At 34.0% G+C, this 52,319-nt stretch overlaps 5 protein-coding genes across 10 annotated transcripts in view; 3 read left to right on the top strand and 2 right to left on the bottom strand.

Annotated features, from left to right (window-relative positions):
* The first annotated feature begins 1,175 nt into the window (after window positions 1-1,175).
* LOC133309446 (cathepsin B-like protease 2) lies at window positions 1,176-7,839 on the top strand. The gene is made up of 11 exons (XM_061510223.1): window positions 1,176-1,263; window positions 1,346-1,405; window positions 1,601-1,681; window positions 1,788-1,944; window positions 2,068-2,072; window positions 2,162-2,236; window positions 2,411-2,536; window positions 2,735-2,953; window positions 7,084-7,197; window positions 7,303-7,338; window positions 7,425-7,839. Exons 1-11 carry the CDS (start codon window positions 1,201-1,203, stop codon window positions 7,554-7,556), a joined length of 1,068 nt encoding a protein of 355 aa, XP_061366207.1. The 5' UTR covers window positions 1,176-1,200; the 3' UTR covers window positions 7,557-7,839.
* Window positions 7,840-11,335: 3,496 nt separating this feature from the next.
* LOC133309484 (uncharacterized) lies at window positions 11,336-17,626 on the top strand. Its single transcript, XM_061510266.1, has 12 exons — window positions 11,336-11,488; window positions 11,563-11,694; window positions 11,905-11,976; window positions 12,172-12,242; window positions 12,348-12,447; window positions 12,538-12,636; window positions 12,992-13,118; window positions 14,116-14,249; window positions 14,330-14,389; window positions 14,869-15,104; window positions 15,972-16,401; window positions 17,291-17,626. Exons 1-12 carry the CDS (start codon window positions 11,336-11,338, stop codon window positions 17,624-17,626), a joined length of 1,950 nt encoding a protein of 649 aa, XP_061366250.1.
* Window positions 17,554-32,929, top strand: LOC133309461 (glucose-1-phosphate adenylyltransferase large subunit 2, chloroplastic-like). Its single transcript, XM_061510243.1, has 18 exons — window positions 17,554-17,614; window positions 17,743-18,342; window positions 18,424-18,597; window positions 22,329-22,469; window positions 28,369-28,491; window positions 28,612-28,785; window positions 28,913-29,005; window positions 29,162-29,245; window positions 29,320-29,375; window positions 29,479-29,572; window positions 29,685-29,797; window positions 30,124-30,196; window positions 30,336-30,416; window positions 30,514-30,600; window positions 30,691-30,795; window positions 31,241-31,347; window positions 31,762-31,822; window positions 32,828-32,929. The coding sequence occupies exons 2-18, from the start codon at window positions 17,743-17,745 to the stop codon at window positions 32,927-32,929; spliced, it is 2,268 nt and encodes a 755-aa protein (XP_061366227.1). The 5' UTR covers window positions 17,554-17,614.
* A 1,020-nt stretch (window positions 32,930-33,949) lies between these two features.
* On the bottom strand, window positions 33,950-36,412 carry LOC133309483 (mannan endo-1,4-beta-mannosidase 4-like). Its single transcript, XM_061510265.1, has 5 exons — window positions 35,981-36,412; window positions 35,645-35,839; window positions 34,969-35,091; window positions 34,442-34,644; window positions 33,950-34,350 (listed from the first exon to the last, which is right to left on the bottom strand). The coding sequence occupies exons 1-5, from the start codon at window positions 36,410-36,412 to the stop codon at window positions 33,996-33,998; spliced, it is 1,308 nt and encodes a 435-aa protein (XP_061366249.1). The 3' UTR covers window positions 33,950-33,995.
* Window positions 36,413-50,584: 14,172 nt separating this feature from the next.
* LOC133309419 (protein phosphatase 2C 32-like) overlaps window positions 50,585-52,319 on the bottom strand; it is a 6,158-nt gene continuing 4,423 nt past the window's right edge. For 2 of the 6 annotated variants that reach the window (XM_061510181.1, XM_061510183.1), the window contains 2 exons: window positions 51,593-51,857; window positions 50,585-50,831 (listed from right to left, as the gene is read on the bottom strand). In XM_061510181.1, coding sequence (XP_061366165.1) covers window positions 50,716-50,831; window positions 51,593-51,857 — 381 coding nt within the window. In that variant the 3' untranslated portion in view covers window positions 50,585-50,715. Of the gene's footprint in view, window positions 50,832-51,592; window positions 51,858-52,319 lie in introns of those variants that run through there. The other 4 variants (XR_009751330.1, XM_061510182.1, XR_009751329.1 and 1 more) reach the window with 4 other exon arrangements.

Genomic DNA, 52,319 nt, shown 5'->3' with positions numbered 1-52,319 from the left:
AAATAAATGAAAACTCAAGTTTGATTTATTAATCCATTCGCCAAGACTTTTAATTCAATAAATTTTTAATCAGTCGCAAGAGTCGAGTTAATTTATTATCTACTTGAGAGATTATCATAAGAAGAATACTTATCTACTCGAGAGATTAACATAAGAAGAATACTTAATTTTTTTCTTTTCCATCACATAAAGAGAAGGAAAAAAAAGCACAAAGTGGGATCCATTTTAATTTTGTACAGCAAAGAAGATTTTTTTCTCATGTAACATGAAAAAATTAAAATCCATAAACTAAATTAATAAATAATTTCTATAACTTTAGTTTTAATATAAAACAATTATTTAGTGCATAAAATTAAATAACTATTTTTTGGATATAAGTAAAAGTTAAACACCAAATTTAATACAATTTATCCAAACCCTTCACCCTAAACCAATCCTAGTGGCTTAAAATTAAGTAACTATTTAATAAATTGTTTCTTTATTAAATAATTACTTAAGTTTATTAAATTAAGTAACTCTTTAATAAAGAAACAATACGTCAAACATTTATTAACTCAACCTAAAAATACTCGATACATGACCCACACAAGATTTTTAATTAAAACATATAGGAAAGTGTTGTAATTGTGTGGATCGAGCATCAGGCGGCCCATACTTGAGGGACACTTTTCGAGACTGCAGCATAAGACATAGATATTTTTTAAGAAAAAAAGCTGAAAAATATCTATCTTCTTGGAACTTGGATCGTTTTTTATTTTAATCTTGTCGTTGGTGTTTTGGTTTTGTTGTCGTCGTATGCTTCTTTATTTGTCAAATCCCCCTCCAATACCCAACTCCGTAAAACGAATGCCGTAAGGGACACTTTTCGTCTATATGCTTTACTCTATTATCAGCAATTAATAAAGGGTAAAGATGTAAAATGTCATTTTAAGAGAGGGAGGAAGAGATAGATAAAAAAAGACAGATAGTTAAAAAAAAAAATTAAAGATATAAGTCTCGTCTCTGTCTGAGAGTGAAAAGATATAAATTGTGTCAGGGATAAACACTTTTTCCGTTAATAAATTATTTGTTGGTCGTGTTTGACGCACGCAGGCACAGTTGAGCACTGCCCCACTCAACTTGCGTATAACAAGTAAAGTAATGTATCTATAAAAATTTGTTGGCATTCATTTTCATTCTGTCTCGACTCCATTTGAGGAAATGGCTTCAACTCTTCTGACCCTCGCGACACTCTTTCTAGCTTTCTCCGCTTCTTTTCTCCAGGTAATTTTCTTTCTATTGTTCACTCTTCAGGTCATGTACTGTTTATTGTGTGTAAGTTCTGAAATCACAACGTTGTTGACAGATCGCTGGGGCAGAAGCAGAACAGCTTACTAGTCTTAAGCTCAACTCTCGTATTCTTCAGGTGATTACTTTAAATCTCCTCGTTTTCCATGTGTATATGAGATATCGTTACCAAATTAATTGGGGAAAACGCTTGTGCTAGTGACTGATGCTTATTAGATTTTGTTTTAATTTTAATTTTTTTTTTGTTTAATGAATATTTGAATCTACGGTTCATGCCTCGTGATTGATGAATCTTTTTAACATGATCATGCAGGAGTCTATCGCTAGAGAGATTAACGAAAACCCAGGGGCGGGATGGGAGGCTGCTATAAATCCTCGTTTCTCTAATTATACAGTTAGCCTTCAACTTCACCAACATACCTATGTTGTTGTTGTTATTGTTATTGTTGTTGTTGTTGTTGTTGTTGTTTACCGTTTTAATTTGCATTTCAATTGCACAGGTTGAACAATTTAAGCGCCTTCTTGGAGTCAAACCAACGCCTAGGAAGGAACTGAGAAGTACACCTGTAATAACTCATCCAAAATCATTGAAATTGCCAAAGAATTTTGATGCAAGGACAGCTTGGTCCCAGTGTAGCACTATTGGAAGAATTCTAGGTCACTTAATTGCTCCTTCTAATTCATTTCTTATAATTAAATAGTGCATTTTGAAGTAGGTGCTGACTCTTCTTTCTATTGTTGACAAAAACATGGGTTGCTGAACTGATGTCCTCATTAAAGATCAGGTAATTCTCTTATTTTTTCTCATATTAGCAACTTTTCATACATTCAAGGTTCAAGAAGTTCTTAGCTGATCCTCGTGCTGATGATTCAGGGTCATTGTGGTTCTTGTTGGGCGTTTGGTGCAGTTGAATCATTATCAGATCGCTTTTGCATTCATTTTGACGTGGTTAGTAAAACTTCTTGGTAAAACAATGTTAAAACTTTATCTTGCTTATTATATGTGACTGTGTGTATTATTTGCCACAATTTTGTTGTCTTCTCTCCCTCTCTCTTTATACACACACCCTGAGGGGCTTGACCACTTGAAAGAGGGGTTTATTTCCTACCCGTTTAATTGCAGAATGTCTCTCTCTCTGTTAATGATGTTCTCGCATGCTGTGGCTTTTTATGTGGATCTGGTTGTGATGGGGGGTATCCCATATATGCTTGGCGATACTTAGTCCACCATGGTGTTGTGACCGAAGAGGTAAAATATTTTCATTTTGCTTTGGTAATTATAAAAATGGTTATTGCTTAGAGACTAAAATCCTCGGCTCTTTCTTCACTTAGATCTTCCCTTCAGTTGATGCTAATATTTTGTTGAAGACTTATATTTCCCAACTTATCCCTATATCTTTTTTCCGCACTTTCTTATGATAGTCATTTTCTTTTTTACATGTGGCAGTGTGACCCTTACTTTGATCAAATTGGCTGCTCCCATCCTGGTTGTGAGCCAGGATATCGAACTCCCAAGTGTGTTAAAAAGTGTGTAAGTGGGAACAAGCTCTGGAAAAAGTCAAAGCACTACAGTGTCAATGCATATAGGGTCGAGTCTGATCCCTATGATATCATGGCAGAAGTTTATAAGAATGGGCCAGTTGAAGTCGGATTCACTGTTTATGAGGTAAATGAAAGCTCTTACCCATGATTTTGTATTTAAATTTTCTGCAGCTTCTGTGGTCAAATTTTGAAACTCAACCATCCTATTTAAAATTTAGAATTGTACAATAATATTTTCGAGACATATTGAGAATGGTTGTAATGCCGAAGCAGTAACCAATTGGCTAAACAGAAAGAAGAACGAAGAAGTGCGAGAAAATACTATTTTTTTTTTTTTTGTATAGCAAAATACTATTTCTCTTTTCTTAATTTTATTCAACCAAAAACAACCAAATAACAATAGGGTTCCCAAGCGTTAAATAGGCAAAACAAAACAAAACGAAAATAAAATCAAATAGAATCAAAAGGAATCATGCGCAGTCAAAGGAGATAATACACAATCAACGCACACTCAAACATAATCTAAAATTAACAAAAAGGGGAATAACTAACAATTACTGAAAGCCTTAAACTATGGAATAAATTATGGAAAAGCCCAAAACTGTTAATGCTAATGATAAAGAGACGAGTCTTGCTCAGAAGCCCATTTCGAGTTGCCTATGCAAATTTGAGCACAATCCAAGTCGGTCAGCTCGGGTGCATCATCCTCCCTCGCTAGGAAAAAATTCTCCCTTGAATCTGTTTTGTCTTCATTGATATCAACTTCTTCAGGAGATAATCTAGGTGGCAACTCTTCTGGTACAATATCACCAAATTCCCTAATTAAAGGTAGAACTTGTGAATGCAATTCTTTGATATGCTTGGTATGTTCATTTACATTTGAACTAAACTGCTTGGGAACTAGAAATGATGCGAGTTCTAAGGGAGTAAGTGGACAAAACTCATAGACTATCCCAAAAAGACTATTGCCTGTAGTTTGATTCAGTGATCGCATTTGTGATCCGTCATAGGAAAATTCTGCCTGAGGTAACATCAAGTCCGATTGCCCTTGACGATCTCCAATTAAACTTCTACCAAAAGCTAAATCGTTATTTCCATGGAGTACGAGGTTGCCATGTCCGTTATGCCTAAGTTCATAATTTTGCTTGCAAACTAAGGATTTCATAAACGAAGGATCATTTCGCATGACATCTTTGGGAAGAACTTTTGCTTTGTCAGATATATTAGAATTTCTAGTAATTGACTTTCCACCGAAATTACTATAAGGGATTCTCATCGTATCATAAATAGGAAACTCATCATAAACTGGAGCATCTATAATGGGATTCTCATCGTATTCATCATAGATAAGGACCTCATCATAGAATGGATACTTATTGTTCTTATCTTCTTTGGATTCATAATAGACGGGGACCATTCCGCATCTGGATTCTCATCGTCTTGCTCCCAATCATACTTATCATAAATAGGAAACTCGTCATAAACTCGAGCATCCATAATGGGATTCTCATCGTATTCATCATAGATAAGGACCTCATCATATAATGGATACTTATTGTTCTTATCTTCTTTGGATTCATAATAGACAAGGACCTTCAGGTCTTCCGTCAAGGTCTCTGATGTCAAAGAACCTTTCGACGATTTGTAACCAGTCGATAAACTCATTTGGATGAGTGGTGTCTTCGAATTTCGAGATCTCAATCTTCACCCTAATATTAGCAAAAAAATAATTTATCACCAAGTTGACTTCGTCCTTGTCGCTTCTGGTTTGTTCCAGAATGAGTTTTCACGTTTTTTCTCTACATGAGATGATCTTTAAGACTCCATTCCTTCAGCTGACTCGGCCAAGGGCAAGCAGTTGTTCGAGCTCCTGAATTCGTGTATCTTGTTCTGCCATTGCGCTACAATTATGGCGTCTCGCACGTAGATGTGTGGTTGTTCATCGTTGCCGTTAAGGGTGTTACCACGCCCCTCTATCGCCGCCTCGACCCCGTTGTCCACGACATTGACCACCATTGTTTTGTTCAGCCTTTTATGTGACAAAAAGTTAGGATTTCACGAAAGAGTAACCCTCTGATTCTCAATTTCTAATTAACAAAATAACAAAATTCAACTTCTAGAACAAGGGTCTTAAGCACCCTTTTTATAGAATAATTACAAATTGATTCAAAATTCAAAATTCAAAAATCTCAAATTCTAAAATAAGAAAACTTCCTAAAATAAATATAACAGTAATTAACTTCTAAATATAAATAAATAGTTACAATTAAATCATTTAAATACGTCCAAAATTTTAGATCTCAAATCATGACAAATGTGTTGTTTTCCTTTTCTCGCCAAACAAATCAGAATCACATCTGCTGCTTCCTTTGGACTTGGATTTGATTGCAATATGCTATATTTCAAATTACTACTTATTTTAACAATTGAGCCATACTTATTGGACCACAATACTGGTTGATTCTGGGCTTCTTGAATCAATGGTTGGGCCATGTGCAATGGAGCAACTGTAAGTGCATCAGGTTGAGGTTGGATGTCATGTGATCTTATGTGCAAAACATATTATAAAATATGAATTTATGAATGGGCGTCGAGAGGAATGAGAAATCTCTGTTAGGTTTTCATGGTTTAGCAGAAGAGTTAGTGTGAAAATTGAAGAGAGTATTATTTTTTTGGACTCTACCAGCATTAATTGAAGAGAGTATTCTATTATGTAAAGGAGTGACATTGACCATTTGAGGCTTTTCATTTTGCTTAACAAGAAGCCTGTTTAGGATCAAGATCTATCCTGCATTCTTTCAGCAGATTATGCTGGATTCCAAAACTAATTATGGATTGGCTTTATGTTGGAATTTTGAAAATGAGTATTAGTCTTTCAAGAGTTTACATGAAGGAGGACCAAAACTCCATATGTGAAGAATTGGTAAGGGTTGAAAATAAAGTTTGGTTTGCTGAAGCTTGTATGGATGGACATTGAAGTTAGTGTAACCATCCTTCAAGTCTAGGCTAATGCTTTAAAAATTTGTGTCTTATTCTCCTAGAATTATTGTTAAATGAAAGGTAAAGTTCATTATTTTTGTAATATTGAGAGTGCTTGCCTAATCATATGCGATTTTGGGATAGCGTTTACGAGAATGTGGATGCGCAGATATCTATGTTGTAATACAAGGAATTATGAATTATGAAGTTGGAAATTCATTTTAGGGTGGCAATTTTGTGGTCGCAGCAGTGATAGTCATTGGCCCCACTGACCCTTTGGTGTTGGCTCCACCACGAGTGTGTGCATTGAAGATGGTATGATTGAGGATTGTTTAGGGTAAAATCCTTGAGCAAGATAATTGAAGGGACAAAGAAATAAGGATGAGATAAATGGACAGGAGTGGTAGGAGGAGATAAAGCCGTAGGCTTGAGAAATTTATAGTAATTTTTTTTTTTGTAATTCTTTTACTTCTAACATGGTAAAATTTCAATTTTCATTAAGAACTCATCTAATATGGTTTTCCCCTTAATTGTCGTGTTAGCGCTTTTAGATAGTCCTAGATACAAATAATCCTCCCCCTAAAAGTCACCTGCAGTGAATCTTTTCTTTTCCCTGTTTTTTAGTTGCCTTTCTTAGGCAGCGAAGCTCTAAGATTTGTACAAGAGCATCTCAACATTTACAATGGAGTTCTCAACTTTATCATATACTTGCATTGGGATGCACTGCTAGGCTAGACTACAGTGAAATAATCTCAATGAAATTTGAAACTCTATTGACAGAGAAAACTGGAATCTGTCTATACTCTTAGGCTTGTAAAGCTAAGAAGAAAAGACAAATTGTGATTATGAGTCATTGGATTCACTTTAGAAAAGCATCAACGTATACGAGTCAGCTTTTTTTTTTTTTTTTGGGAGGGGTTTTTACGTGCTGTAAAAGGATATAGTGTGCAACTGCAACTTTCTATATCACTTTCATGTCCCCAATCATACGGGCAGGATATGAATAGATTAATATATACATCTTTCCTGTTTAAGATCTTCTCTGAGAAGAGCTTTTCTTTGCTTGTGACCTTTCAATTAACAAAAACATCTGGAACCAATCTCCCGTCCTTTCCTTACACATGTAATTTTAGACCTCAAACATAATAATTACATTTACAGAACCTTTTGTTTTGTTTTGTGTGTATGTGTGGAATAGTCGCAGCAGGCATATTATTTGTTTTGTTTGGTGGTTTTGAAATAAGGATAACTTTCACTCATTTGACCTCTTCACAGGATTTTGCTCACTACAAATCAGGAGTCTACAAACACGTCACAGGTTATCAACTAGGCGGTCATGCAGTAAAGTTGATTGGGTGGGGAACAACTGACGATGGAGAGGACTATTGGGTAAGTTTACATGTTCCTGATTATTGACACTTAAAAAGTTTTTTTACCCCCTAGACATACTGCAATCAGAATTCTATACTGATTGGATCCTTTTCATTGTTTCAGCTTCTCGCAAATCAGTGGAATAGAAGTTGGGGAGATGTATGTTTCTTGAATTATTCTTCACCTTGAATATCTGTTACTAAAGATATGCCTCAGCTAATGAACTAATTTAATCTAAATCGCAGGATGGTTACTTCAAGATCAGAAGAGGAACAAACGAATGTGGGATTGAAGAAGATGTTACTGCTGGTTTGCCTTCCACCAAAAATTTCGCAAGAGAGATTGATATGGATGCTGATGCTGATGTTTCATTCTGAATATTAATATATCACCTTTCCAATTAGATTCTGTATGGTTATTGAAAAATCTGCACCAACTGCTGTCTATTACTCTGTTAGTCTGTTTCAAGATCTAAATTATGATTATGATGTTGAAAGACAGTGAGCTTTTGTGGGTTATGGGCTGTTACACGAAATAAGAGAACAACTTCTGTAATTACTGATTAGCACTTGGAGTAATCATGTCCTCTAGTTAATTTTGCTGAGACGATGCTTAATTGATGGCGAGGCTTGATTTTCAAATATTGTTGAAATGATTTTCAAATTCCTGTGTATGAAAGCACAATGTATCTTCTTTTTAGTTTCTCTCGTGGGTGCAAAAATCATTGTTTGTTCAAAGCATCAGTAGCTGTCTCAACTGTGAAGGGTTCCGTTAGTAACCCGGTTAAATACAAGGAAAAATTAGACAAATGCGGAAGAGCTCGATGAGCTTGTTAACATATATAAAGTGCACTATAGTCCTGAAATAGCTATCGAGACTAGCGAGAGCTCTTCAATGAGACATTTTCCCACCATGTGGCGGACCCCACATTTTACGAGTCAGCAGGAGAAGGGAAACTTTTACTCTAGAAGGAGAAGTTTAAATCCCATTAATCAATAATATCGCAACCTTTGAAAGAATGCGTGCGACGTGACGCTAGTTTTTGTCTGGTTTTCATTTTTAATCTCTCGGCAAAATGTTGCTTTCTTAAGTAAAGAAAAAAAGTGATGGAACAAGGAAGGAAAGGCAGTGAAAGAATCCACGTGCAGCATCAATATCTCATTGGTTTCTGAAAAGAACACAAATTGATTGTCATGATATTAATTATTGGGAAAAATATTTATATGAAGATAAAGTTATTTTCACTGAACTCAAAATAATGTCATTTTGAGTCATCAGATTAAAAAATTAAAATTATAAAGACTAATATAATACTGTAATATATTAAAATTATAAAAATACTTTAATTTTTTCTCCTAAAACGACATAATTTTAGACTTACCGAAAATAACTTATCTCTATTGACTTAAAAAAATCCTTTACCCTTAATTATTTGCAATAAACTAAACTCCAGCTAAAAAATTGCTCGTCAATTAAGTGGAAGCATTCATTAATGAAGATTCTTCATAGTCAAAAAGGTAATAAATAATTATAAAAGTAGTTGCTCTTCCACCATGTCTTTCACGTTCTTTTATAAGATTTTCCATTAATTTAAGTTACTTCTATCAGCTCTTCACATGCAAATTATTTAATTACGTTAGTTATAGATAATGTGCGACTTACATGCCTCACGCGATGTGAAATAAGTAATGTATTTTGATAAAAAAAGTAAACGAAGAAAGAAAAAATAAAGTTGATTGATATTCTCTAAATTAGGTAGGGAAAATAATATTTTACTCAGAAAGCATAATGATTTAAGGCAGAAACGTGCAAGATACACATTGCAAGTTGCAACAATCTTCCCTTCAGGACCCACCAAATGTCGGAACCCACAAATTGTCATTTCTTCCACGTTTGTTTTCCCGTTGTTTTACCCGCTTATTTGAATGGAATTTTTTTTCTATTTTTATTGCAGATTTTTTTTTTTCTTATCAAGATTTTTTAGATACAAACAATGGAGACAAATCTCGTATTTTTTTTTTAGATCTCACTTATATAAAAAAGTGAGTGAATATTATTATAAAGCGAAATAAATTCTCTCATATTTAAAAAAAATGACCTAATCATATAATATGATCATAATCATATAAAGATGAATCAATAGTTAAAATTTAATAATTTTCTATTTTAATATTTTTTTCTCTTTTTTATTATCATTGATTTATATTTAAATAATTATGAATATTCACATGATCATACCATATTTTTTTAATATAAAAAGATTCACTCCTATTATAAAAATAAAAGAGAGAAAATATAAGTGAAACATACTCATCCCCCCTCCCCTTCAGCACACATAAAAAACAGAACTCTATTTACAACTGTTCTCTAATCATACACAATTATTCATGTAAGGATGCATCACTACAAAAAAGTTAAATAGCTATGTCATTAATTATATATAGCTTGAAACGTTTTAATACCTATTATCTATACAAAATTTTATTTTATAAATATATATTTTATACTATTAAATTTATTTTAATAGATTTTTTTTAATAATATATATATATATATATATGGGGAGGGTTCTTTTGACTCCAGAGTAAGACTTTTAAGTCTTACTCCAAATCCCAGCCGTTGATGGACGGAAATCAACGGTTGTCATTAATAGTATAATTAATAATTAATTAATTAATATAACTTCCTAAATTATAACCGTTGGATGGACGAAAATCAACGGTTAGGATGGAGAGTAAGACTTACTCTTGAGTCAAATGATCTCTCTCCTATATATATATATATATATTCTTATCGAAATCAGACATTTATCATTTTTTTTTTGTCTATATGAATAGCTCATTGCTCATACCATATAATAATCATAAAAATTCCTGTTTAATAGTTGAAATTCTACATGTAGATACACACTATGTATCTAGGAATTAGTATCATAAAATATATTAAATTTGCATTGCTTTTTCTTCAAGCCTTATCCATGAGATGTGAACTTAACTTTAATTTAGTCTTTTCCATTTCATGGAGAACTGTGAACTCTTCTTTTATTCTTTTCCATTTTATGAAAAACTATAGTGAACATTAATTTATTTCTCTATGTCACTATTTTTTATGGTGTGAGTATATCTTAGGGAGAGAAGGACATATCAATCTAATCCAATTCCCGTTTACAAGGAAATGTTGGTACGGTGGCAACTGGCAACTGTTCTGTTGATGAGCGCTTGGGCAGTACGCATCTTGAACCCAGAAATTTTCTTCTACGCAGCGTCGCAAAAACAGAATATTCACAGCATAAGGCATAACTTAAGCGCTTTCATATTAAGTGCCGCCCAAGAAAAGATTAGAATTAAAAAATACGTTTTAAAAATTATAATAATTAGAAATCTTTTTTGAAAAAAAAATTAAAAAATTATTTCAAAACTTTAAAAAATAATCATAAATAATAATTTTGAAAGGAGGAGAACTAACTTGCACTAATTTAAGTGTAACAAGTCTTATGCATTAAGTAACGTATAAATTGAAATCACTATGTGAAGGTAAGAGTTACATTAATGTATCTCATTTTTTAAGTACTTACGTGGCAAGATAAGCATACGCGTTAAAGAGATTTATTAATAAAAATAAAATAAAATAAATAAAGATTCGTCTTTTTTAAGTTTGATCACACTTACGCCTCTCCAGCTCATTCACGCCTTTCACGTTGTGAGAAATGGGGGGTTTTGTTGGTATAATTAAGGAAAAAATGAGAGAAAAAGATAAATAAAAAAGAAAAGCGGGTGAAAAAAAATATAAAAATGTGAATCTTACAACTTTGTGAGAATGAAATGACACAAGTTGTGTCATCTAAAAGTAGAAATAATTGTCCTTCTAATTAATTTTAGAAAATCGTAAGAATTTTCCCGGAAAATCCACAGAGCAAATAGAATAAAATGACAAATTAAAGTTGCTAATTCGAAAAGTGTGTGAAATGGACAACATATAAAATCACCTGTAACTGTTGGAAAGGAACAAGTGAGGTGATAACAAGTCTCTCTATCTTCTCTTCTCTTTCTTTCTTTCAAGTAACAGCAAGTCTTCTTCTTCTTTGCATTCTGCATTTTCGTTGTTTCAGCTTTGAAACGAAGTGAGTGAGAGTGAGAGTCTGTGGTGGAAGTGGAAGATGTCGACGATACCGAAAGAGCCTGAGCATGTGATGAAGATGAGAGGAGGTTCGGTGCTCGGAAAGAAGACCATTCTGAAAAGCGACCATTTCCCGGGTTGTCAGAACAAGCGTTTATCTCCTCAGATCGAAGGCGCTCCCAATTATCGACAGGTCTTGCACATTTCTCTCTTCTTCTATTTCCTTTTCTTCCTCTCTTCATTTCTCTTAATGGTTACTTTTGCTAGGCCGATTCATTACATGTTCATGGTGTTGCCATTCCAACAATTGATGGAATCCGAAACGTTCTCGAGCACATTGGCGCGCAATCACAAGGGAAGAGAGCACAAGTTCTTTGGATTAGCCTTCGTGAGGAACCGGTATATTATTGTTTTGCTACTCATTAACCTGTTTTTACCTTTTAAGTAGAAGGAGTTAGGATTTTCAAAGTATTGTTAGTTAAACTCAATCACATTTTTTTACCTAATATTGTTTCAACTTCTATTCTAACTTTGATGATTAATGCTCTTATAACGTTCTCCGCTGTTGCATCTCTCTAACTTTTCATTCTCGTCCTTTTTTGAAATCAGCTTGTGTACATTAATGGCCGCCCCTTTGTTTTGCGTGATGTGGAGAGGCCGTTCTCCAACCTTGAGTATACGGTATGATATTATTGACTAATTTGTCAAATTTTTATGCACTTATTTATGAGGCATGTCTAGGTTCTATGCTGGCTGTCTACCTAATGGAACACTCACCATTGGGGGAGTAACTTGTTTCAGTTGAATTGAGTGCATCACTTTTTTAACTCAGACTATTTTGTGGTCTAACTTTTGTGACATTGTGTACTTAATCAGGGAATTAATAGGGAAAGGGTTGAACAAATGGAAGCTCGTCTGAAAGAAGACATCCTGATGGAAGCAGGAAGGTATTTCTGCGGCTCCGTTCTGTATTTGCCTCAACTCTCAAATTTGTCCCATGGAATTTCATGGTTCTTTACTTTTTACTTTATTTGCATATTTTGACATAACAGATATGGGAATAAGATCCTTGTGACTGATGAACTGCCAGATGGTCAGATGGTGGACCAATGGGAACCGGTCTCATGTAAGTCAGTGAAGACACCACTAGAGGTATGGGTGAAACTTGTTTACATTGGGAGTATGACACTACTCAATCAGTTTTTTGATAGAAATGCTTCAAAGTTGTTTTATTTGCTGTAGGTGTATGAGGAATTGCAAGTGGAGGGATACCTTGTTGATTATGAACGTGTTCCTATAACTGATGAAAAATCACCAAAGGAACTGGATTTTGATATTTTGGTCAGTTCTTTGTATTAAATGTTCTGTTTTTTTTTTTTTTTTTTGGAATAAATGCTTCTGAACGGATTTTGTTTGCAAGAAAATTATGATTGTTCCTGCTTTGTTTTCACTCTATTTGTTATACTCTACCACTTTTGGTATCACTATATGGACAAATATTCTTTTGGTACAATCAAGGGGTTGGGTGATGTAATTTCCTTCTTTATTGCCTTGTCATTAAGCTGCTGATGAACAATGCTTAATTGTCTAGGGTCTTTTATTTGGTACAATAGTTATTAAGAAAACTGGTATTCACTTATTTAGTTTCCAGCCAATGAAGTCATGTATCTTATCAGTTCATCATCTTTGATTTCAGGTTCATAAAATTTCTCAAGCTGATGTAAATACAGAGATAATTTTTAATTGTCAAATGGGGCGTGGACGAACTACAACTGGAATGGTCATTGCAACTTTGGTCTACCTCAACCGAATTGGGGCCTCTGGTACTCCTTTTATTTATTTATTTATTCAACTTTTTTGATTTTATTGTTTGTTTTCTTTCATTCACGTCGTTGTTCATCCAAGAAATTTTAGTATAAGATTGTGATTTCTTGCATCTTCAGCATCTGATTTTAAGCTATTTATTTTTCTGTTTAAAGAAAAAAGAAAGGAACTCTATTATTCTTTAAGATGCACTACGCTGTTACACCAATACCAGAGCATATGAATATTCATTCCATCATTTGGTAAACATGAAATGTCTATAGAATTTTCGTAAGTGTGGCAATTTTTTTTTACCAAGTCAACATAAGGAAAATGGCTACATCCTATCTGTACTTGCTAGCATCTACCTTGGTTATGATGTAAGCTATGAGTTTAATGGAAGGGGAGCTGGTTAATTAATATTATAGAAGAGGAGCTGATTATTTCACTAGCTTCTTGAAAAAGAGAATAAATATTTATGGAAATACAGCTCTTTAGTTATCTCCGAAGGTTGCATTTTTGTTCATATCATTGCTAGGTTACAGGGCTTCTGTCCAGCTAGTGATCATGGGGATGTCGTGCATGTGGTGGGTATGCATGTACAAATGAGTCTAACATATGACATGAGAGCACTGACCTATTATGAGAGTGAGAGAAGTTCAACGCATCTATTGGATTGAGAGCTAATGGCCTGAATTATAATAGTAGGTCATCATTGTTTGTTTCCAATCCTTGCCATCCATACTTAATCCAATGACCGTGATGAGTTTCTTTCTGCTCTTACAATAAATCATTATTTTCTTTGGATATTTATGCATGCATAAGACTTTAGTTCCCTGAATATATTGAATAACCCTTGTTTAAAATTATTGCGAGGACCATTTCTTGGAAAGAAAATTGAAATGATGCCTAGCATGATTAAATTTATTCTTACTCCTTTGTCATTTAGTTTAAATCATAAGGTTACCAGTGGAATTGCTATTTACAAAATATTGTATTTATGTTATTACATGATAGGGATTCCAAGAAGCAATTCAATTGGTAGAATTTCTCAATGTATGACCAATGTTGCTGACCATTTGCCTAACTCAGAGGAGGCAATTCGCAGGGGAGAATATGCAGCAATAAGAAGCTTAATTCGGGTGTTAGAGGTATTGGCATTAAATTTGATGTTTCTTTTATAAGATGGAAAATATGTTCTTGCTGTCCTAATTTAGCTGACATGCTTCAGGGAGGCGTTGAGGGGAAAAGACAAGTTGACAAGGTCATTGACAAGTGTTCTTCAATGCAGGTATCTGTTTCTAATGATTAACTTCTAAGTTGTTTGTTTGTTTTGCTTCTTTGATGTTTTAAATTTCTTTCCTTGTATCTTGTGGGTTAAATTTTCTTATTTTTGTTGAGATATATAGTCCCACATTGGTTGTATGTGCAACTAATGTGGAGTTTATAAGGCCTTGGGCACTCCCATCCTTAGAGCTAGCTTTTGGGGTGGTGTATCCCAAGGTTCTTTACATGGTATCAGAGCCTCGTCGTCCCTCACTTTCTCTTGTGGAGTTTCTTAGCACAGGTAGGCTGGGCCTGTTGTATTGTCCACTCTTTGGCGTGTTGAGATATATAGTCCCACATTGGTTGTATGTGCAACTAATGTGGAGTTTATAAGGCCTTGGGCACTCTCATCCTTAGAGCTAGCTTTTGGGTGGTGTATCCCAAGGTTCTTTACAATTTTGTCCAAAAATGCCATATTTAATCCTTGTCTTGCTTGGATTTCAGAACCTGCGTGAAGCAATTGCCACCTATCGCAATAGCATTTTGCGACAACCAGATGAGATGAAAAGGGAGGCATCCCTTTCCTTTTTTGTGGAGTACTTGGAGAGATACTACTTTTTAATATGTTTTGCTGTGTACATTCATTCAGAAAGGGCTGTACTCCATTCTAGTAATGCTGGTCACATTAGTTTTGCTGACTGGATGAGAGCAAGGCCTGAACTTTACAGCATTATGCGGAGGTTAAAATTTTAATTATTGGGTGAAGTCTTTGAATTTTAATTTTAATTAATTTCTCTTCATTAGGTCTATGTAGTATGAACCTATATCTATGAGTCAAACTGGTTTGACTGTTGAATTGTTTCGGCCGAGTATATATAACAGTGAAAAGTTTCTATTCATAAATGTTAGTGAACTTGCTTCTACTTTCAGGCATAATCTTCCTTATATGGTCTGAGGTCCTGATTGTCTGGGTACCTCTGTACCTGTATTAAAGAAATCCTTGGGTTTATTGCTTTTAGGTTCTAAATTAATTAATCAATTAGGTCTTCAGTTTACAATCAAGTTTTATATATGTGCTAGTGCCTAGTTGGGTTGTAAGATTGGTATTAATTTTAGGTAGTGATTGTCTCTGTTTGAATTATGATGATGCTTAGGAAAGTAGAAAAGCTTCTTGTGTGTCTCCAAGACAGATTCTTTAAGGCATCCAATGTTAAGTTGGTTCTAATTATAAATAAAGAACAACACAAAGCTGATTTTATTATTGATTATTACATTATGCTTTGATTCCTTTTTACCTTTTTACCTTGTAAAACGTGTCTCTTTTGTCTTGTCCTTATTGTGGTTTACATCAGTTATCTGGAAAGAGGCACCAAAGACTTGACTCCATTTGAGATATCGATTATGCTTACAGTTTACAATGATTTTCTTAGTTAATTTTAACCAGAAGCTGTAAGATATCTTTGTTATCTAATATTCACCCTTGGTGTTACTAAATAATTTTCATCATCATATAACCAATTGGATTTCTGATTGTAATCTGATTCGTTAACTTGCTTGTTCTTATGTCTATAAACCTTTGGCATGAATGGTAACAATTGGCATTGCAGGTTGCTCAGGAGAGATCCAATGGGTGCACTTGGATGTTCAAGTTCAAAACCATCTCTAAAGAAGATAGCTGAATCAACTGATGACCGCCCTTCTGAGATGGGTGTGGTTGCTGCCTTGAGAAATGGCGAGGTTCTTGGTAGTCAAACAGTTCTAAAAAGTGATCACTGTCCTGGATGTCAAAACCCCAGTTTACTTGAGAGAGTGGATGGTGCTCCTAATTTTCGAAAAGTTCCTGGATTTCCTGTTTATGGGGTGGCAAATCCAACCATTGATGGTATCCGATCTGTCATTCGCAGGATTGGTAGCTCTAAAGGTGGATGCCCTATACTTTGGCATAATATGAGAGAAGAGCCTGTTATTTACATCAATGGGAAGCCATTTGTTCTTCGTGAAGTTGAAAGACCGTACAAAAACATGCTGGAGTACACGGTAATCATTACATATTTGACATATCTTTTCAATAAATTTTAAGGAAGGGGGGTTGCATAGTAGATGTTGTTGTCAGAAAAAATTCCTTCTGGTTTGTAATCCACTAGATCAAATACCACCGATTGGCTTTCCCAATTTTTCTTGAAGTCTGTCAATAGAATGTCTACATAGCAATTTAGTTGTAATTGGTAGCAGGAACCATCCTCCAATAAGAAAGTAGTAGTCTAATTAGGAAACAGTGTATCTAGAAGCAGCGAGACAGGCAAGGAGATCTTTTGTGTTCTGGTACTTTTGTTGTTCTTTCTAGAAAATATGATTATGTCATTATATATTTATAGTAGTGTGTTCAAGGGTAGCTAGGGGAAACCTGCTTTACTCTGAGGTATAATATTACATGAGTTTAAGTATTAAAGCCACAAAACTCATAATCTATGGCTTTGATATGTGATTTTAAGTTCATGTTTCAAATTCAAAGTTTGAAACATGAACTTCATAGCCCAGTTTCAATTATGGAGACATATATGTATGTATATATGTTTGTGTGCGTGTATATATGTATATATTGGGTCGAATACTGTAAAGGATCAACTTTCTTAAAATTTTAAGCTGTTAAGTGGAGACCCAAGAGTATTTTTATGTCCAACAAATATTATTTGACTCGTTAAAGTCAGTGCAAATTAGCTGGGGTAAGCACCTATACTTTGTTTGGATCAGGTCGGGGGATGTGTTAATATGTACATGGTCATACCAATGCTGAAGTAGATATAGCATGAGGCTTATCTAATATGTAGAAATTTAGATGTCATTAGATGCCTCTTTGAATTTCATGTTAATTTGGAAATTTGTCCCCAATTTTTGGTGAATTGGAAATTGTAATTTGTTGTTTTAGGGTATTGGACGTGAAAGAGTGGAGAAAATGGAAGCTCGATTAAAGGAAGATATCCTACGGGAAGCTAAACACTATGACAGTGCCATAATGGTTATCCATGAAACAGATGATGGACATATATTTGATGCTTGGGAGCATGTTAGCTCTGACGTGATTCAAACTCCACTTGAAGTTTTTAAAAACCTGGAAGCTGATGGGTTTCCCATTAAATATGCACGTGTACCCATCACTGATGGAAAAGCTCCTAAACGTTCTGACTTCAATACTTTGGCTGTTAATATTGCTTCTGCTACAAAGGATACTGCTTTTGTTTTCAATTGTCAGGTAATTTCTTAAATGTTTATCTCTTATGCTGTATTCTTTATGAACATGTTCATTTTGTGTTTATCTATTGATTCTTGTCTTTTTTTTCATTTTCATTTCTTACTGCTAATATCTCATTGACATAACAGATGGGTAGGGGCAGGACAACCACTGGTACTGTCATAGCTTGCCTTGTGAAACTTCGAATTGATTATGGTAGGCCCATTAAAATACTGGGTGATGTGACCCGTGAAGAATCAGATGGTGGTTTTTCAAGTGGAGATGAAGCCACGGGTTATGTCACTGTGTTAACCTCCAATACTTCGCAAATTGAGACAGATGAGAAACAAAATCGTGTTTTTGGTATAAACGACATCCTCTTGTTATGGAAGATAACGACATTATTTGATAATGGTGTTGAATGCCGAGAGGCCTTAGATGCTATTATTGATAGATGTTCTGCACTTCAAAACATTCGTCAAGCAGTCCTGCAATATAGAAAAGTATTCAATCAACAGCATGTTGAGCCTAGGGTTAGGAGGGTGGCATTAAACCGTGGTGCTGAATACTTGGAGCGGTACTTCCGTCTAATTGCTTTTGCAGCATATCTTGGAAGCGAAGCATTTGATGGGTTTTGTGGACAAGGAGAATCCAAAATGACATTTAAGGTTTGGTTGCATCAGAGGCCAGAGGTGCAGGCTATGAAACGGAGCATCAGATTAAGACCAGGGCGATTTTTTACTATCCCTGTAAATACTTTTCTACTTGAATTATTATTTTCCCTCAATTTGATGTAGGATTGCTTTAATAATGATTAATTTAAATTGTAGGAAGAGTTGAGAGAGCCACAAGAGTCTCAGCATGGAGATGCAGTGATGGAGGCTATTGTCAAGGCCAGAAACGGTTCTGTTTTGGGGAAAGGCTCCATACTGAAAATGTATTTCTTTCCTGGTCAGAGAACTTCCAGTCACATACAAATACATGGTGCACCTCATGTTTACAAGGTATTATTACTTATGTAAGTACTGCTAAATGTAACGCGCCATTGTAAAACTGGTTCATTAACATTGGGTATGATGTTAAGCGTAGTTATAATCACATTGGTTGAATTAAAAACACGGATAAACTTTTTTCTTTTAAAACATAGTTCATTTCCATTTAAACAAAACCGTATTTAAAATAACCAACACCATAATTATAACCAAGTAATATTGCGGAATAACTAAAACACGCTTAGACATATCATACTAGTCCTAAGAGATACCACTATGAGGTTCCCAAAGGTCTCACACTCTAATTTCTCATTTTTTTGGAAACTAGGCTCCTCGCTGGCTTACTCGCTCTAGCGAGCATTTCATAAGTGCTCGCTCAAGCGAGCATGTCAGCGAACCCTGCACTTCTTTTCCTCGCTACTCAGCTCGCTCTAGCGAGTAGTGCAGCGAAAAATTGGACATTCAGGTATTGTAGAGGCAGTAGCTAATGCCTCAGACCCCTGCCTCTCGCTTGTCCAAGCGAGCAGCCCTCTGTTTCGCTCAGCTATCTCGCTCACCAGCTTGCTCTAGCGAGCAAATGGGCGAGAGCTCCCCTGCATCACGTTTTGCCACTGTCAAGGGTCTAAATGGCTCGCTGGACCTCTCGCTCTAGCGAGGTGGCCAGCGAGCAACCCAAAAATTGCACAGGGCTTGTTTGTTTCTGCACAAACCAAAGGGGCACTTCCCCCACTCTTTTGTACCTAATTGACACATGAAATGGCACCCCTACAAACTAGGATGCTCTTATATCCACAATATTCACATCAACTTAGGACTCTTTAATACCTTTTTAACTTAATCAACAAGACACTATCTCGTTCTTACATATTTCATGCACATTATCATTACGACACAAAGTAATAATCACCAAACATGCAAATAGGCATCCATGCCCTTCCACCATATAAGCATAAGGTCAAATGTTACACAAGGTTCAATATTCAAATACATAATTATGGAACTTAGCTACAAAACAGTGTGATCATATCTTTGACTCCCTCCAACAACAAGAGATGCCAAGGGAAATGAGCATAGGCTAAGTCCATCAAAATACGTCATAATATATCAAAAGATAACAATGTCCATCAAATATAGATCCTATACATGTTCCTCTATCATATACATACGATATCCCCAAAATGCATTATGCACAAATGTAGTATACTATGGCCTCCTGTCAATCGATGCTCCAACATCATCTGTACCTGAAAGGGGCCAGTATAACGTGGGGTGAGATATACATATACATCTCAGTAAACTAAAGGTCCTTGTGGATTTCTCCACCCCCAAAGTTCACTTTAGGCATACCAGCATGACATTATGACAATAAAGCATATAAACATATATCACATGTAATGTGTGCAAAATGAATCTACTGGCCAGAGATCTACAATGTAAGCATTACGCAAGGAAATAACCTTCTTGCAACATACCATGCATAAGGAAACAACCTTCTTGTGTGGAACACAAAACAACATACATAAAATGCTAAATCTCACAATTCATGCAATTACGCATACCACATAAACCACAATCCACTCGGGACTTGGTGGAACAACAAAGGGATAAAACCCAAGGTCCGAAAGCTTACCTTGTAACGTTTCCAACCAAATGCCTTCTTCTAAAGCAGAACAATTCCAACTACAAGGAACTCGAGGAATGTCCACAACAAAACCCACCCAAACCAACACCTACACTTGACCTCAATCAAGCTCCAACATCCAAATCCATGGAATCCACTGGTGTTTGACCTCCTAGCTCTTGTCCAAATGATACAAGCCTAAGGATCAATTGAACACAATCAATCCCACAATATCAATAGAATTACACTACATAGGCATGCCAATTTTTCTAAAATGTGGAAGGTGACCAAATGGTTTTCCAAATTCATTTTTCACCAATTTAAATATCATCCCTACTACACATCCATTACCACACATCCATGGTCCAACATGCCACAACATGGCCAATCTACTCGCATTGCCATTAAAACCCAAACTTTGCATTTCTATTTAAAACACAGAGATTAGGGGTACTTACCACAAATCAACCTGCAATGCCTCAAGGAAGGTATTTCAACTCCCAAAGATACAATGCAAAGCTCCAAGCTCCAAGGGAAGCCTCAAATTTGTGGCCCTCACAAGTCAAAATCTCCCAACCCAAGCCTCCACAATGGTATATGGGTTATGTTTCCCTAACCAAACTAAACAACTTTGCCTTTAGTTCCACTTGAATCCATGAAGAAACCAAGAAGCTAGGTTTTGAGGGTTCTTAAATGCTCAAAAATAGAGTTTGCTTCGAGTTGGTGAAGATGGGAGTGGGTTTGGTGAGCTGAAATCAAGTCACTTAAGCGTTTTTCCGTGTCCCGCGTTGCTCACTCAGCATGTCGCTCTAGCGAGTAAATTGCCCAACGAGTGGCAGCAAACATGGCCTTCTACACAGAAGCCCATTTCCTCTCACTTAGGCCCACTCACACTCACTTAAGCCCATTTGCTCTCTCTTAAATGGTCTTCCTACATGAATACACACACACCACATTGATTGAACTAAGTGTCACACTTATTTTATCTACAATGTGATAATTAATATTTAATCTAACCTTTATATTAAGCCTCACACTTAATTAATCTGATTATTTATGATTAAATAACTAATCCAATGCAATTAGGCATTTAACAAATTAGGGTTATTATACTAAAGAAACTAACTATCATCAAATGTGTGATGCCAGAGGGTAAGGCTACACATCCAGTGGGGACCTACAGGATCATCCAAGTGTAGGTAGAATTAGCATCTTTAATATGTTTTATGGTGTAAATTTATTTGGAGAAAATTATTGTTTGCGGACCTAGATTGCATATCTGGTCAGTTTGTTATCTTGTAATTGCATACGTAGATTGCCCTATTTTACCATTAGTTGATAATTTACTTTACTATTTAGTCTATTTTGCTTCCACTCATTTTGTTCTTTAGTTCTTTATTTTATTTTTTTATTTTACGCTTTTCATACATTATACACACACAAATATATATATATGGCTTTAATAGCTCTCCTGTTGCTGCAGATCAGAAAATTTGCAGCAACACTTACTTCCACTAGGATCCGGTTTCGTATCTTGGAATTTTATTTTATTTTTAATTTCAGGACCCGGCTCTGTATCTTATGTGAATATATTTGCTGCAAATTTTTCCATCAGCAGTGATAGCAGAAATGACGAACCCTATATATATATATATAAGTAAGAATAAGAAGTCTTATGCTCATTTTTGGTCATTGATCTACTTGTATCCAATTGTTTACATAACTAAAAAATTAAAATCGTTAGATATAGGTGGCATCAATGACCAAGATTGAGAGTGTAATTTACACTGTTGTAAAATGATCTTAACCCATATGTTACAATATTTGTAATATGACTCATTTTAGCAATTAGTTATATTTTCTTAAAAAAAAATAGTAATATATTATGATTCATATTATATGGTATCATACTTTTAATTCAAAAAGATTGTTTCTTATGCAATTATGACATCATAGTTTGACAATTGGGACCCACCAAACTATGCTGATTAAATATATGCAAACTACTAATGACTTTGTTCTTCGTAATGAGTGAAGAGCTTTTTTATGTTATTATGAATGGATATACAATGTGGTATGGTGACTGTGAGAACGTCATTATGCCTAATACTTCATTTTTCAGGTTGATGAATACCCTGTGTATTGTATGGCAACTCCTACCATCTCTGGTGCTAAGGAGATGCTATCCTATTTGGATGCTAAGCCTAAACCTGCCTTCACTGCTCAAAAAGTTATATTGACTGATTTGAGAGAGGAAGCAATTGTTTATATCAATTGTACTCCCTTTGTGCTGAGGGAATTAAACAAACCAGTTGATACACTCAAGCACGTGGGAATCACTGGTCCTGTGGTGAGTCATCTTGTACAATATTTGTCAACATATCACAAAATTCTTTATGTTGCACAACTCATGGTAACTACAATCCAGGTGGAACACATGGAAGCACGGCTGAAAGAAGATATACTAGCTGAGATTAGACAGTCTGGTGGGCGAATGCTATTACACCGTGAAGAATATAACCCTTCAACAAATCAGTCTAGTGTGGTTGGATACTGGGAAAACCTTCGGGCAGATGATGTGAAGACACCTGCGGAAGTTTATTCTGCTCTGAAAAATGATGGATATGATATTATCTATCGGAGGATACCCTTAACAAGAGAGAGAGATGCTTTGGCCTCTGACGTTGATGCAATACAGTACTGTCAAGATGAGTAAGTGTCCCTACTTGGCAGTATATGTATCTTCTAAAGTTTGCTGACATTTTTGTTGTTGCACTGGTTGCATTAATATACTATTTGTGAATAGAATTGTAACCGACCTATTTTTGTTTATAATTTTGGGGGCCTTGCTTTGCCTCCAAAATGCAGTCATGAAATTTTTGTAACGATTTGGCTTATTGGCGTATAGCACTATATGTGTTAATTGCGGTGCAGGCAATAGTCGCATTGTTATTAATATGTTCCCTGTGTGTCTAGAAACTGTAATATCACTATGTTAATTGTTGAGATATATAGTCCCACATTAGTTGTATGTGCAACTAATATGGAATTTATAAGGTCTTGGACACTCCCACCCTTTGAGCTAGCTTTTGGGGTGGTGTATCCCAAGGTTCTTTACATGGTATCAGAGCCTCGCCGCCTCCCACTTTCTCTTGTGGCGTTTCTTAGCACAGGTAGGCTGGGCCTGTTGCATTGTCCACTCTTCAAGCCCAATGGGCTCTCGTGTGAGGAGGCGTGTTGAGATATATAGCCCCGAATTGGTTGTATGTGCAATTAATGTGGAGTTTATAAGGTCTTGGACACTCCCACCCTTTGAGCTAGCTTTTGGGGTGGTGACTTCAAGGTTCTTAAGATTAATCTAAGTTGTTCTTCATTTAAATATAAAAATGTACTTCTAAACTCTTGCTTTTTTGTAGCTCTGCAGGGAGTTACCTTTTTGTATCGCACACAGGTTTTGGTGGAGTCGCATATGCAATGACCATCATCTGTATTAGACTCGGTGCAGGGGCAAACTTCGCATCCAAAGTCCCACAGCTATCATTTGGTCCTCATATATATGCAGTGACTGAAGAGAACTTGCCCCCTCGAGCTTCTAATGAAACAGCACTGAGGATGGGCGACTATCGTGACATTTTGAGCCTTACAAGAGTCCTCGTACATGGTCCCCAAAGCAAAGCAGATGTTGACGTTGTCATTGAAAGGTTATTAGCCAAAGTTTGATCAAAATTTTTACTAACCATATGTTATTTAAGAAAATGTGTTCAACATCAAAGTGGATAAACTAATTAATGTTCTCTATAATGTAGAAATGTATGTTGTTCGAGATATGGTATTCTCCATGTCCTTTCCCTTTTATTGGGTGAAGGGGGGACTTTCACTGGTTCAATTTTACCTTTACAAATGTATCTTGTTTTCACTTTTGTGGTTATGAAATAGCTTTTGCATCATTTAACCATTGGGGATATTTGATCTGGCAACATAGATTAAGATATTAATTATTGGCTTTTTATTAAAGGTACTGAAATTTTCTATTATTTCATTTAGATGTGCAGGCGCAGGGCATATACGGGATGATATTCTTTATTACAATAAAAAATTTGAGAAATTTACTGATGATGATGATGAGGAACGTGCATATCTTATGGACATGGGTATCAAGGCTTTGAGGTAAATTTACCTGCCTCACCGACAGAAATGTTTTCTTGGTACTCACAGAAAATATATCTGGAATATGGAAAATATATCAAGGCTTTGAGGTATCAATAAATTTTTTCTAAAAAAATATCTGGAAAATGGATCATCCCCTTACGGATGCTGATGCCTATATATAGCGTGGGGTGGGGGTCGACTGACTCGGATGCAAGAATTGATATATAGAAAATTATTTTGATCAATCCAACCCGAGAACTAGCTAATTATTATGTACATCTTGCATGCTTTTACTTTAGAATTTTAAAAAAGGGTCTAAAGTTTATTCTTTTAAAGTAAATAACTTACATTCTTTTAATAATTTATAATTATATATTACAAGTAATATATAATTATAATATTAAAGTCTTATTTTTTTTTCACTTTCCATATTAGCAAATAGTGTCTAAAGAGAGAGAGAAAAAATATAACTTTCATATTATAAGTATTTACTATTTGTAGTACGTAGTTGTAAATTGTTAAAAGAATACAAGTTACATCTTTTAAAATGACAAATCATTTTCTCTTTAAAATACTATCTAATCAAACGATAATTTAGATATTTAGTTTCGTTGAAAAGCAAATTATACATTAATTTTAATAAATTACATTTTGATAGTTTGAAATAATGTTACATGATGCAAACTTTTTCAATCTAACAGTGAATTTATAAGAAAATGTTTCTTATAAAAAGTTTCTTATTGGGGTAAAAGATTGACTTTGATTTACACCAGTGTTCACACACCTGGACAGTTGAATCATAACTATCTATCATGTTGATGTTGCGATTGCAACACGTCAATTTTTTTTTTAAAAAAGAAAAAACATTACATGATCTGTGAAATTTGTGAGGTAGTCATTACATAAAAAATTATTCAGTGTGTACGATTGCTTTTGATTTACATCGCTGGGGAGTGTGGCGATTATATTGTTTACACGTAGGACATGTGCTATTTTGTTGTGTAACCATTTCTGTTTTCCCCCCTCCATCTGCAGGCGGTATTTTTTCCTGATCACGTTCAGATCCTATCTCTATTGCACCTCTCCTGTCAATACGGAATTTGCTGCATGGATGGGTGCAAGACCAGAGCTTGGTCATCTATGCAACAATCTAAGAATTGATAAATAATATACAATGCTTATAATCATGTTAATCTACAGTTGCCATTTGCTGTTACAGTTTGTCCACCTATAGCCTCTCTTTCCCGTGCCTGCACAATGCCTTATTTTTGCTCATAATGTCTCGAAATGCAGTACACACTTGGCTACTTTGCAAACTGCTATCTTAGGCAGAGCAGCATCCTGTAATCCGCTTCTGTTTAGCTTGTATGTTTGAGAAGCTGGCTCTGAAGTAAGGCCCGAATGTATAAAAAGGCTCACAGGAGCAATTTCTGATTGCTAAACTAAGAAGTCTAGCGTGTAAGAGAAGATATTGGTGGACAGAAGTGTTCATTGGAGACCCATTTGGCATTATGTTACGCTGCTGAGGGTTATTATATATCTCTTCCAAAGATTGTATTTCTATTTCAGTGGTTGTTTGGGAGGTTAGTAAAAGGGTGAAATGGAGTACTTCATGACAGAGGAGTGGGACGGGGAAGAGTTATCATTCTAGTTGAGGGGAGGATGGTTCCCTGTAAACACAAGTTCCATGAATGTCATTAAGAGCCTTGATTATTTCACTCAAAAGTCTATTTTGTCATTTTTGAAGTTGTTAATTCTCTCTTAGCTTAATATAGTCTATTTGGAATGAGCACGCCGGTTAAAGCCCATTAGCTTAATATTCTAGTCTCGCCGCCAATTATATTTTGCTGTTTATCTCCTGCTCTCCTTCCCACGAACTCTTTCGCATTTCAGTTCTCGTATCGTATCCTGTAAAATGAGTTCATTTTAACTGTAACCTTTTTATTTAATTTTCTGCATAGCTTTTTATTGAAAAGAAAAAAGCTTGTTACAACACATTCTTCCTATATATAGGTAGGATTTTTTTGACACCGGTGTCAAATTTGAAGTTTGACACCTTATCTGAGAATCGTTAGATCAACAACAAAGATTAATGGTGTCACATGCTTACAAATTGGAGTCGTTGATCTTTTTTGATCTAATGGCTCGAAGTGTCAAATTTCAAATTTTGACACTGATATCAAAAGATCTTGCCCTATATATATATATATAGGGTTCCTCATTTCTGCTGTCACTGCTCAGCAAATATATGTACATAAGATACGGAGTCGGATCCTGAAATTAAAAAAAAAAAAAATCAAAATATGAAACCGGATTCTAGTGGCAGGGTGGCAGTAACATGAGAGCTATTAAAGCCATATATATATATATATCATCTCGCATGAACAAAGCATATCTATACTCCCCTGATGTTGTACGTTTTTAAGTGACATAGGACGTACCCATTCCTGCAATGTCCTGCATTCCAGCTAACTATGCTCATTCTGTCGTGGGCAGAATTATGGTCAGCATCAGTCTCCTCAATTTTCCCATAATTCTGATATATGGCAGCCTGTTTTGCTTTGTGAGGCAATCAACAACGTTATGGGTTGAATCCACTTCTTTGGTTTTTGACTTTTTGTTGTGTAATTTGAGTTGATAACGGAAGCTAAATTAGAAGTAGGCAGCTTGGACATTCTTCTAATTGAATTGATTTTTATAATGACTCTTTAACGACTAAAAAGCTGGTGTTAATATACGATGCACCGTTGCTTTAGCCTTTCTCTAGCCAGCTAGAGAAAGAGAAACTGGATTCCAGGCAGAGAACAAGTTTATTTTTTATTTTATTTTTGGTAAATAGAGAACAAATAATAATTATTATCATTATGACGATGATAAAATAAAGTCGTAATTTACAATTTGATTCATTTGAAACGTATTAGCCTTTAATTCACGGTTAGCTTCATCAGACCGATACCTCAAAAGAGAGGGAAACAGCGTACATGATCGACAAAAACAGCGTGCATTTAGGAATAATGATGCGATTTTGGCTTTTAGTGTATTGTAAGCTGCTGAGAATCTTTAGAAACTTATGACCCGGTTTGTGTTGTGTAAGAGATTTTCTGATCCTAATTAAAAAGAGGGGAAAAAAAAGAAGGTTTTGTGCTATTAAGCCATTCCTTGCTCTACCTTGAGGGAAACCACATTGCTTTAATTCTTTTAAATATAATCACAAAAACATCATATGGTGCATGGACAAACCCAACATGCAAACATATGATGCTGCTTTAATTTCCTTTTTTTCTCTTCCCTTGTCGATTGCTTAAACAAAAGGGTCTGCGATGCTTCTTATTTCCATTTATATACAATTCCTTGCCATTTATGAACTATTGGATAGATGGAGAGCATTTCCAAAAGTTCTGACGTCGTTTGTTGTTTATTCACTAGTTTTTTTTTTTTTATAGATAATCTAGTTGAGTAAGCTCTGTCTTGAACTAGTAAACTTCGACTTTAAATAACAACGGGTTTGTTCAACCGCTTGAGAGAAGAATCAAAAGAAGATAGTCGTCCTGGTGTGTTTCAATTTAGAAATGATAATGGCAAGTGAGTTACTTGGATTTCCCATGTTACTGGGTTCAAAGAAGCCATCTTTCCACCGTGACAGGATTCTGTCTTCCTCATTCTCTGGTAGCAGAGTGAACTTGGTGCATTCAAAGAATGCAGAATCTGGTTTTCCTTTAGGAAATTTCTTTAGTGTTACACAGAGATACAAAGCTAAAAGATTTTTCGCTACTTCTACTCTTGCAGACGTTGCAAGTGATTTTATGGTAACTTCACTTTCATTCCGCTTCCTGAATGATGTCTTAGTTTGTATTAATGCCACGATATATCGATTTAGTTTTACCTGATTACTCAAGTATAAAAAGTATTCATGGAAAAGCTACCATAATGAAGATATATTCTTTTTAACCAGGGTTGTTGGTGGACTTATTATATATTGAATATGAATTTACCTAGATAATACTGCATTTCAGGCCCTTCAATCACCAATCCTTGCAGGACCAGAAGCCGACCCAAAAAATGTTGCATCGATCATATTAGGTGGTGGAGCTGGAACTCGTTTATTCCCCCTTACTCAAAGAAGGGCTAAACCTGCTGTAAGCTATTGAATTCACTAGTCTCTCTGTATATATTTTTATGTTCTTCACTTCTTCCAGGTTTAGGCTTAAATTCACTAGTATGCGTGTGTCTTTTTATGTTCTTCATGTCATGCTCAGGTTCCAATTGGAGGATGTTATAGACTGGTGGACATACCAATGAGTAATTGTATTAACAGTGGAATTAATAAAATTTACGTCCTTACACAATTTAATTCTCAGTCTCTCAACCGCCACATTGCTCGAGCATATAATTTTGGAAATGGCATCAACTTTGGGGGTGGTTTTGTTGAGGTACACATTTTCTTTTCTTTTTTTTTTTTTTTTTTTGGGGTCTTCTATAATTATTGTTAATATTTTTTTACCTTTATTTGAGTCATGTCTCAGGCTAGACACGCAGACTAAAAGTTTGTTATGGTAGGTATTGGCAGCAGCTCAAACACCTGGTGAATCAGGAAAGAAATGGTTTCAGGGTACTGCCGATGCTGTAAGACAATTTCTTTGGTTGTTTGAGGTATGCCATTATTCTTTTTCCTGCTCATAAAATTATAGATTAGGCAGAGTAGTTCTTTTGTCCATAAGCAGATAGGATTGACACAGATGCAAGAGTTTAAGATTTGACTGGCAAGGTATTTATGTCATTCTTACATTGACAACACTGATTGAGTAGGATGCTGAGCATAAAAACATAGAGAACATTCTGATATTGTGTGGTGATCAACTCTATCGAATGGATTACATGGAACTAGTGCAGGTTGGTATTAGCTGTTTTGCTCATTCACTTTCACTAGGTGAATATTTCACATGACAACTGATTTATATCTGCAGAAGCACATTAATTCATGTGCTGATATATCGGTATCTTGTCTCCCTGTGGATGGCAGGTATTCTAAGTAAAGTTTCCCCCTAAGACCATATAATTGGCACTTTCAATTGTACACATTCAGTTACTGAAATATTTACATTTTTTTTTTTTTTTTCCTGTAGTCGAGCCTCTGATTTTGGATTAGTGAAGGTTGATGAAAGTGGGCAGATACGCCAGTTCCTGGAAAAACCCAAGGGCGAATTGTTAAGATCTATGGTTGTTACTCTTCCAATTTCCTCTCAACAGATTTGAGTAATATATAATATTTTACAACTTCAGTTGTCAATCTGGAATCACTTGTATCTAATTGAGGTACTTGTTCTCATAGCATGTAGATACGAGTGTTTTTGGGCTATCAGCTCAAGAGGCAAGGAAATTTCCATATATTGCATCAATGGGTATATACGTTTTTAAAATAGACGTTCTGCTAAAACTTCTCAGGTAATTAAGTTTCTTTGTGCAGTTTGTGTTTTCCCTTGCTGGTTCTTATTCCCCCATTTTTAGTAGAAATATCAGTTTTGGATCTATAAAAGTAGTGAAGTAATTGTCTCCCTCCCTCAGTGCAATAATTAATGGGCTATATATTGAATAAATGATGACATTAGGCTCTACCTAACACAAGATTAATATGAATAAATAATTTGTGGTAGATGCTTTAACTAGTGGTTGGCTTGACATCATTTCATGGGTTATATTGTCAAATATAGAAAGCTTAGGATTAACATATGACTGCTTTTTTTCATTTTTCTTTGATGAAAAATTTTCAGGGACTGTTATCCTAATGCAAATGATTTTGGATCCGAGGTCATTCCAATGGCTGCAAAAGATTTTAACGTCCAGGTAATTTGTAAGTGAAAATTACTCTAGTTTTGCTAAGTATTCTGTTGATGTAGTTTTTGATGAATGCATTGAGCTATCATATTTTGTGTTTATGGTAAATAATCAAGGATTCAAGGTTGGCCCTTTAATTTCATCACAGGCATGTCTTTTCAGTGGTTATTGGGAAGATATTGGGACTATAAAATCTTTCTTTGATGCGAACTTGGCTCTTACGGATAAGGTAGGTTTTTTAGTATTTAAAAGTTATAGGTGCCGGTCAGAAAACCAAATCCAATGAGTTTATACAAGCTGCAATTTACTGTTCTTCCATGTTGAAGCCGCCAAAGTTTCAGATGTATGACCAATCAAAGCCTTTATTTACATGTCCTCGGTTCCTACCACCAACTAAAATGGAGGAGTGCCAGGTAGGTACAACTGTATAACTTAGTCCTTATAACTGACCTTTTGTGATTCTAATGGGACCTAATGAGATTGTGCAATCACGTCAATTGTAGGTTATTAATTCTTTGATTTCAGATGGTTGCTTTTTAAGAAAGTGCATAGTTGAACATTCCATTGTGGGAATTCGCTCCCGACTTGATTCTGGAGTGCACCTAAAGGTAACTCTTGTTTTTTTAGGAAAAAATCTACAATACTACAATAGTACGTCAGACAATAATATAAAATATTAAAAAAATTCTCACCTAATATTTTAAGATTTTGAGTTGAAGTAGCGCTTAACATGATATGTATATTCCACCAACAAGAGTATAACATATTAGCTGCTAATATGTTTTCTGAAAATAGAAAAAATAAAATAAATAAATTTAATACTATAACTATTAATAATGTATATGCTTTGGTTTTTTAGAATGGAGATCATTATGAACTACTTCATTGTAATATAAGTTTTTTATTTGGAACAAAGCGTTCTCCTTGTCCATTTTTCTCCTCATAGTTTCCTTCCTTTATTCTGTGTCAAATGTATGGGAACAAGTGTTCTCTGCTCAACTTCTCTTAACCTGAGATGAAGCCAAATTTGTCATGCTTACAATCACTTTACAGGATACCATGATGATGGGTGCTGACTATTACCAAACAGAGCCTGAAATAGCAGCTCTTTTAGCAGCGGGAAATGTTCCAATAGGCATTGGGAAAGATACCAAAATTGTGTAAGAATTCAGAAAAACTGAAAATGCTTTGTCGTAATTTCACATTATACGTGAACAAATTTACATGACTTTGAGGTATCCTAATCTTTGGACTGATACTATTGGCCTTCAATGCATAATGTGTACATAGACAACGTGCACATAAACAAAATTATGGGAACAACCAATTTGCTTTTTCCCTTTATGTTGGAATTGAATGGGAGAAGTTCAAGTTGTATATTAGCAAGTTTAACTTAGACCAAAACAAAAGTTAGCACAATTTATTCTTCTAAAAGTAGAAATACAATAAGAAGGATTCGCATAATATTCTATGTGGAGTTTTATTACCGTTTCTTTCGCTCCTGTTATGTCTTTATAGGCTACACGTGTACATGCTAGTCTATATTATGACTCATATACGAATCTTATATGCAGGAATTGTATAATTGACAAAAACGCAAGAATTGGAAACAATGTAATCATTGCAAACAAAGAAGTAAGTAATAATTTAGTTGTCGAAGTTTTTTACTTTCTCCAGCCTTTTTCATTTTGAAGTTTCCCCCCCAAAAAAAACAGAGGGGGCAAATGGTTTCTCTAATTGGCGATTGAGATGTTAGTTGAGATTTGTGAATAGATGAGAAGATCTGTGTCAAATTAAGATCAGTATATGTAGAACTGTTTACCTATACTTCCACAAGGATAGCATGTTACATGCCTTGTATCTTTGTTAACATACTAAACATACAATTTACTCCTTATATTATACATGTTAAGTAAATTTTTGGATATTGCATGTTTGGATTAGTTTATTTTAAAATAAATAATAATAATCAAAAACTAATTATTTTCCAAAATTTATTGTTTCCAAAATGTTATGGTTAATTGGTCTTTCAATGATTTAAGCGCAACCTTTACCGGACAAACAGTCTGATGGCGATCCAATTGTACGTTTAGTTTTTAGGTTGAGTGTCGAAAGAAATAAAAAAATTATCTTTTATACACATATAAAAGTGTGTGACTTATGTGGGCCCCTGTAAGAAAAAAAGATATGAGCCATACATATTATTATATGTAAAAGATAAATTTATCTCCTAAAATATGAGAAATGATAAATCTTTAATTTTATTTATATTTATAGGTTAATATGATACTTTTGAGACTAATACTTCTTCAACCAGGTTCGTCCTTGGTTAACTAAAATGAGTATTGTGTAATATGATTATTTTTTCGGTAAAAAAATTTTTGGGTCCCGAAAAATATATATTATTCCCATTAATCTTTAAAAAAATTAATTCCGAAGTTTCTAAAAAATTTAAAATGGACCATTTAGTTAGAATTATTGTCTTTCACAAATTCAAAAAAAAATTACATTAATCCCTTAAAATGATTAAAATAAGTTCACTTTAAACTTCATAAGAATTGAACGGCTGGTTTTTATTTTATAAGAGACTAAACGTATTTTTTTTGTTAGGAATAAATGACAATTGTACTTTGGGTGCAGAATGTGCAGGAGGCGGACAGACCCTCCGAGGGGTTTTATATTCGATCAGGAATCACGGTGGTGTTAAAAGACTCTGTAATAAGCAATGGTACAATCATTTAATAAGCAATGGTTATCAAGGGGTGATGGGAAAACAGAGCATCGAAGATATAAACGGAGGGTATATAATATAGTCCAAGCTTCAAACTTTAGCTCTGAATAAGTTTTACTGTCCTGGAATAATGGCTCGAGTATCAATTTTTGAATCTTCCATCATCGAAATCAAGAAAGTTCACATTCATTTGGCGGAACATTTTTTGTTGGCTCATTCAACGTAGGGGGCTACAAAATTGTGCAGACAATTAAATTCTCTTGTAGCTTTATTTTGTATCGCTGTTATGATGAGCCAAGATGGCTAATGAATTAGTTGAGATTATTTGCATAGTTGAATAATATTATTGGAATAAGAGAAGATAACAGTCAGTCGGAAAAAAGAAGCACATATCATATTATGTTCCATTGTTCACGAGTCATAGACTCAGAAGATATAAACTATATATGATCAAGGAGGAAAATGTCAACACACTAGTGATTATCAGCTTACTAGTAGTGACTATCAGTAATCTGAAGCCAAAATTATAAATCAGCTTGGTCGTTGAAAATGATAGTTTATGTACAAGTAAACTTTTGCCAAATTTTTCCATTTAGATATTAGCTAGATCTAGACTAGTTTTTTTTTTTTTTACTAAAAAAGTAGATATTTTTGTAATAATTATAGTAAGTCAACGACGCTTTTGTTCGATTATTTTATTTTGAATACCAAACTTAATTATTTCCCTAAGACGAATAGAATTACTAGGTATCTCCATATGTTTTGGATTCTTTGAAATCGGTTACGGGACTAATCACGAGTTTAGGACGGTCAAATTAAAATTTTATGTCCCTTCCGTTCGATTATATGATAAAGTCAAGAATTGGTTTAGCATTCGAGGAGCATATGATACATGAGTAAACTCTGCAATGTTGGCTGATTAATTGAAGAGACAGGGTTTAAGAAATTGCTTTCTTCATCATTGAACCAACTTGAATATTTTATTTCTAACCACGTTATTTTTCTATGGTAGTACTAACTTATATATGGGAATAGGAAACAAATTTTATTACATATTTGAGTCGAAATGCTTCACTGCTAAGCAAGACTTAACATCTTGCGAGATTGGTGATCTATAACTCTGGTAGTTGAAGGGCTTTCCACGAAGATAATTTCATAGCCATCATGGAAGCTATCCAATCCTTGAGCCATGAGGTGCCAAAAAAGCCCACCCGCACATGGTCCCCCACTACTAGCGCTACTGTATATGGCATTATACAATTTTCTAATGTAATCGTCCCTTTCTTCTACGCTATATCCTAATGACTTTGAAGACTTGCCAAACTCCCCAAGAATAATAGGCTTTCCCAGAACATTTTTGGAGTCTTGAATGTGTGCTTGTACCCATTTGTCAACAAATGCAGCCTGAGCAACTTCGTTTGAGCCTGACAACCTGCATCCATGTATAATTTACCTTATAGCAATCTATTGTTGTGTTTGTTATAAGATTCATAATATCATTAATTAAAAATAAGTAAGTGTACCATTGATCAGGGTAGAGATGAATGGTGGCAAAATCAATTTCGGGAACTTGGTTGTTAGAAATGAAATCAGTACCAACTTGGAATCCAGGATTGAATTTTTTCTTTTCTGGCATTGTTTCACCATAGAACCCTTCGAGTCCTACCTCTAGCAAATGAATGTTATCAATGGATTTGACGTAAGAAGCCATCTCAATCACCCATTCCTGCAAGAGTTAGGATACGGCGTGTATTATCATCTATATATTTTTGAAAATTTGATGACCAAGTTTAGTTTTATGGGATTTATTATCCTCACTATCAATGTCCACATCTCTCCGATAATATTGTTTTTTTTTTTTTTGGCTCTCCCAAAATTGGGTGGCCTATTTCTTCTAGGCATCTTGAATTTAAAGAAGGAACAATATGGGCAATTATGTACTATTTTTGCTGTCAAACTCAAGAAAGAAAGCTACGTACATACATATGCACACACATATATATAAGACTCAAAACAAATATATATAGCAGAGATTATGAGAGAAAAGGACCTGAATAACTTTTCCGGAGTTGTCGTTTAGGGAACGTGGTTCATTAATAAGTTCCCATGCAAAAATGGCTGGATCGTCCTTATATGCCACCCCAGTTATTGTATTTTTTCTGGTCAGCACAGCCTGCAAGATAATTTAAACCGTAAAAAATTATCAACTTTTATATGGGGGCATTGTTGAATAAGAAAAAAAAAATCTAGATATTTTATTGATAATAACAAATTATAGAAACGAAAATAATGAAGAAGGTTTATGATGGCGACTTGCCTTAATTACTGGAACTCTTGTCAAATTATAATTTAAGATCAAACTAGATTTTCGGTTAACATTAAATTATTTAAATTCTTACTCATTTTATTATATCTAAAATTAAGTACCTATATTAAATTACAAGCTCAGTATATCTTAAGCGAAAATTTTATTAATACCCCTAATATTGTTTGCTTTAGAATCAAAAATACCCCTTAAGCTTTTTTTAATCAGTAATATCTCTATGGTATGAGTGTTTAATCAAAAATACCATTTTAGAGAAAAAAAAATACCCCTTCACTTCATAGTGATCTACATCAGATTCAAGCGACGGCAGAAACTCTTATACGTAAACTTAGGTACTCAAAAAAGGTTCGTAGCGTTTGCTAGCGTACTCATGCATGCTTTGCTTATTGCATTGGCTCACCTTAATATGGTTTTTATAGTACTGCTTGACCAAAGGGATTGTAAAGAAGTCGTCTTCGTCGCTAACATACTGGCCATCTTCCTTTGCCCATTCCACATACTGATTTTTACCACCAAAATCTTTCCAGTTGTTCACTAAGCTCAGTATCAGCCGCACACCATATTTTCCAGCTTCGGATATCACAAAATCCAACCCCTACGCCAATAAAGAACCAACGTAACGTGTTAAATATAAACATAGATTATAGATAAGTTAAATATAAAAAAAAAAAAATAACTTTTTCATATATTAATAATACAAAATAATATTATTAAATATTGAAGATGCAATTAATACCCTGAAGACTTTCTCATCATAGATACCGGGAGAAACCTGAAGGGCTCTATAACCTCCATCACTGAAAGCCCAAGTTCTTGCAACACTTAAACCATGTTGGGAAGCTTGTTGTAAAGTGGTAGTGACCTTGGACCTTGTGGATGGGTCAGATGCCGTATACATTAACCAGTAGGCGTTGAATCCATTGAAATAGAAACGCTTCCCATTCAGAATGAAATTCGTGCCACTTCGTTGAACGAAGCCATCATGTTGACGTGATATTCTGCGTGCTGAGTTATTCATATAATCACCCTCCATGCACTTCACATGTTGAACAACAACAACCAAGGCCACCATGAAAGTGGTAAAGACTAGATTTTTTAGACATCCATCCAAGTACACCATATCGCTTAGACCTGAGAACCACACAAATATATCACTACCAAATTCCATCAACGATATGTCGTTTATATATATGTTTTCTTTTTGGGTAAAAAGAGAAAGTGGGAACTTAATTCGATTTTTGCACAAGTAACTAAGCGTATTAGTTTATGAAAATAATATTTTAAACGAATAATTAAAATAGTGACTGTGCTTCCCCAAAAAAAAAGTTACTGTGCCGATTCAATTAAAAGCTACTTATTAATGAGAATATATATGGTACCAATCAGAAGGACCAAAGCCAAAAATAATAAATCAGAAGAGACAAAGGACGAAAGAGCATAAGCTTATGAGAAAGGGAAGAGTTTCTAACTTTCAGGTTCTGTGGAAAATGGTCAACTCTTGTGGAAAATACGAAGCGACACTTACATTACAAGAGCAACCGGAAGGATTTTGTTATACGGTTTACAAAAGTGCGCGCACTGAGACAATAAAATATTGATAAATTAATAATTTTACTAAATAAATACTATAGCGATTAGCGAAGGTTTTCAAACCACATTACAGGAGATTGCAAAATTGCATTCTCAGCATTATTTTGGTACTGCAAGATATTTTGGATGTACATAAGCCTGAAAGGAATAAAATTTGATTGATCTATATAAGTTGTCCTACACTCCTACTTGAATAAAAGAATATATATATATACTAATAATAATGCTTTATTTTCAAGAAAGGATAAATGCTAAAGTTTTATACATATATATTCATTATTAAATTGAAAACATATACTACAACTATTAATATTGGGGCTCTAAGCTTCTATTACAACTATTATTATTAGGTGATTCAAGTAATCAAAGTCAACTAAGCTAGTTTAGTAAAATAAAAATTAGAAAAAAAAAATTTGGCAGATCATCGTTGACAGGTCAATGATCATTTCTTAAAAAATAAGCTTCAAATAAGTTTAAAGAAACTTTATTCTCCCACAACTTCTATGTAGAAATAAGAAGAGAAGAGATTCCTCCATTTCTTATAAACAATAGAAATGATGATTATGAACAACTAAAGATACATAAGAATTTTATTTAGGGGTAAAGGATAAATAAGAAATAGAGTTTGTAAGTCATGTCTTAAAGTCAAACTTATAAGTAGAATCTTACTCAGTAGATATATGCAATAAAACATCTATGTTTAAGATTAAAGTAGAGGCATATCTGGAAGAAAAGAACCAAATAATGCTAGTTCAAGGTTTCCATTCTCAGAAGCAATTGGGTCATGAATGGAGACTAACTTAGTCCCATCATGAAAGGTGGCTTCAACTTACATTCAATTTTATTTAACAAAATGATGACAATAACATTTGGCAAATTTTTTCTTTCTGTCTCTGTATGAGCCAGGGGAATGGGGAAGAATGGAGAGTACTAAGATAAATCACAACAAAAATTGACCTATATCCTTTTGAAGTTTTAAGGACCCCCATAATAAAGAGATTGAAATGGGCCAAAATAAATTAAAAATAATTTTTCTAAAATAAAAATGAAACACAGAAACAAATAAACATTTATTTTTTCAAAATTATTCCTGGCACAAAACATGGAAGACCTTCAAGAGTAACAAGTTGACAGAGCTGATTTCATGCTATATGCACAAAGCCATTTGGGAGAGTGCTTTTTGAAAGTATTTGTATAACATAGTCATACTGCAAAAATGATACAAGTACCTAAACAGTATCAAAGAGATGTGGAACCGCTGGAAGAACTTGTCTCCTGTTAAAATATGAATACAAATTCAGATTTTCTAAACTAAAAAAAAAAGGTTCATTCAACTTTTTCTACCGCAGAATTACATCAATTTATAAAGAGATGGAAATATTTTAGGAAATATTAAACAGAAGGTTATTATAGCAGCTGATATGGTAGTTATTAATAATTATTAATTTATTATTATAATTCGATAATATTAATTTACATAAATATTAAACTATTTCACTAATTATAATTCACTACTTAATTAATTCACTAATTAGGCTTTAGGCTTTTATCCTAAACTATTATAGATACAGAAATATTATCCAAGGAAATATTAAACAGAAGGTTATTATAGCAGCTGATATAGTAGTTAATTAGTTATTAATAATTATTAATCTACTAATTATAATTCACTACTTAATTAATTCACTAATTAGGCTTTAGGCTTTTATCGTAAACTATTATAAATACAGAAATATTATCCAGGGAAATATTAAACAGAAGGTTATTATAGCAGCTGATATGGTAGTTATTAATAATTATTAATTTACTAATTATAATTCACTACTTAATTAATTCACTAATTAGGCTTTATGCTTTTATCGTAAACTATTATAAATACAGAAATATTATCCAAGGAAATATTAAACAGAAGGTTATTATAGCAGTTGATATGGTAGTTATTAATAATTATTAATTTACTAATTATAATTCACTAATATTTATTTAAAAAAATATTAAACTATTTCACTAATTATAACTCACTACTTAATTAATTCACTAATTAGACTTTAGGCTTTTATCCTAAACTATTATAAATACAGAAATATTATCCAAGGAAATAATAAACAGAAGGTTATTATTAGGGGTGTTAACGGGCCGAGCCGAGCCGAGCTTTGATCTTAACGGGTCAAGCCTGTATTTAAACGTGTCCGACTGGCCTTAGCCTGTTACCTGTTACGAATATAATATTGGTCTGTGGCCTGATTTATTTACAAAAAATAAAAGCTTGTGTGAAGCATGTCTTAGCCTGTTAGCATGTTAAAGAATAAAAATAAGAGAACAGAATTCCACAAAAAATCAATTTCCAGATAGAAACCTTAGCTTCCAATTTGCAGCAATAATTTACAAAGTCTACAATAAATAAATAAAATTAAAGTGAGAGAAGGTAGATAACAGGTTATATTATCTTAGTCCATTATAAAAAAAAGTGCCAACAAAAATATAAATAAAATAAAAATAAATTGACACAAACGAGCAGTGCACAGTGGAACGAATGAGTTTTTGTGGGTTTGTTTGTGTGAAGGAGGATGAAGAATAATATAGAACAACACTAGTAATTCCATAAATATACATAAATTCAATATATATCCAAATAGCAAAATATAGAACAAAATCATTCAAAAAGTCTGTTAAACCAATAAAATGGGGTGAAATAAATGGATGAGAGAGAGTTATTACAAATTGTATAAAAAGTATAAATAAATATTTATATACTAGGCTAGCCTGGGAGGCTCTAAGGCCGAGCTTCTGAATTAGAGTCTGAGGCCTTTTTGTTAAACGAGCTTTTATACAAGTCAAAACCTGGTTCCAACACGAGCTTTTATTAAACGAGCTCAGGCCTTTACGAGCCGAGCCAAAGGCCCCTGGCTCGTTTACCACCCCTAGTTATTATAGCAGCTGATATGGTAGTTAATTAGTTATTAATAATTATTAATTTACTAATTATAATTCATTACTTAATTATTTCACTAATTAGGCTTTAGGCTTTTATCGTAAACTATTATAAATACAGAAATATTATCCAAGGAAATATTAAACAGAAGGTTATTATAGCAGCTGATATGGTAGTTATTAATAATTATTAATTTACTAATTATAATTCACTAATATTAATTTACAAAAATAGTAAACTATTTCACTAATTATAATTCACTACTTAATTGATTCACTAATTAGGCTTTAGGCTTTTATCCTAAACTATTATAAATACAGAAATATTATCCAAGGAAATACTAAACAGAAGGTTATTATAGCAGCTGAATAGTAGTTAATTAGTTATTAATAATTATTAATTTATTAATTATAATTCACTACTTAATTAATTCACTAATTAGGCTTTAGGCTTTTATCGTAAACTATTACAGATACAGAAATATTATCCAAGGAAATATTAACCAGAAGGTTATTATAGCAGCTGATATGGTAGTTATTAATAATTATTAATTTCTAATTATAATTCACTAATATTAATTTACAAATTTATTAAATTATTTCATTAATTATAATTCGCTACTTAATTAATTCACTAATTAGGCTTTAGGCTTTTATCATAAGGTATTATAAATAAAGATAGGATATTGTAACAATCAATTAGGGTTACTACAAATGTTACTACCAATCAATTTCACCGTTAAATCGATTATGTTGATCCAACGGTTATATCTATTTCTATTTTTGTATGGTTATGATTCCCCATATTTAATGTGAAAGCATTAAATATGGGGAATCATAATCATACAAATAAGAAAATAAATATAACCGTTTGATCAATATAATCGATCTAACGGTGAAATTGATTGGTAATAACGTTGATAGAAATCTTAATTGGTTGTTACAATATCATTGCCCTTATAAATAGTATATAAAATAATTTACAAAAGTTAATTACTAATCCCCTAATTATAATTGCTATTTCATTATTTTATTAATTATACTTACTAATTAACTATTTTACTAAATAGGCTTCTAACCTAGGGTTTGCAAATAACATATAAAACTAGAGAAATAATACTCTCGTGCTACATGAGAGTAAATCATTTTCCTACACAAATTCGTTTTCCGTGCCAATTAATTTTTTTTCTTTTTTAATATAAAATATGGGACACACATTTAACTTCTCTCTACTTTTTTTCTCTCCTATAATCCTACGACATAAGAAAACTTAAACCCATAAAACTATTTACCAGAATAAAAAATAATAAAAAGCTATTTACTTGCAATGTGAAACGAAGTGGTAGAGGAGAGATGACTAATAGAGATAGACGAAAATCAAATAGAGAGGAGAGAGTTAATACTTATAAGCTATTATGCACAAACACTGATATGGGATATGGGATATGGAACACGACACGACACGCTAACACGTTGATTTTTAAAAATAGCATATTTTGACATGTTGGGACACATTTTTAATATATATATATATATAATATAATTTATATTTAATACATATAACAATCCATAATAAGTTATATAACCAATCAAATATTCAAATTTTATAACAAAAAAAAATATATATTTTTTCGTACCTTGTTAATTTTTCATTTCAAATTTCATAACAGAAAAAAATTGATTTATAAATAATTTTTTTATTTTTAGTTAATAAAAAGAATTTAAGACTAAAAAAAAACGTGTAGGAGCGTTGACCACCAGTCAAAAAAAATTGTCTGCGTATCGAAAAAACGTGTCGGAGAGTTGACCACGTGTTCCAAAATGTTGACCGCGTGTCAGAACGTGTCGAAATTGGATCGGTTTTGGAAGCAAAAATCATCTGATCCAATCCCTTCGGTTTGATCATGTAATCATCTATTCGGTTTGGATTTTTTTTCAAATCTGATCCGATCCGATCTAATTTTTTTCGGTTTGGATTGGATTGGTTTTCGGTTTTTTTGAAAATCTTAAAATATATTTCATGATTTTTGTGCAAATAACATTTTTTGTATATATTGGCTTTTTATTATTATTTTTAAATATAAAAGCAGCAATAAATGATACTATAATTGTTTTTTTTTTACAATGAGATATGAAGCTCTACATAGATAAAATTTTGTTAATGAGATGTGACTAGGTTTTTTTTTTGGGTTTAGTTGATGGGTTAATGAAGTCTTGGATTTAGAAATTTTTGGGCTATGATTGGGGAAAAACCCAAGTAGGTAGAGAAAAATTAATATATTGAATCGGTTTGGATTGGATCGGTTTTCATATACCAATCCGAAAATCGATTCAATCCAATTAAAATTTGCGATTTTTTTTTCGATTTTCGATTTTTTGATTTATTCGATTATCGATTTTTCGGTTCGGTTACCGCGGTTTGAATCGGTTTGGATCGGTTGATGAATACCCCTATATCAAAGCGTGTTGACGTTCGACACATATTTTAAAAAAAAAAAAGCCGTGTCGAGGTATCAGAGCTCATAAGTCAGATTGAAAATTGTTAAAGAGAGAACGAAAATATTAAAGTGAAACACAGGTAGTGCCGTCAACTATTTTGATAGGATTGATGTTGTCAATGAAATTGACGAGATCAGTGTTGTCAATATTTTTTTCGAGACTATCTGTTTGCCCGTATATTTGACTGACGTCTTTGACTGTTTTACTATGGACAAACTTATCTCAAATGCTTTTAACAGTACAATCTTTTAAAAAACATTTGTAGCACGGTACTTTTGTCCTATAATTTTATATATAAACTTAATGAAAAAAAATATTTGTTCTTTTAAATGACATAACTTATGTCATTTTACTCTCATAAAGAGGTGGGACTCACACTTTTATATTTTTTTTATCCACTCTCTTCCTTTATCTATTTCTTTCTCTCACTTAAAATAACACAATTGTTCTGTCCTTGAGACAGAGATGTCTAGCCCAATAGGCTAGTATGTTGATATTGGATCTAGTGCCCTCTCCAAGGTATCTATGAAAGAGATACCCTTGAGTCAAGCAGATCACTGTGCACATAATACTATAACGGCGTTAGCCAATGTGGTGTGTGTGCTCACAGTGACAACATAACAGTAAGAGAGAGCCTACGTACTTTTAGGGTTTACCTTTGTATTTATAGAGGTTACCTGTGGGTAGTGTGGATGGGCCTTTGGTTCCTCTAATGAGGGTCCAGGCCTGATAGCTATGCTGTCGTATTAGGATTAGTATCCTTATTGGATATCTATCCTTTATTAATATCAATCCATATCTTGGATTGCCCCTTGTTGAACTTGCTACTTAATGAACTCATTATACGGGTCCATAACAACAACTTTATATCATTTAAAATAATACACATTTTTTTCCAAACTTAATACACTGAAGTTGTGTCTATTGTGCTTATACAATAACTAAGGATTGTGACTGAAGTAATTGCAGCCTATACTACGTTTAGAAAGTATCCAGGTTTGATTTTTGGATAGACGTGTTTGAGCTATAGCCTATCCTGGCCACTTTATGACGAGATTTGAGCTAGTTATTTAATAGAGTTAAACGCATCTCCATTCTCCATATATACTCATTTGGGATAAAGTTCGTGAGGAGCCGTAATCCTAGAAACCCACCGGGCATGCCTAATACAATACAGCCACTCTAGGTGTTTGGTACAAGTATTTCAAAAGCATTACTTGTAAACATTCTTTAGTAAACTCAATTACCATATTTGGTAGAAAGAACAAAAATCAGTTCTCGAATATCTAAGAATTATCGGTAATTTGATTTATAAAGAAAAATCATTATTCAAATTACCAAAAATAATATGGTAATTTAAAATACCAAGTAAAGAGAAAGCACAACAATAATTTTTTAGACAAAAATATCCTAACACACATAAAAATCTAGACCCAATCTATCAATTACAAAAGTAAAAATAGTTTGGGATTATTTTTGTAAAATAACCTCATATTCTAAGTCATATTTCGTTCTAAACCAAATATGAAATCAGTAATTCTTATTCAATATTCCCGGTAATATTTTGGCAAATCAAACACATTTTTTGTAAGATTCCAATAAACTCAATTTCTATTGTATTTCCATTAATCGTGATTTCCGGATACCAAATTTATTTTTTTTTGTACCAAACACACCTTACGCGTAATTGGGATTTGCCCCACCACCCTAAAATCTCAAGTTCTTATCATGTAATTAAAAGATGGGAATACAACATAATATCCAGGTTGTAAACAGCTGGTTAACTGGTCCCACTCCCAAGGTGTGTCAATATCGGACGAAACTAATTAAGTTTTTGTGCTTTGTAGAATGGAGCATTGGACTGGATCACATTTCGTGAGATTCAGGGAATTTTGGAATGCATTTCTTAGCGGAAAATGAGATCTTGATAGTTACACATTTAAAAAAACAAAAACAAAACATATCTCATTAAATAAAATAGAAACGAATCATTTTATGTGTTATTTAACACAAGCATATTATATAAGAGTATTCTAATTATTTATGGGCAAATAATAATAACAATTTTGTCACTCTCTATTATAATATTTTTTCTCTCACATCTCTCATCAATATTGATTTGTTCATGAATGATTAGAATTCTCTCATATGGTCATGTTAAATTAGGGATATGTTATTCTGCCTACTCTTATTTTGCCTACCTTTGTCTATCTTTCTTAACATCGTTAGATTACAATCACATCTAATGGTAGAGATTTGCGGAATAAAATAAACTATTTTCTCCTTTCTTTCTCCTTACTACCTCCCACCCTCTTTCTCTCTTCTCTCCTTTCTCTCTATCGATTTGCGTAATTTACGAATTTATATTTGAATCTAAATCCGATCAATGATTAATGGCATGATAATTCTCCTGGATGAATATAACTTTCAAAATTCCTTGAATCTAATATAATTGAACACGGCAGAAATCACAAAAATACAAAAAAAAAAAATGAAAACCACGAAGAATCTCTTCCTTTGAATTAATCGACGATTACCATAACGTTTCTATTTTGCTATTGAAATTTGAAATCGAATCAACTTATCTCCTTGTTTTTCTTATTATGTTTTTCACCTTAAAGTGGGAAAATTATCTCAGTTCTCTTTATGTTACACCCAATAACATGCATACCTGATCCCATAACATAGAGTATCTGGGTTTATTTGTTCTTGACACCCCTTTTCAATTTTTTATATAAATACTCATAACAATGGTTGGGTTGGATGAATTGAGAAAAAAGCTTGCACCTTTTTTTGATGATGAAGCACCATTCAAGAGAGAGAAAGGAGAGGAGAGAAAGAATGAGAGGGAATGAGAGAGAGAAAGGAGTAAAAGAGTTTATTTTATATAGTAAATCTTCACCGTTAGATGAAATTGTAATCTAACGATATTGAAAGGGGTAGGCAAAAGTAGGCAAAATACGAGTATGCAGAATAACCTATCCCTTTAACAAGTGGTTATTTTTTATTTTTTGGAGTGGACCCTCTTATGTATAATTTAACGGGATAGGTTATTCTACCTACCATTGTTTCTGCCTACCTTTGCCTACCACTGTAAAAGACCATTAGATCAGAATCTTAATTAATATTTATCTTTCTCTCTCTTCTTTAGATTATGATCTAACGGTATTTGAGAGTGGTAGGCAAAGGTAGGCAGAAAAAATGGTAGGTAGAATAACCTATTCCATATATATATATATATATATATATATATTGTGTGGGGCCCATATCTATTAAAAATAATGCTGCATGAAAATCGAAGATAACTTAAATTAAGGGAAATGTTTTCCCATCATTTAAATTCTTAAATTAAGGAAAATTATTTTCTCCAACTGTAGGAGATAACTATCTCATGTCACATAAATATAAAAAGATGTGCGTGCAGTTTTATTTTTTAACTTATGGACTCCATATTTCTTATTAGTGTAGGAGAAAACTTCTCTCATATTAAATCATGATTTGTTTGAGTCTTTGGCGTTATATCTATTTTCCTATAGGGATGTAATATGAGGCAACTGTTGGGTATGACTCATACTTCGCATGTTGATGATGGCCCTAGTTGTCGGGGTCAGCAGAAAGACAACTGGGGTCCTCTTCCCAGGTGAGCGGGCGGGGGTCCGGGGGACAGCGCCCCCATGCCCCTAGAGGCTAGGTACTGTTGTGAGCCTCTATTTTATTGTAATTTTCTTAGCAGTTTGGGCTTGGGCCCATGAATAGCTGCTATTAGGGTTTTGTAATCCTATTTATATTTGCCTTGTGAACCGAGAGACTTGTAACGAGTGGCGATGAGGTGAATATAGTACAGACAAGCTGGACGTAGCCTATATTGGGTGAACCAGGGTAAATCGTTGTGTCAATCTCTCTACTCTTATCTCTTTTTCTATTTTCTCGATTCTATGTGATTGTCGATTTCCAACAGCAGCATTATAGATTAAAACATCAACAATGTAGTATGACAATCAAGGTTGATGAAAGACACAGTGGCTTTGAGGGTAAAATTCAGCAGAGTAATAGTAATGAAAAGAGACCCCTGGTATGAGTCATGTTGAGCTTGACTGATTTGCCCTATGAGCCCCACTTTGAGCAAGGCAAAGCACCCTCACCTGCATGTGAGGCGTGTATGAATGGAAGTGAAAGATATCATTACAAAGAACTAATTCAATCCAAAATTTTAAGGTATTTGGTGAAGATATTTTTAATGATTTATATTATTTTTTAACAAATTTTTTCATACAAGAGTCCTTTGAGTTCGAAGCATGGATATTGCATAGGCCCAATTTTATTTTATTTTGTTTACTTTATACGTAATTATTTAATTCCACAAGTGAGGGTCGATGAGAATCAAATTCGTGACTTCGTGGTACTGAAAATCTGATACATTTGTTCCACTTTAAGCATATAGGAGTTCTATCCCTAATATTGGGCCTAGTGTTGACCCAGAGTGTTGGGCCTAGTGGTCAATTTTTTATTAAATTGATTGATTACAGATATAAATAGCCTAGGTTAGATTAGGCTTTAGTTTAAATAGGTTAAATTTGTGTAAAAAATATTAGGTTTGACTTGGTCTGTTAACCTATGTAGGCCCTAAATTACAAGTCTGATATGACTTATATTTAGAAAATAAAAGCCTAGGCCTAGTCCTGTTAGTCTGTTTAAACCTATTAAACATTCAACAATTAAAAGAATAACTAAAATAGTATTATTTTATTATTCAAAATTATTAAAATCATAATTTTATTTATTTTATTTAAAATAAATAATATGATATAGGCCGGCCTATAGGCTTATATGCCCGACATGTACAAAAAAAAGCCTATGACCTGTTTTCTAAATAGATTTTTTTAAAAGTCTAAGGGTGTGCATGACAACCATTCTATTCCCGAGCACTCTTTCTGAAAAGAAACAATTCTTTTCTATTTCTGTGCCTTGGAACAATTTCTGAGAAAAAAAATGTGTTTGATAACATGTTCTATTTTTATTCCGAGAATGAGAATTGTGTTTAATAACACAACAAATAATATAATAAAAATAATTCTTATTAAATATAAAAAAAAATTGAATCAACTCTTTCCTTTCCATATGGTGTGGTTGTGGTGGTGGCGGCAGCGGTACGGTAGTGGTGGTGGCAGTGACGTGGTGAAGATAGTGGTGGTGGTGGTGGTGGTTGTGACGGCAGTGGCTGCAACGCTGGCGGTGATAATGGTGGCAGCGGCGGTGGTAGTGGTGGGGATGGTGGTGGTAGAGGTGACGGCAGTGGCAGCGACAATGATGGTGGGTATGGTGGTTGGTGGCGGAAACAATGGTAGCAGTGACATGGTGGTGGTGGTTGTGAAGGCATCAATGCATCATGGTGGTGGTGGCAGTGGCTGCGGCGGTGGTGGTAGGTGACAGTGGTGGTGGTGATGGTGGCGATGGCTTGGTGATGGTAGTGGTGGCGTTGGTGTAATGGTGGCAATGGTGGTGGTGGTTGGTGGCGGCGGCAACGATGGTGGTGGTGGTTGGTGGCGGCGGCAGCGATGGTGGTGGTGGTTGGTGGCGGCGACGGCAGCGATGATGGTGAAGATGGTAGTGGTTGCAGCAATGGTAGTGGTGGTTGGTGACAGTGGTGGTGATGGTAGTGGCGGCGTCGTGGTGGTTGTAGTGATGACGATGGGGGTGGTGGCACTGGCGTGTGATGGCGATGGTGGCGGTGACGGCAATGGTTGCGATGATGGTGGTGGTGGTTGATGGCGGTGATAGTGGTGGTGGCGACGGCGGCGATGGTAGTTGTGGTGGTGGTGGTGGTGGCATGGTGGTAGTGATGGGTAGAGGTGGTGGTAATGGTGGCGATGACATCGTGGTGGTGAGGGGTGGTGACGGCGGCACTAGTGGTACGATGGCGGCGACGACGATGGTGGTGACAGTCGTGTCGGGATGATGGTGATGGTGGTGATGATGGTAGAAGTGGAGAGTGATTGAGAGATAAGTGTTTCTCATTTTGAGCCCAGGAACAAAAAATCAGAAATTTTTTGATTCTTTTTTCTGTTCCCCAGCACAAAAATTAAACCGGTTCTTCCCGGGAACAAAAAAATAAACCGATTTTACCAAACGTGTTTCCTATCCATTTATGTTCCCGAGAACAAAAATTAAAAAAGAATTGATTCCGGGAAGGTTGTCATGCGCACCCTAAGTTTGTTCTATTTTACTATTTATAATAGACCAAATATATCTTAATATAGGCTAGGCCGGTGTAACCCATTTACACCTCTATATGTAAGTATTTGGGCTTGCAATTTTTCATGTTGCATGAGAAGTTAGAACTTTTCTATTGAGATAGAAAGAAGTAGGACCCACTATAAAAAAATATAAAAAATAAAAAAGTTGTTGATATGGATATTGAAATGAGGGTGGTATGAGAAGAGATTTCTCATTGAACATGAGAAATATTTTCCCTGAGTATTTTATTGAATTCATTTAGTGTGTTTTGATTCTAATTACAGAAACAAGGATTTTTCAAACATGTAATTCCAGATTTAATTAAGAAATTTGTACGTACGGAAAAAATATCATTGAGAGTGGTTGACACCTATTGGAATGGATCACATTTCGTGCGATTTGGGGAACTTTGGAATGCATCTATTTCACTCTATTTCTTTGTGAAAAGTGATACATTGATATTTTTATTTTTTAAAAAAAAACTTTACATATTTTATAAAACTAAATAATATTATCCTTTTTAAAAATATTTCGCAATAAATTATAACTATTAATTAACGAAAATCAACGAGTAGGATATAAAATGACATAAAGTTATATCCTTTAAAAGGACAAATATTTTTTCCCATAATATTTAACTTTTGTTCTTATCTCTTTCTTTCTTTTTTGTGGTAATATTTTCTTTTCTCTTTCTAATTATACAGGTGTGCTTAAATTGCAAAGAATATATATATATATACCAAAAAGAATTAAGAAGAATTTCTATTTAGATTTGTTATTAAAAAAAATCAATATTGTGCGTGTATCAAGGATATAATAATATGGAAAGAAAGAAATGTGCATATTTATAAAAATTATATTAATAATTTATCAATATTCTAATTTTTTTTTTCTGCGACTTTGATCTCTTGACCGATTTCATGTTTGTCTATCTGTTTTTTTCTTTCCTTCCGTATTTTATCCTCTTCCAGCTTTGCAAGTTGAGTATTAGTGCCAAATATGTTGAGGCCTGTCCCCAAGTTTTGAATTGGTTCAGTTGATTTTGCATTTCCAAGCATCATATTAATTACATTGTTGCTGCTTAGTCGAAGGAAGCTCATATTGTTTAGCCCCATTGTCATCACTCTCTGCACTTCACAAAACTTTATCCCTGTCGTTTTCTGCAAGTTTCTGGCACATCTTCTCATCGAAACTATAGACTTTTTTCACCAAAAGTTCTACGTACTATTTCTTAAAAAACCAATGCAGCATCCCCAGCTAATATTGTAGGTTCATTGGAGAGCCCCTCGAATATCATGGGTCATGCTCATGCATAGCGTCACATTGAAGTAGTGCGTCATTTGTCTGTTTTGGCCACGTGTACTAGTGACACAAGAAACAACCAGTTGCATGCGGATTTAAAAAAGGGTTGGAGTTGACCCCAAGTTGTAATGTTTATATGCCCGCATAGCACGTTGGTTTTTTGAGAATTTGGATTTCCTTTTGTTCTTAAATAGTAAAAGAGGTACCAAAAAAAATATTATATATTAAAAGAGGGTAACACTGTTGAGATATATAGTCCCACATTGATTGGATGGACAACTAATATGGCCTTTATAAGGCCTTGGACACTCCTACCCCCTTGAGCTAGCTTTTGGAGTGGTGTATCCCAAGGTTCTTAACAAACACAAATAATTTTGAATATAAGTATTCACACAATGGAAAAGCCAACACATAAAAGATAACGGTTTCTTGTTATTAACTTTTGATTACTCTCAATGCGTAATACTATATCTGCGTTACAAAGATTTCACTTTCCTTTATGGTCTTTTTCCACATTGGCTGCAGTAATTACAGACCCCCAATAACAATCTTAATTTGGTAAAAAAACATATTAACTGTCTAATATTTTTCATTTTATAAAATATTCAAAACAGTGAATTGTTAGATTTGAACCATGAATTTATTTTTTGAATTCTTAAAAGAAATTATCAACTTTTAATTCACATTTTATATTAAAAAAATTAAAATGTCGTAGAATATAAGACTCCTTGGATAGAAGGACAAGATTGGAAAAAAAAACCTTCCATTTCAAAATATTTCACAGCCTGATTTTGATTTCTAAAATCATTTTACTTCTAGCCCAAAATTGTTATATTATCAAGGCAACATGCAAATTTGAAGGCACCTAACCAAAAACTAAAAATAAAAAAAATCGAATCATTTAAAACAAATAAGTTACCCCGACGATCTCCATATCCTTCCCTCCAAAGAAACCACCATAACAGATACATCATCATGATATTTACGTCTATCTCCATGAGGAATTTCAAGCAATTCATGAAAATCCATTCCTGCAAAATAATAATAAATATGTATATTATTAAAACAAATATAAGAATGAGCAAGAATTTTCAAATATCTAATTTACCATCCATGCAGATTTATTATTTAAAAAAAAAAATTTGTTTTTGACACTAAATATCATGTGGCAAGATAGTATTCCCTCATGATTTCGTCACACTGATGACAACTGAATCCTCATTTCTTTAAAGAACCATGCATGCAAGGTAGAAAACCTTCCCACCCAAAGATCAGCAGAATATGTAATATATCGTCATGTTATTATGTGGGTTAAACTATGACAAGTAATAAAGCAGAGTGGACTTAGAAACACTGGACATCTATCCCATATAGGCTATAGCACCTTTCTCTTATGAAGGAGCATTAAAGAGTGAGTAACAATTCAAACGTATTGCTCTACCATCAACGTTGTAAGGCTCCTAAGGTAAAAGTAAAGGAACTCTATTAAGAAAGTTGTTTGGGTTTGAAGGGTTTGCTTAGAAGCTTGAATGGAAGCCAAGTTGAGAGCTTGCATGGAAATTATTCAGATGGGAGGTGTTCACTCTCAGATCACAGAACTGGAATATTAGGTTCATGACATATAACTGCCATAAGGACCATACTTATTCCTGTGCTTATCACCAAAGCCTGCCCACTCAAAACCAAACCCTGTATTTTTTTTTATCTTTTCGCAAAATGGCATGTATTTTCCATCTAACTTTATCATCAAAAGCCATTATAATATCAGAGGGACAAGAAACGTGAAACTGACCATTCTTTTTAGCAGCACGGAAGAGAAGCTCTGCAATAAGGTATTGTGCAGGATCACCTTCGGGGACATTTTCCATGAACCACATGACATGAGCAACTACCTCTTCATTGCTGAAATATTGGTAAAGCCCATCAGAGGAGAGTACCAAGAACCGATCACTTGAGGAAAGACGGTGATGAAGAACAGAAGAAGTGCAACTTAGGTAAGGAGTATTGCCCACATAGTCAACTCGAAACGTCTTCAGCAGAGGTTCATTAAAAGATGGCTAGATCATACAATTTAAATTAGAAAAGGTTCGAATAATTGCAAATTATATGGGGAGAAAATACATTAGGAGGTATTATTGATTCTTGTCATTATCAAAAGTTAGTAAACAACATAGTATGAAGAAATATGCTACACAAAGCTACCTATGGGCATATACATTTACTAAGGATCCAAGGTTTTCTCTTTATGCTTCCAGATCGAAGAAGGAAAGATACAGGCGGGAAATGGTCATCCATTTTAATGTAAAAAGCTCAAAAACTATCGATGACAGCTAATTTGGAATTTTACTTGTTAGAAGAGCATTGCATCATTTTACGCTTTTAACTGATCCAAACCATTGGTCTTGTTACAACTTGGAAAAAATTAACAGCTTTATAGAACAGTGGCATGATCATACAGGAGAAAGAAATTCATCATATGCAAAGGATTATCGGAACTGTTTACCAGGAGAAATGTTGAC

The sequence above is a fragment of the Gastrolobium bilobum genome, unplaced genomic scaffold, assembly GCF_033153095.1.
Source record: "Gastrolobium bilobum isolate Gb01-03AN ecotype WA unplaced genomic scaffold, APGP_CSIRO_Gbil_v1 utg2122, whole genome shotgun sequence".
In the NCBI taxonomy this organism is placed as follows: Eukaryota; Viridiplantae; Streptophyta; class Magnoliopsida; order Fabales; family Fabaceae; genus Gastrolobium; species Gastrolobium bilobum.
The sequence above is the reverse complement of the archived record's forward strand: the minus strand, read 5'-3'. Positions and strand labels throughout refer to the sequence as shown.

Excerpts from the sequence above, each read along its gene's own strand:
- LOC133309461 (XM_061510243.1), top strand. The coding sequence starts at position 17,743 with ATGGGTAGGGGCAGGACAACCACTGGTACTGTCATAGCTTGCCTTGTG. Across the intron at positions 28,786-28,912 it reads TTGGGGGTGGTTTTGTTGAG|GTATTGGCAGCAGCTCAAAC; the intron begins GTACACATTTTC and ends TTGTTATGGTAG. Across the intron at positions 29,798-30,123 it reads GTTCTGCTAAAACTTCTCAG|GGACTGTTATCCTAATGCAA; the intron begins GTAATTAAGTTT and ends AAAAATTTTCAG.
- LOC133309484 (XM_061510266.1), top strand. The coding sequence starts at position 11,336 with ATGTCGACGATACCGAAAGAGCCTGAGCATGTGATGAAGATGAGAGGA. Across the intron at positions 12,448-12,537 it reads CAGTGAAGACACCACTAGAG|GTGTATGAGGAATTGCAAGT; the intron begins GTATGGGTGAAA and ends TATTTGCTGTAG. Across the intron at positions 14,250-14,329 it reads GCTTAATTCGGGTGTTAGAG|GGAGGCGTTGAGGGGAAAAG; the intron begins GTATTGGCATTA and ends GACATGCTTCAG.
- LOC133309483 (XM_061510265.1), bottom strand. The coding sequence starts at position 36,412 with ATGGAATTTGGTAGTGATATATTTGTGTGGTTCTCAGGTCTAAGCGAT. Across the intron at positions 35,092-35,644 it reads ACTATAAAAACCATATTAAG|GCTGTGCTGACCAGAAAAAA; the intron begins GTGAGCCAATGC and ends ATTATCTTGCAG. Across the intron at positions 34,351-34,441 it reads CATCTCTACCCTGATCAATG|GTTGTCAGGCTCAAACGAAG; the intron begins GTACACTTACTT and ends ACATGGATGCAG.
- LOC133309446 (XM_061510223.1), top strand. The coding sequence starts at position 1,201 with ATGGCTTCAACTCTTCTGACCCTCGCGACACTCTTTCTAGCTTTCTCC. Across the intron at positions 1,406-1,600 it reads TCAACTCTCGTATTCTTCAG|GAGTCTATCGCTAGAGAGAT; the intron begins GTGATTACTTTA and ends ATGATCATGCAG. Across the intron at positions 2,237-2,410 it reads TTTGCATTCATTTTGACGTG|AATGTCTCTCTCTCTGTTAA; the intron begins GTTAGTAAAACT and ends GTTTAATTGCAG.